This window comes from Ciconia boyciana, chromosome 8, assembly GCF_034638445.1.
Source record: "Ciconia boyciana chromosome 8, ASM3463844v1, whole genome shotgun sequence".
Classification (NCBI taxonomy): Eukaryota; Metazoa; Chordata; class Aves; order Ciconiiformes; family Ciconiidae; genus Ciconia; species Ciconia boyciana.
Window position 1 is genome coordinate 27,760,427 of NC_132941.1, and position 72,089 is coordinate 27,832,515.

Here is a 72,089-nt window from a genome sequence, read left to right on the forward strand (position 1 = left end):
GCTTTTTAAATACTGTCCATCAAATTGTCTTTTTATAAAAGTTCAAGAGAGGTGGATATGTATTACTGTGTGAAATGCAGCCTGACAATGCTCACAGAAGAAAGGATCAGAGGAGTTTGGATGCAGCTGGAGGCAAAAGATGTATTCAAAATACACCAGATATAGAAGAACAAGGAAGACAGCAGGTAATTCAAGAATTAGAAACATCTTTTGACCAAGAAAAAGTGGAGGGCAAATATGATTTAATGGACAGAAAAAGGATTCAGATGATTTTCAGTGAAATTATTTTGGTCCCTAAAGAGGGACAAACTTGGCCTCAAGTTATCATAGGTCAACAGATAGCTCACAGTTGTTTCTGCAAAGAACCTTCCAAGATGTCCAGGCAGGAAAGAGGACTCTGGCTGGCAGACTCTGCACAAAAGCTTGTCTCCCACCCCTCCGAAATCAAAGCTGGCAGATTGGAAAAGAAGAGCGTTAGTCTGTAAATTATGTGGGTGATTTTTTTTATTATTCCTTTAAAAAAGAAGCAGCAGCTCAGGTAATGCAAGAATATACAGAATATGAACACCAAAGGACAAGGGAAAAGAGGGAGAGAGAGAAAAGCATTAATAGAGATAAAAGTAAAAGGGGGATGGACAATGAGATTACTCCAGGGTCTAGACTCAGTTTAATTAATGCATTGGGCAAGGCTGGAGAAAACTATCATTTTTGTAAACCAATGCAGTGTGCTTCAGGAACAGAACAGAGGAACTAGAAATATTGTACAGGATGGGAAAACAGATAACAGAAAGATAATGGCTATCATGACGCCATGATGCAAGAACAGAAAGGAGGAAAGAGTAGAAATAAAGGTGGCGGTGAGCATTTTAAGTATATTACTAGGTAAACTTTGAAGAAATAAATACGGAAACAGATAGAACAATACCAGCTGGTAAAAGACACTTTCCTAGAAGACTGCTATAAATCTCACGGGAGACAGGCAGAGGTCACTAATGTTACTCAGGAGACACATTCCAAAACAGACAGTCTAAAGCAACAAGAGATCAGTGCCCTACTGCTGTGTTGCTCCTAAGTGCCTGTTGTTTTACCAAGTGGATGATACAGCATATTGCAGACATATTGCTCAGGGGAAGGAGCAGCTATTGCTCTCACAAGGTCCTACTGCAAACCAGCAACAGACTCTTGCATTGCTATAGAAGGCAGTAGCTTTCCTGGTTTATGCTTGAGAAACAGGGCCATAATAACAGTAGAGTCTGGTTGTTTCCTGGGTTAGTGGTAGGGCCTCACTATTTCCTTAGGTAATTCACAGGCTTTGACACAACAAAATATATATTACACAATATATACACACAACAAAATACTACACACAATATATACACACAGTGAAATATATATTAAGCCAAAAATAATCAATACTATGTTAGTTAAATTTTTAGTTATTAACATTATTACCCACTATGGAAAACAGCTGATGAGATAATGAGTTGGTTCCATTTATGGCCAGTTAAAGGATAAATAAAAACAGACTGTAAACAAATGTTTTCCATTAAAAAAAAAAAAAAAGACAAAAAAAAATTAAGAGCACTAGTACCTGAAATGACCTGAATAGCCTCAGGACTTAAACTAACTCAGAAATTTAAAATAATCTAAAACTTTTCTCTAAAGAAAAGGAAAGAACTTCTTCAGAAGGCCTCCAGCCCTAACTGGATGATAATCATCCCTGAAGAGATATTAGATACACACTAGAAGGAAAATAAGCAGCACAAGAAAGCTACATCTTAGAGACAAAACTGTAAGAATCATTCGAGAATGGCCCTAAATGAAATGTTTTCTACATAGTAACAAGTGTCTTCAGTCCTATAATAGAGAACATAAAAAAGAAGAAAATACATGAAGATTCTATGAGAATGGATTTAAGATTATTTTTTAGAATTTTTTTTTTAGAATTAATACTTGTCTTTGGCTTTCAATAAGGAAAAAAATGAAGAGTCTAAGGCAAAAACCACACCATCTAATGGGAATAAAGTACTGAAATGGATGTTGCCACTGTGAAAAAAGAAACACAGATCAAAGGATTTAATGTGCTTACACTGCGAGGACCAGATAGTCTCCATTCCAGAATATATGAAAGCATACAGAGATGAAGTGCAAGTGAAATAGGACAGGCCTCTATCAAATGGAGGTGAGGCACTGCCTGACCTAAAAGGAGCTGAAATCATACTTACACTTCAGAGAGAGGTCAAAAGGTGAGCCAAGCAACAGCATATCCATTAATTTTATCTCAATGATACTCAAGGCTCTTGAACACATTCTGTAGAAAAGCATAATCGAAAACATGGAGGTAAACAGAACAGTGAGATTCAGCATGATAGACTGTATCCAACTGAACAGGTAGCTTGCTATGGTATGGCAACTCTGTATTGTTTTGGCTTGCCAGTAAGGCAAAGGAAACATGATAGACCTAATCGATGTGGACTTCTATAAAGCATTCAAAATAATACCATTGTGAAAAAATAGCTAAACCCGATAATATGGACATTAGGTAAATCTGTAAAACAAGTAAGGAACTGGCCAAGAGGAAAGAGGAAGAAGGAGAGAGGATAATATAAAATGCAAAGTCAGGCATTTATTGACTAATTGCAGGAACTCTTCTGAAATGCTGGGAGCTTAGCACCTGGAAATTACAAGAAAACAGAGCACAGTGGTGAGACCTTCTCTAGAACACAGCTGCAAAGCTGCTCCCCAGATCTCAGTCAGGATCAGACCCAGAGCAGGCAAGAGGGTGATTAAAGGCTCTCCCCCAAGAAGAGATGAAAAAAAGACTAAAAGAATTTCTTGTTTAGCCCACCAAAATGCCAGCTGTAAAGAAATACAGCTGTGTTAAATATACACAGTGGGAAGGTGAAAGAAGTTCAAGCATAGTGCTGACAAAGGACAGATGGGTTTAAACTGGCAGGAGACGAGTCTTGTAGGGACAGGTGAACCCCTCCAGCCCTGTGGTTTCTGTTCATAAGCACTTCACAACAATAATTTCATCATAAATGCCTCTTGATGTTGAGTATACTGAAATTCATCTTGCACTGAAGACATTGTGTGTGAATTTGGTAACCAGAGAACATATTACACTGTAATAGTTGGTTTCTATATACTTGGGGGGCGGGTGGTCTTTTATCTCTGTATCATCAGAGGGAGAAAAAAATCCCTCTCAGCTGACAAGCTCAATAAGAGTCACAGGAGCATAGGATATTTCAGCTCAGAAAGGACTTCAGAAGATTTCTAGTCCACCCTCCTGCTCATGGCAGGGTCAGCTGCATGAGGTTAAATGTTGGTACTCACAGCTTTATCCACTCTGGTCTTGGAAAGCTCCAAGGATGGAGGCTGCACCACCTCCCTTAGCAACCTGTTCCACTGATTAAAAGATTTGATTGGGATAAAGTTTTTCCTTATCCAGCTGGAGAAAAAAAAAACAAACCCACCCCCTCCAAACCACAACCAAACTATGAAAGTGAATTTAGCAGAAAAAGATTATATGTAATAACGTAACAATTGTCTTAGCTCAGACTTCTCTCTTTTATGAAGTACTGATTTAAATAAGTAATAGTTCTAAACCCATGGAGTAGAAGAGTTCAGGTAAAACATAATGTTTAACTCTTAATTCTAGTCACCAGGTTCAAATCTAAGTGCAGACCAGGAACTGGATAGTAGCATTAGCAGCCAGTTCTACAGATATGTTTGAGATACACAAGCCAGCAACCAAAGCTAGGTGTATCCTGCCTTCAAAAAAGAGAGAAGACCAGCAATACCAGCCTGCACATACCCCACAACACAGAACAGGCAACGAGAACTGCTCTGATCTCACCCTGGAAGGCGAGTTAGTAGAGACTGCAGGGCAGGACTCCTGTCTTTCTGGAGTGCAGACTTTGCTTCTAACAGGATCACAATTCCCTGCTCTATTCTTATGAACAGCACAGAAGAAACAGTTGTAAACTGCTTTGGATTTAAGGTTGTTATTAGGACATCCTTCTGGTGGTTTGGATAGGTACAGACCAAAACAAACTGATCAAATCTTCTGCTAAACCTCCATTAGATAGACAGACAGAGAGATAGATAGGTTAGATAGCTATCTGCCAGAAAGAGCAGTGGGCTAAATTGTCTCCTCAGGTCCTTTCTAATTCTGTGATTCAACCACTGAGCACACAAAGCACAAAACAAGCAGCTCTGGAATACTTGCCCCAGTTTTCTTTGTTGTTTGTAATAATCCATGCTATGGCAGAAGCAAAGGAACAGACACCACGCACCTCAAGAGACAGCAAGAAAATTGGTTTGTTACACTGAGTAGAGCTACTCACTTTATTAAATCCTTGACACCTGTTTAGGATTTGGTCAAACACAAACTCTTTCATTTAATTCCAGTGCACACACTCTGGCCCACATGCCTTCCAGAAACCTCAAGGACAGTCCTCATTTCAACGTGCTCAAAAATCTGAAAGCGATAGAGAATGAGATATCAGTTAAGGGAAGGAGAACAGAAGCAGGATGTAAGTTAATTCTATTCACTGTAGGCAGCATGACAGAAATGGGTCTTTAAGATGGACATCAGTGTGCACAGTCCTTGGAGAAAAGTGCTTGAGATGCTTGAGAGCCAGCAGAGAGGTTCCACGAATGAAGTGACATTACCTTTCCCTTGTGGGTTTTCTGAAGAACAAATTTCACCTGACCCAGTACAATAATACTTTAAAAAAAATTAGAGATTTAAGCAAAGAGAGGACAGCAGATATTTTTTTTTCTTGGCCTGGAAATGTATACTGAAAAAGAAACCACCTAGTACCTGCTCTGTATAGACTATGAAGCTCAACATAGCAGGCAATTTGTGTGAGTGCATGTGAGTGTTTACAGCTCATTTAATGTTCGTAAGCAAATTAACAGGACTATATCTCCAAGAATATACTATATTAGTATCAACTAAATATTTGTTGACAGTTCAAATAACTTTTTTTATTTTCATGAACTAGTTCTAATCACTGTTAACAAGTTGTACAACATACTTGTAATCTTTACAAATACTAATCTTTTAAAAAATACTAAAGATTTGTTGAATTTCCCAGCTACCTATAGTTTTGGTAGATTGATGTCATGAAGAAAAATAAATTTCACAGAAGATTCTTTTTTCTTTTACAGAAACTAACATCCTAAACTATTTCACAGTGTTTCAAGTGCCTCCTGAAAAACTACAGAATTACTCAATTTCCATTAAAACATTGGATGTAGACCTGACCCCAGTTGATGGTAATAACTTCTGTTTGTGGCATGTATCTTAAGTAAACATACCATTACAGTAAGACATACTTTAAGACAAAGAAATTAAGTTTAACTCATGAGCATTACAAATTAAAATTATTGTTCATTCCTTTTGCATTAGTATAGTAATCCCACAGAAACAGGTCAATATATTTTAGCTTGAATGGAGCCCCCTTAGATATTCTTTGATGCTAAAATGAATCCAACATTTCTCGGATGAGTATTTTAGTTAATTGTTTTCTTTTATTTTCCCGTTCATCCTACTGGTGCTTTAAAGGAGCCACTGCTTTTGTCTATTCTTATTTTAGCTTTTTGTTTGTTTAATTACCTCATCTGAAATTCTGTTTTGTAAATCAATTTCTTCTTTCAAGTGCTGATTAAGAGCAAACACTCAACAAGTATAAACACAAACAACAGAAGTTTCCCATTCTGATGCCCAGAAGCTGCACTTCCTTTTACTATGAGCCATTTTTTAATATTTTCAGGTACTGAACACATGACTTGTTTTAACATATGTGGATTTTGTCTTGGCTTAGCATGTTTTATCAGAGTCTGCTTTACAACGAAGAGCATGTGGAGATGTGGTGATCCTCTGGAGGAACATTATCTCCAAAGACTAGACTATACCTTCCAGGGATGGTGACCAACTAAGGGCCTTGGTGATTTTGACAGGCACAACGAGCCCTTGTGCTGTGCAATGCTGGAACTGCAACTCTGGAAATAGTACTTTTTCTTTCCCAGAATAATTTTTTATGAAAACCGTAATTGCTGGTGACACCAGTAGGGCTGACTGAGAGTGTTCACCATAATCCTAAAATGCATGTCCATTGTTGTGGGGCACTAGCAATTTCTTCCCTTTTTTAATTCAGTAGCAATTTCTTCCATTGCTTTTGACATATTCTCTTACCAAATTACTAATTTATACTAAATGGAGCTAACAGAATTGCACATGTTGGGCAGTATTTGTTTCAAGCCAATAAGGCTTGAAGTTCTTGTTAAAATTCTCCAACTCTCTAACCCTTAAGAATCTCTAATTATTTCCTCTTTCCATCCCATCCCATCCCTCAAGAGGGTTTACATTTTTTGAAACTTACAAATCAAGGTAAACAAAGGTTGAAGAATTGGCTCTTTATGAGCAGAATCACATTTGGGGAGTTTACAACCAACCATTTCTAAATATTAAGAAGGGAGGTTTTTAGATGTGAAAGGCAAAAAGCCAGAATTAGCCTTTAGAATTAGTCTGTACTATTTATGTATCTTACATCTTATTATTTTGGATAGATGATGGTGCATAATAGCAAACACACTTTGGAGTACATATGTGAGACACTTCAAAAAGTAGCTCAGATGTCTGTCTTCTCCAATGATCTTGATCATCTAATACTGAAATTCCATAGTTGCCAGACAGCTCTTCTGCAGCTAACAGATCAGAGTTTTTATCATCTTTTGTGCAACATTAGGCTCACCATGGTGTCTGCTGGGGTGTGTGTAGAAGAAATGGGGTTGTCTGTGTGTTTTACCTTAATGTCTGTATGTAGCTTGGGGTACAGAAACAACTTCAACTTCAAGAGTTATGTGACAATCACACAACTAAACCTAAGTAATTCCCTATTTATAGGCCCAAATATCTCCATTTTAAATAAGCCTTGCCCAGGACAGAATTTGCAGAACAGATTAGGCCTACAGATCTTCTTAAATCAGTGTGGACATTTCTAGGTAGAAGGTCTACAGGGCTACAGAAAAGAAAGACCAACAAAAGAAGCTCTTGAAATAACACTGTGTTAATTTTTTTTTTTTTTTAAATAAATTCTGGCTCAGAGCAAGATCTGTGATTCTTTATGACTGTTATATGCTATTGTGGCACAGGATGATTCATTTTAAACTAGTGTAAAGAAGACAGCAAAAAAGACAAGCCTTAACTGTATTTCCAGTGTAATGAATCCATGGAATAGTCTCTGTAAAGTCCAGACATTACATTAAAAGAAAATGAAGAAGCTGGGCATATTTGATATATGCTTGATATACTGTACAATGATGCATACAATAATATATTAAAAAAGTAATGAGAGCTTAATTCCAAAAGAAACAATGAACAGGACATACAGAAGTCCTATGTGGAATTTCTGGAACTCTACACAGAAGTCCTCCAGGATTAGATAGAGACATATGAAACTGAGTATGAACTCAAACTGTTTCAATACCTGGAAACTGAAAAGATCAAGTTTTGCAATGGCTTCTGTGCAAACAATGACTAATAAATTAGGATTCTTCAGCTTGAGAAAGATGACTGACCAAGAGACAACGAAGTCCTATACATGAATGACGTGGAAAGGAGGAATAGGGTGTTGTTTTCGTTTGCTTCCGTTTTTTTACTGTACCTTCCAGTACTAGAAGCAGGTGGCATCCAGCAAAGCTTCAAGTAACAGATTTAGAAGAATCAAATGGGGTTGGTTCTTCACACAACATGTGGGTGAGCCACAGAACTCTTTGCCACAGGATGCTGTGGACAATAAAAGGGAGACTGGACAAATTAAATGGACAAATGGAAGAAGAATCTCTCAAGAGAAACCCAGAAACTCTCTGAGGCACAAACATTTACAGGGAAGTGTCTCTACATGTTTCCTCTACTGTTACACCCCTTCCTGTTGGACACTGCCAAAGACAGGACACTAAGTTAGATTGGTTCCACACAGATTGCCTGTAATGAATGTTCTTACACTTTAAAAGGCAGTTGACATGCTTGACACATGACAACTAAATATTAGACATAAGACTTTTTAGAATTACATCGCTGGGCTCTGTATGCCCTGTTCCCTGCTCCAGCCTGTTTCATCTGGGCTGGAGGCTTAAAAAGGCTGTTATTAGCGAAAAGATATACCCTTAGCATAAAATCACCTACAGAATCACTGCAAACTGCAGAATTTAAAAGAACTCAGGAAATTTTTCAAACTTTCACCTTCAGGGTAGGCTGTTCCATATATTTTTCTCTGCTATAACATTACTGAAAAATTTGTCTCCAATTGCTAGCTTAATGCTCTTGCACTGACCCAAATCCTTACTTAACTGACATCTTGGAGATTCAGTGGAAGTACCACCATTCACTTTGAAAGGGTAAGATTTGATGCATTTGATGATTTGACATTGCTGTTCTACTGTTCGTTTGATAGTAGCTCTAGCTACAAAGAATCAAAGCATCTCTAATTCCACCATGGACAGCCTTGATATTCTAGCTGCCCAGATCTTCTTTTTTTTGGGGGGGTGGGATCACACAAATCCCCAAACCCAATGGAAAATATTTCCAAAGAGGACATCATAACTTTTTTTTTTTTTTTTTTTTTTTTTTAGATCCTTAATTGGACAAGACTTGCCTTCTCCATTATCATTGTTTAAAGATGCATTTTGACCTGTATTTTGAAGACCCTTTCTCCAGTCAGACCTGCAGCTACCAAGAATAAATAAAAAACCCACTTATATTACCAAGTAAATAAAACACACAGCCTATCTAGGATTGTAGTGTTTCTGCATTTGCTGTATGATTACCAGTTTCTAAAGGGCTTAATTACAAAACGCTCTGTAACAGTATTTAGCACTTGTAGCACTTAATGTTACAACTGTTCCTTAGAGATCAGTCTAGCTCCCAAGTCTCCTTGGTGCTGTGAACCACAACAGCAAAATCCTTGCGTGGCCAAGATACACAAACCAGACACTACTTGCTTTGGGAGTAGTTCATAGGTGAGAGAGGCCAATGGATCCCTCAAGGTCCCGAATAGTATGCACGAGGCTGGGCATCCTGCAGCATTTCCCAGAGACCTGCTGATGGCAGCCCCAGGAGCCCTTCTGGGCTTTCTTCCTCCACATTCAGTACTCTGAACGACATGTTGGGGAGATATTTAGCAGTTTAACAGCATGTATTTCAAGTACTTCCTGCTCATCAGACCTATCTCTCATGTCTTGCTGCTGGAACAGATGTATTTAAATCGTTTTGATTTCCAGTTGTGTATGTGTCTCTGTGTATTAGTACATAAAGAAAAAGATAACGATATGTTTATATACAAACGAAAGTACAGAGTCTGAAACAAAAGGCTTCCTCATAGTAGGGAAATGGTGTATGCTTTCTGAGTAGTGCACTTGGGTTCAGATGTTGCGTTGCTGATGAGGTGCTGAAGCAGAAGGCTGTAGTGATCCTGTGCAGGAGCTCAGTTTTGAAGTTGCTGGCAGTAGTAATAACTTGAAAGAAACACTTGAATATTGAGCTTTTAATTTTTTTGTTTATGCTTTCATAAAATGAAAGCAAAGAACATTTTAAATGAAAAATTAGCTCAAAAGGTATTTCAATTCACAGTATTAAAACGTAGCATCATAGTTTTCAGGCTTTTTCTTCTGATATGAACAATTCAGCAAATATGACAAAATAAAAAAATATTATTAAATGCTGACAAGCCATAACTCTGCATTTTTTTTGCCCTCAAAAACAATTGTTCACTGAAGAATGCCACCCATGTGTATTTTCCAAAGACAAAACATATTGGTAGTCAGCTGGGTATATGTAATCTTCACCTCTCTGGGCCTCCTGCTCCCCATGTCCTCACTGAATTGAATGCTGTACTTCCTTACACATCCATAGTGCCTAGCACTATTCGATTATAATGAAATCTTTTTCCACTATGTCTTGCATCAGTGTTGCTGCCACTGAGCCTGCTTTTTTCCTCCACTTCAATTTTGAACACATTCATGTAACCACTGCATGAGGAACTGTTTGTGACTGAAAGTCTGGTTAGGTACATTACAACCTTGGCTCAGTTCTGCTAAGAAAATCGTTGCTAAGGCATGAGAAAGTATATGAGCTAAAGTAACGTAAGGTAAGAAAGGTAATCATGCTAACAGCAGAGCAATAATTGCAACAGTAATAGCTGGCAGATCAAGAATTCAAGGAGAAAACATACTGACACAAAGTTGTACACAACTCAAAGAAAAGAAAAGAAAAAGGGTAGTAGACAGCATCTCAGCAACATCAAGGATCAGCCCATTCCAAGAAGTGACAGAGACCAACACTTCTCCAGCTGTCTGACAGCTGCCTCGTCAGTGGAAACTCATTAAGTGTTGTGAGCACATTAACACTTAGCACATTAGGTGGTAGCCAATGAAGGACACCTTTCTATTCTTGCCTGTACTCTATTTAGTGAGTCTCTTACTGAGCCATAAAGATGCCTGAAAAAGTGACCCACTGTGCATTCAGAATGCCCTCAGAGCTAAAGGAATCGGGCTTCCTCACTGGCCTCTAAGCATCAAGGAAATCCAAGGATTGATGGATTTTTTAAAATGTACCTACTGCCCACAGGTTTCCTTTGCTGTGCTTGGTTTTCCTTTGCTATGGAGAAATTCAACTTCTGCCCATCAAAAACATAAGGAAAAGCAAAACCAAACAAACAAAATCCTTTGCGGGTTCGTAAGGGTAGGATTTGGCAATTTCAAGGAGCTCCAGAAATTGAGATGGAAAATCTTACCACATAGCAGAATATTTCCTATTTTTCTCTTTGAAACAAACAAGTACTAGTGACATTATGTCAAACAGAAACTTTTCTTCTCCCGTTTGATTAATTTTTTTTCCTTGCTTGTTGAGTGAAAACATGCACAAGTGAAAAGTGAATGCAAAAGAACAAAAAATAGGACAGTCAGGAACATGAGCAGGGAAAATTCCTGAGATAGAGCTGTCTATGAAGTACTTTCACAGAGCATTACTTTTATTCAATACAGAGGAATTTGATTTCACTACATCACAGGCCATCCATTCAATGAAGTCATTCTGATCTGTCTTTATTTTTCCTGGCTGTATTTCTTTTTTCACTGTTGCCTTCTTCCCCTACCAACCAGTCTGGAACAAAGTGCTTACATTAAATGAGAAAAAGAATGGCTAGTGTTACTTCACCCACCAGCTGTAAGATCACTTAAAATGCTTTGAAACCAAGCAAGAACAAATTATAGATTTCTAACATCCTTATTTGAATCCACAATATGCCCAACATTATAGGGGTCTATAGAGAGCCCTCACCCCATTTCTGGCCAAAGAAGGAAAAGAGATTACATGAGATCACAAGGCAGGGCAAAGAAGTCCAGCAGAAGATACTGTCTTGATTTGGATTAATAGATGGGATGGCTCACCTCGTGGAGGTGGCTCACTCTCTCCATTAAGAGTCCAGCGAGAGCTGATGACTAGCTAAGACCAATTTGTAGACAATTGGAAAGGCAGAAGGTGTTGGATTTTGCAAATCTTCTTGACAGTAGGGAACATTTATATTAATAAATTCTGAGCCATTTCAAGTCAACTCTATAACTTGTTTGTATATTATTCAAAAAAACAGTGCATATCAGATAAAAAAAGGCCACAACCAAGATGTTGAGAAGCTGCAAACAAGAATGGATTGCAGTCACGGTATGCATCTTCAGATTCAACAGTTTGTTCTCTTAATATTTTTTATTCAACTGGCAATATCAAGATGAATACCTGTTTTCCCTTAACGCTCTTTTCCTGAGAATACTGGCACTCTGTAGACTGCCAGCCAAAATAATATATTTCTAAGTTGAGAAGACTTAAAGAATCTAGGAAGACAACAGCAACAAATTCTGAGGAACAACACTGCTGGCTGGAAAAAAAGCGAAGCAGACAGCCTCAATGGCAGCCATGAAAAACAAATAAACCTTGATTCACTCAGATATAAATGTCTGAGAAAGGCACATACTAGGCCTGACATTTAGATTTTTGTTCCTTTTGTTATACTTTTCAGAAGAGGTTTTATTTACTCACATTTCCACAGATTTCTTTCTTTAAAACAATATTCTGGAGGGGAGTGGGTGTTGAGATCAGTATGCAAAACCAGTGTATGGCTTAGGAGCACTATATATACACCCTGTATGTACACACAGACCAGTATTACGTTAATCAGTCAGTACAGAATTATGGATATGTATTGAAGAAGATAATGAGTTCTTACCCATCTGCCTACCAATAGAAGACCTCACACTCATGAAATTAAAAGCCTTGCTGATCAGGACCAAAGTAAAATTAGGAAATTCATTCCACTGCCCATCATGTCATTTCTCTGCAGTAAGAACCTTTCAGACCTCCAGCGGGTTCTGTGCTTGACCAACCCTTAAATAGAGCTTAAATGCAGAGCACAGCATAAAACCGCAGTCAATATGCTCAAAAAATCACCTCAGTCGCCCCCCCCCCACCCCCATTTGGAAAAAAGGTGCCCAAAGGTGCCTTGGAGCTGTACAGAAGCTTAGCCCACATGCCAGCACACCACCTCTAGTCTCATTTAAGTTACATGAACCACCCTGATTGTTTATCTGGTGGTCAGCTCCAACCTACTGGCTGTGATCACTTCCTTTAATTTTTCTTCTCTTATTATTTCTTTCTGGCCTGTTTAAGTGAAAAACCTTGCTGACAAAGCAGAATATTTCCAAGGCATCTTAAAGCCTTCCAAAAGATCTATGTAGGTCTATTAACATCATTACATTCCCTCTGGCTTTCTTCATATTCTGGCTTTCTTTATATTTGGTCTCCTCTAGACTTTTTGCTGTTCTGTGTTTGTAGTGCACAGCACAAAGAGCCTGCAGTCTGCGTCTGGGACTCTGAAGACATTTTACCTTCTTTTGGGTAAAGATACACCCTTCCCTGTGCATTCAATGGACTTGTTGCCTAATTCAGCAGCAGAGTCAGACATCACTGACCACTGAAACATGTAATTACCTTTGAGACTCTGGCCCCTGCTTACTGCAGCCTACATGTAAGAGAGTATTGGAAACTATGCAAAAAAGCTCTTCTTAAGAGGCAAATTTTCTTAAGTTGTAAGCTGCCTTCTAAAAGTCTTAAAAAAATAGAAGCACTTAAAGGTAACTTTATTCTTTCTTAACTTCTTCTGATAATATTAGAAATAATACATTCATCAGTCTTTCACAGAAATCTCTGTTACCCTAGGACTATTCTGCAATCCAACATTCTCCTTGATTTAGTCTCAGAACACAGCACCCATCCCTGCAAGGAGCAACACCTGCATATCACAAAGAAGATCACCAAATGTGAAAATCATTCTGGAGCTACCAGAGGAAAAATGGCTGAAGGAAACATCAGAAATTTTAATCAAGAATTTCTCTGATTCCATATTGCTGCTTCTCATGTAAGGATGGGTGGCAACCAGGATGCTTCCAAAATTCCTGACTCCTTTTGGCTATCATAAAGCTAAAGATTGTGCAGACTTTGGGAACCTCCCTTCAGAACTGTTGCAAGGCCCACACCCAGCAGAAAAGAAACCCTACTACAAGCACAAACACTGTATTGGTCTGTCTTCCAAGTTTTGGGATGGAGAGCCTGTCAGGAAAGGTCCACACATGGAGGGGGCAACAGTATACCCAGCTAGAGAGTTACATCTGCTTCCTTGAAAGCCACACTGTAAATGCTAACATTTTAAGTATGGCTACGGTCCAGTATATTATTCCACAGAAACACACTATTATTCCTTTCACAGATGTCTTTCACTGGAAACTTTTGCTTGTTCAGTGAGCAAACCAAAACCAGACTGTTCAACTAAGAACATTGCAAGCTTAACCCTGTCCCTGAAATGCAAGTAAGAATACCATTCACCACCTCATTATCTTACTAAAAATACTGAATTCAAAACTTATCTGTCAATAATTATAATGACGTATGAAGGCGAGTAAAGAGGTTTGTTCTTCATAGCTCTTCATACCCAAACCATAGTCCAGACTTTGGCAAACTTAAACTAGAATGTTATAGAAGTGTACATAAACAGGTGAAGCTACGAAATGATACTTTCCTGACTCGCTCTGTGTTCCTAAACTGGTTGTCATTATTGGCATACAAGAGAAATAGATTTGATTCTTGAACTTAACATCAAAATTCCCTGTGCTTTCCTCCAACTTCATGGGAAAATTCGGGAGCTGTTCATACACTGATTCTTCTTTTCCCCTCAAAAGCCATGAAGATCTGAGAAGTGTTGTATGGTCATTTTAGGAAGGAGGGCACAACTCAGTGATGTGAAGCATTTATGTTAGTCCTCTGGAGCACAACAGGTTAAGAGCTAGATCACAGAATATCAAGTTCATCTTGTTTGAAAAGACTTTTTGTACTACTGTACTGCCTATAACATTATGGGCATAGGACTCTGCACCTAAATGCAATAACTGGTAACTATATACAAGCTTGTTTTGCATGCACAAGTGGGAATTCATGGAGCTGCTTTGTATCCTATGTAAAAACACAGGTCAATAAACTGTTCCTTCAGTTCCTCTAGGACATGTTTAAAACCTAAATTAATAGTAATTTAACAGCAGAGCTAGAATCAAATATTCCAAGTGCTTGCTCTTACCACGTCATCATTAGTAAAATGCTTTTACCCATAATTGTTATCATTAGCAGAGAAAAAAGCAGGAATATAAACAATACTGAGCTTGGTATGCAAGGGATGGCATACCAATGCTGAGATGAGTAAGCATCTGCACACTTCTTAAAATTGGAGTCAACAATTATTCCACACATGGGAAAGAATGAAGTTGAAAATGAATATAAGGATGTGACAATCTGTCAAGTGGTGTGTAAATGTGATGGCAGCCTGAATAGCCTTAATGTAAGTAAAGGGTTCTCAAAGATATTCTTTTACAAACATTATGGCTCAAAGCACATTTTTCTCCTTTAAAAGATGCAGTGTTGTACTTCCTTGATCAAAATGACTCATTAGGAAGAATTTATATTATGCATATTTTTCCCTTCAAATTGTGAAAATATGCCTTTAATTATTAATTATTCTTGCTAAGAAGTAGCTTTCATGACTACATTTGATGTTAGGATTTGTCTCTCCCTGGTTCATTGAAATGACTGTAAAGTCTCTGATAGCTGGAGTTCACTCTTTTCACGAATTGCAATATGTCAACTTAGAAAATCAGCTCCTGTTTCTCACTGAATGACCAACTGTTCTGAACAAGGGGAGTTCCTGGAAAAAATTACCTGCTGCACATTGATAGCATGATTTTAAAAATTACGTTTTTAGTCATCATTTGAATTTTAAAATTGTATTTTAGAAATTGTTTTCCATCTTGTACTTAGTTCCCTCCTTTTGTCCTGAATAAGTGAGAAAGATCAAAGTCAGATTTGCTGGCTCACTAGCACATGTTATGTTCAATTTTCTTCTGTCACATTCACATAAGTAACAGCAGATGTTGCTAGAACATTCATGAGTTTAGTTCTGAAGTGTGCAGCCAGACATTTGTCAGGCTAATTTGATTTCCTGAGGACTGCAAGGAGAGTTCTGCTGGATAGTTCCCCATCTGCGACACTGAGCCATTCTTGCCAAATTCACTTGAAGCCTCCAATGATGATGTTCTCCTTTGGATTTTTGCTTAAGGCTTTTATGAGTTTTCTTCAAGAAGCCTTTCTTTTCTTTTCTTTTTTTTTTTTTCCCCCAGTAACACTGCTATAAAGATGGGGAGGACCAGGTTTAGGAGAATAATGAAAAGATGCATACTCCCACAAGATGATCATAATCTTTGCCATCTTAGCATTTAACAAATGCCTACTAAAGCCAGCAGGAAAGACGCTCATGCTCATAGTGAAATTCAGCGAAAGAATTTTGTATTCTCCCACAGCTGAAGAAACATTAGAATTTAAATAATTACATATGTGTCAGATGCAAACTTTCTTTTAGGACTGCCTGCAAACGATTTTCCAAGAGACTTCTGAAAACAGCAAGTCACTTTCTGTGCATTTGTACATAAAAGATAAGCACACATTTTGCAATGCCTTAGAAAACCTTCAATTTTCAAATGGACTTTATTATGTTTACTCATTCTATATTTGAATTTTTAAGTAAAACAAAATTCAAATAAAGCCTTATTGCTGAATATTACCTTTGAATAAAATATGTTCGAGTTTTGCATAGGATTGGAAATGTTTCCAGATTTAGGCAAATTATTACATTAAATGGGTTAATGCATTATCTCAAAACTAAAGAAAGGTTTCTTAACGCTTTCTACATGACTGAAATGAAATTTGTGCACACAGGAGGAATTAGGAAGTGACTTTCTGTAGCCAAAAAAAAAAGAGAAACATGATAGTAATGTGCAAAAGCCATTTTCCCCACTTCTTTTCTATAGGGATTGTATCTAAATGTTAAGCTTCTGGTAAGTGATGCATTTAGCCTATATCTGTGAATCAGATAGATGCCCAGGCTGTGGAATTATATGAGCAACATGCAGATCAGAACACTGTGGAATAAAGCCCATGTTTTGCGAGCCTTTAAGAATTTCCTTTCATGTACCTAGTTCAGTGTTGTATGTTTGAAGGTGTCTTTAATGTAATCTTCAGAGAGAGATTTTGAAAAGCGAGAGGTAAGATTACACTTTGTTAATGGGCTTGTACAGTGACGAAGAATCCCCGCTTCAGCGAGGGGTATCGACCTGTCATTTACTCGTTTTTGCTCGGTCCCTCTCCTATCACCAGTGAAGGGACACAGGTCCCAGGCCCCGGCGTGGCTGGCGGAGGTGAGAAGGCGGTGTGGGAGCTCCCCCTACTGCTCCTCTGCTGCCGGCGAGGAGCGGCAGCCCCGCTCCCAGCGCCCCCGCGCCGCTGGCTGCCCGCCGGGAGGACGGTGGTTTGCAGGGGGAGAAGCGAACCGAAGGCTGTGTTGGTTTCCTTAGCCCTACGGAATGTCCAACTGCAATACTGAAAAGTAAGAGGAAACCCAGACAAGATTAGTGTTTGTTTCTATTCACTTCCAGCTTCTCTATTCATATAGAATTTTAGAAGGGGGGTGAACTTAATACGTGAATTGATGAGTTTTGCTCTGTGTAGAAGAAAACCATTGTCTCTCCATACAGGGAAGTTTATTTTAACATTACTTTTCGAAGTGTAAAGACTTTGACCATATCACCATCCTCAGCATGGCTCAGCGGGCCCCTAACTTCCCTGTCCTCCAGCGGTAGAAGGCACAGGAAGGAAGAGCTGCTCTTCCCTTTCCTCAGGTACAGAATTAGAGAGGTCACATAAATGTCATACAACTGAATGTTCATGTTTATAGGAATCCAACTTTCTCTGAGTATGTATCTCATTTTTATAGGTCAAATTCTTAGGAAAAATTTGTATCTTCTGATTCATTCTACAATGTGAAACTCGGGTCTCAGATTAAAACTCTAAATTTATTGCAAAAATAGCTAAACCATTTCAGAATGTGAAAATCTTAGGCCTCAGTTTCTCTTGTTTCTATTACACAGATGAGGAAGCATGACTCTTGTATATAAGAGAAAGGTAAGCCATCTTCATAAATATCTCCAAATGCCATTTAGCTAAGTCAGCAAACTAGGGAAACATGCTATTTAGCATAGTTTAGTGACTGAGTTTTCATTTCAAGGTTGAATCATGGCTTAGAAAAGAAAAACAAAAGAGGCTTTGAAATTTTTCCTAACCTTCAGCTCCACTAAACATGAAAACTAACTGCTGAATTCTGGGGAAGTGACCTATTTCTCAATACTTCAGAAAGCTTAAAACTGTGTGCAAATGACATTGACAAAAACATGACCCATGTTTTCTAAGCTTCCTTTACACAATATGGTGAAAACCAAGTAGAATATACATTCTATCACAGGGAAAAGACTTAAAGAATAAAGCCCCTGGATGAAATGTACTTTTCCTAAACTTTTTCTTGATTTTATTTCTTCTTTTATGACATCTCCACAAACTGGATTATGAAGAAAGAACTGATCCCCACTTAGTCAATATATGTCCATTTGATGGAGGGCTCAGTTACAATTACAAAATAAATTAGAAAGTTTTTCTGATCTTCCATTCCATCCAAAATTTTTCACCTGCCACTGCCACCACCAGTAGAAAAAGTATTTCAGCTACAAGTGTAAGGACGACACACTCAATATTTTACAAGATCTTTTGTAAGCACAGCTCACCTGACTTCAGTAAAAAATGTTACACAGTACTCACCGAAGCATTCAGGTTATCTACTGCTTTCCTAAAACACTGTCAAATACTTCAATTTTTAGAAGCTACTAAGAAACAAACCCAAATAATTTTCTAAACTACTCTTTGTCTTGCTAACAATGCTTTGTCAAAATCAACCACGAGAAATTATGGAAATGGATAGAATTAAAGGACTGTCAATTAAAAATTAGCTAATTTTCCTCACAGTAAATAACAAGTCTTTCTCCAATTCAGGCTTAGTACTAGACATGATCTCTAGCAGCTCCAGTTCTCTAAAGACATCCAAATATAATTTTTTAATTTTAAGATAAATAGCAAATACAATCTTCTTGCCCTAATTTCCATTAAATTCTTTGTTCCCATCTACAGTAATGATATTGCCCTTCTCAGGCCTGATTCATACGAAGAGAAATACTGAAGCTGGCATCTTATTCAAAATACAGTTGAAAGTGACTGAAAGTCAGAAGCAACCAATGCAAGCTTGAAGTCATTTCTTAGAGCTGGGTAGGATTTCTACAAATACAACATGTAATGAGCAGAGACAGGCTGACAGTTTTGTGTGGTTCCGCATTTCCTGAAACAGAAAGAAGGTGCCTCTGCAGAGGCTAGGGGAGTTCAAGTTTTACTAACACCAAGCAGGTAAACATAGCAACAGACTTACAGCAAGAGACAAGCCAAACTCCTTTCCAAAGGAGCTTTTTTCCTTTTCCTCCTTTCCAAAACATCCACTTGGTGTTTTGCTCAAGTATAATTTCTCAGGTACCCATAAAGGCTAGTGCAGAAATTGTCAAACTGACCTTCCAAAAGCCATGCCTACACTCCCTTCACAGGAATGGGAGAAAGATTCAGTGTGGAATAGCCGAAAGAATAGTCAATATTAAAACCTGAGAACTATAGATTCTCTCCAAGAAGACTAAACAGGGGGGAAAAAAAAAAAAAAGAATATTTTTTCCTGTTAGAAAAACAACTATATATGCTCAGGACAGGTCATGATCAACATTATATGCTGAGGAGACTTGCTATCAGGCAGACAGAGGCACTCACCTGTAAATGAATGATTGAATTTCACTGAAAACTTTATATTCTACCCTGGAAAGCCAACTTTTGACAAAAACAAAAAACCCAAACCTATATTTTATAGTTTTTATTTTATTACAGTTCTATGTCCTATTAAGATTTTCTCATTTTACTGACAAAGATTTTGTTAAGGTTTCTGTAAATTTCAAAAAGATAATGTGAAACGGACAGTGGGTGCATATCAAAACCTTATGACTTAAAGCCATCTCCTAGGACATACCTCCCTGACAGCCCTAAAAGCTAAGCCACTTCAGCTGGGACTATATTTAGTGGGAATTCTCAGTGCTGCAGGAATGGTACTACTCAGATAATTATCTTTCCCTCACTGTTCAAAGCACAGTCCTGATATAGCACTGTGCATTGCATTTTGTTGACTTCTTCATAAACCTTTAATGACAGCCCAGTCCTTTATAGAAATTAATGATATCTGGGCTTTATTTAACTACAGGCTATTCAACAGTTCTTATGTTCTGCTCAAATGCCAGAGGGAGTTACTGTCTATCCGTTGAAACTTCCCAGCAAATATAGAGGTATTTCTTCTCTTGTATGTCCACGTGAAGCCAGTGTCATCTGGACATCATCACTCTTTCTGGAGCTATCAGAAGAAGAGTTTGCTAAGAAATGAGGCCCTGATTGGAAACAGTGCTCACTGCTCCTCACAGCTATTCCTTGCCTTCCACTGGAAAGATGTCTGGTAACAGAAACCCTTTAGCTCTTCCAAATTTGTTTTGATTTTATCTCACTGCTCATTGCTAACGTGACTTCTTCTACAAGTGCAATCAGACTGCTGTCCATAGCCTCAGGCAGTGTAAGTTTCCCGTAATGATGGTATTACAAGGAGAGAGAGGAAAAAGCCACAAGCTCTTTGTCACCTGCAACTGTAAGAGCAATGCACATTTGTAAAAGGCAGATGTTTCACTTGGAATGGAATGTCAGTCAATAGGAATTGATTAAGTAATGTTGCCATTAAAATGCACATACACCTCAATGGAAAAGCATGTTCCTCTTTCAACTGCACTGATGCACTTCAACTCTAGACTGGCTTCCTATGGAAACAAGGCTTCTGTGACCTGTGTATAAGGGAAGGAAAAAGAGAAGCAAGAAAAAGCCTCTTAGCCTGTTTTTCCCACAGTAATTTCTTAACACACTGATGATTTTCTGACAGATTTGCTAGAGAGACTGACATCTTTAATGCAGTTACATCCCTGCAAGGTTCACGCAAATCATAAGCAGGTAAAAGAGACAGACCCTTAGGCACCCGGACTAAGACTATCTAGCTTCAATAACACTCAGAAAAACACAGAGGTGGTAGAGCTTGTAAAATGACTACAGAAGAGTAAACAAAGTCAATTATGAAAAACAGGAAGAAGTAGGGAAAACATTTAGTTTCTGTGCAGAACTTAATTACTTTCTTTTTCTTATAACTATAAAAATTCAGTGTCTAAACATTTGCAGAAAGCACATCTTAGTTGTACATTCAACATGCTGGTCACCCCAATTAAATTAGGAAGGGTAATGCACACCTGAGAAGCTCAGCAGGCTTTCAGAAAAACTGAGGAGAATAAGAGCTGGCATTACTGATATTTCTAGGATAGGATATAAGGAATAAGTTTAAAGTAACCTTCTTTGAAAACAAACACTTTTATAACCCCCTTTTAAAACACAGAGCATCAAGAAACCAAGTAACTTTTTGTTTCTTTGCTCTGCAAAATTCCTTTCAGGTCACTTTTTGTATATATCACTACAGCCAGTTCTGCTTTTGTTTGTATAAAAACTTGGTTGTAGATTGAAATTATAAAAAGATTAACAATAAGCGTTGGTTACAGATAAGAGTGCAACAATACTTCAGAAGAGATATAAAGTCTTTGGAGTTGCTGAGGAAGTCAAATATATGTAAAACCAAAAGACAGCAACCCCCAGTCCCACCTACCAAGCTTTTTTTTTTTGCTTCTCCCCTGCAGCATACACAGAAAAAGCACAAGAACAAATCAACAGAGTTATCCTTTGAAATAAAGTGAATATGTTAACTCTTTAAAGCCAGACATCGGACCAAAATATTTCTGCAAAAAAAGCTGTGATCTAAGTTACAGAGACCCTTCAAAAGCCATGAGCAGTGTATGAAAATAAGTGAATATTAAGAATTCAAAACCCCTCTTTCTTATGAACATGTGGAGAAAACACATTTAATAAAAGGATTTGGGTTTTTTTTAGGTTGCACCTCACAAACGCTTTCAAGGATTTTTAATTGTTAATCTGTTTAAGAAAGGAATGGTTTTTGACCGTCTTCTTGGAGGATGGACAAAATATGTCTCCATCAAACTGTAAATGAGACCATTCACACATTAAAGATAAAATATGTATGTGATGCTATAAGCTAGGAGTTTGCCATATTCTCATTAACGATAATGAAGATTGCCATAATGATGCTTCTATATCTTTATCTATTTTCAAGCACAATTCAGTTCATCGTTTACTATTTGTTATCAAGAAACGCTGAAATTCACATAAACTGGCCTTTTTTATGTGATTAAAAATTGTCCCAAATGCTGCATTTAAATCTATAACAGTGCAAACAATTTCTCTTCAATAATTTCTTACTTGCAAAATACTGTTCATCCTGTTACCATGTTTACACACCACAAAGCAACTTAGAAATCCTCCCATTCCAGTTTTATCTCAATCCTTTCCTGACTCTGTGAATAACTATGAGAAGTGATAATGACAGCAAGCCTGCAAATTCACTCTCATCTACAGGAACAGAAAACCAGCTACCCCTTGCACACAAAGACTGGTACTGTTTTACCGCCAGGGTTTTCACTTTAATTGTATTTCTAATAATGAAGACCACTGCTTAAAATATGATCGACCAAAGTGTGCCTTAAAGACACTTGCTCTTGCTGTGCTGTGCTTCACTTGGCACTATTTGGGACCATGGGGAGGAATTCCAGATGAATGCCTCTTGCACTGGTTTCTAGAGCACTTCTAACGCAGCAAAAAGCTGTGAAGCTTTGAAGGGGTGTAGTTCTGCCTTCTCCATCTCCAGTGTCTTTCCTATTCCCACTCCCACATGCCTTTCTAGGGAAGAAAACAAATAGGAGCTTTGGCTCTTTTCTTTAAGCATTTTCTCTAACAGAGGAAGGCTGCTTTCTGGATCAGAAAATGTTTAAACTGGTAGAAGCTTGGTAATTAGCTTACAGTCACAGTGGGAAATGGGAGCTTTTCCTTGTTCTGTTATTAATATACTCTCATGGGTTTTATGAAGTTAAATAGGATGGTTTACACTAAACGTGGGTGGAACAGAAATCAGACTGATCTGTTCCATTCTTATTGATTTGTCTTCACAGTCACATCAATCTCTCTGTGCTGTAATGACTTGGACTAGAAAGATGTAGCTGTATTTTTTTTGATTTCTGGGTGTAAATTTCTAAAGGCAGAGCAAGAAGGGGATCTAGCATAGAAAACAGAGCCATTTAGGCAAAGAACATGTTTTAAAAATTGGAATTTTATTCATACTGACATTCTGGATGAGGCAGCCTGCTCTAGTGTATAAATTATATCATTCTCCAGTTTTACCATCAGCACTTACCAGGATCACAAAAGCTTGGAGGACACTGTAGAATCCTGTGTCACAAAACTGCAGGCTTGATAAGCTGCTTTCCAAAATGGACAGATTCCATTAATTTAAAATTTAAGACAGTGAATCACTCATTTTGGCACCTGTTTGGCGTGTGCTAGAAACACTAATTACATTTTTCATTTCTGTCAATGGCTGGCTTTCATAGCCACTTCAAAAGCCTTAATTCCCCAGCTGAGTGTTCACTGGATTATTCTCAACATTCATCACTCTTCATCCTCCATAAGCCTGACTGTGTTTCGAGCAAAATGAGGTCAACCTGACCTAAGCAGGACAACTTAAGTGAAGCCAAATGTTTTGGGAATCTCCTCCAGAGTGCACTGAAGTCAGTAAGCATCCTGCTGTTGACTTGAATGGGCATTTGATCAGGCCTTGAATACCTTAATTCCTGCAGATAAAACTTTAACTATGATACTTTTTCAAACATGTCTCACTCAGAGAAAACTATTTTACAATAGCTTTTTTTTCCCCCTTCTTTTACCTTGATTACAAATGTCATATCATTTTCTGTTCAAGTTCACAAAAACATCATACACATCATGGAAACACCCCCTGCCCCACCCCCAGCAGATCATTTATTACTAGCTTCATAACTTATCAACTTTGGTCAGATAACCATTATCTTATTTTAACTGCCAAGCATTGTTTAGGCCTCTTTAAGAGCGAGCTTTGATTTCTGATATTCCCCGGTCATCTCCAATTATATTTTACACATCACAATCCATCAGTAACATGACAAATTTTCTTCTCTCGCTACTGTAGCTTTTTTGCTGTGATTTCACTATCTTTAAATTGAATTAAAGAAGCAGCACTGAATCTTCCTTTGCATTTGGGTTTTTTTGACATGTATGGAAAATATATATTCCCTCTATTTTTATAGGATATATGAATTTAAAATTTCACCTTTATTTTCTTGCTTAAGCATAGCATTCAGGAAATAAATTCTTTCTCTTATGTATTTTATAAAACCATGGAAAAAGGAAATTCCATTTACTCATGTAAATTATACAGAGAAAATTGCAAGCATTTGGTAAATATTATGAGGTATAGAACCATACTTTTACTTAAATATTTTTAAAATACAAGTGAAAAGAAGTGGTATCTAATTTATGGAAATAGATTCAATAGTAGCTGACTCTGTATGCATCGCCCCTCAAATTTGTAGTTACACATTAGTTACTTCAGCAATTTTGCTCAATAACTTTTTAGGGATTCTGCACACTCTGGTATGATTCCATTATGCCATGACTCACAGTTAATGAATGTTCTTCCAAATCTCACTTTTGTAGAAAGAAAATGCATGAATGAAGTGATTAGTTCCTAAAATAAGGTTTCCTTTCTAGTATTGTAGAATCATTTTGATACTGACCATGATCAAACTGTCGATGAACTAATTACTTTGAATTTATTAACTAGATCTTGCATAAGTTATAGTCATTAGTCACAAAAGTATTATCCAGAAAGGAAGGCTATAGCATTTCTGTATAACAAGAACAATTCTAAATGTGTTCCCAAAGCCTTTACAACAAGAGCTGTTTGCCCTCTAACCAAAGAGGTGACAGGTTCTGGATTAATGCAAATTAGCCAAGGATAGATTTTTTTCTTAGAATCCAGAAACTATAAAATTGTACCTCTTTTCAGGCACATAAGTATCAAACAAAGTACTATTTTAGATACTTGGACTCCTTTCTATAAATTATTATTTCTTTTGGTATTAAAGTATAAATATGTTCTACATAACCTAATATCAATGTTCTACATAACCTATGTTCTACATGTTCTACATAACCTAATGTATGATGTAATTTTACATAACCTAATGTAGAATGTTCTACATAATCTAATATCACTATCATCTCACAATAAATATCAGATGCAGGAAACCTAACTTAGAATTTCCTTAACCTGGCCCATGCAAACAACTTGGCTGTAAGCAACCAAAAGGGATTCTAAGGTGTCTGAAGTCTGCATCCTCAGAGTGTAAGCTGGCTCATAGTGAGCCACACTATGACTTTCATTAATAGATTAGTGAAGAGAAAGGGAAGGGAGAAGATGCCTATATGTATTTTCTCCAGAATTAGTTCATTAATTTATGGGGGGGAGGAGGAGAGGAAGAACCACAGCCACCTATAACTTCTAGCCAACAACAGAGAAAATTCTTCAAATATTCTTTGAAAAGCCATGGAATTCTGTGAAATTACATTCTGAAACCTGGATAGTGCTACTTGTCCAATTTGGGAATACACTATTAAATCAAGACGGACAAGGTTCCTTATGAGTATGTTATGCCAGATTCAACCTCTGTTCAAATGCTCCGTTTTATATGTGATAAATCCACAAGAAATAAGATTTCTGCTGTTTTGATAGAAAATCAAGAAAAAATTAACAGTTTACTATATTTTAATGTTTAGTTTGTGGAAATCTCAGTCAATGCATAAGATTAAATCTAAACTCTATGAATGAGAGGTAAGAACAGGAGCATTGTTTTGCTTTTCAACCCTTCAATTTATTAGTCATTACTAGGAGCTTTGTCAACAAGTGGACCCATCAGAGGATTTTATGCTTCTTCAGACTGTTCCTACACTTTCAAAACATTATTGTAGCTCTTTTCAGTAGTTCTCTGCCAACTACTGAAGATTATTTTCTGTATCACTTCAGTTTCTCAGTCCACCAAACTCTGTTTTTTCACCAGCTCAACGAAATTACTAATGCTTCAGTGAAATCAAAATATGCAAAACCTGTCAGTTAAAAGAAACCAACCAAATATCTCCCTATGCCCAAGACACTTTGCTAATTAGGCACAAAGAGGAAAAAAACCCATCCCAGATCCTATAAGAGCACAGTGAAACCCGTTAGGCACAAGGCTGGAATATCATAATTGCCTCAAGGCAGGTAGGAGTTTCCCAAGGGCCAGAGAAGCAATCCTGGTCTCCCCAAGGCTCCTAAAGGAAGAGCGTTACAATGACAACTTGCATTAACTAAGAAGCTCCAAGCTCAGCAGGGACCACCATGGACACCTGCAAAGTAGGACTGCAGAAAGCCTCTAAAATCTAGGGCACAAGATATATTTCATAATAACTCACCTTGTTTTAAAGGCCCAAATGGTAATAAGATCACCACCTCTGGAAATCCAGTCTTTAATCATCCTCACTGTAGCATATTGCCACCTCCTTCATTATTGAATTCGTCTTTATTTCCAATTTCAGCAACAGAATTTTTCTATATGTTTGTCAGCCATGTGGAAAACCCCAGCACTATTGCTTCTTTTCTGTGCATAATTAGCTGCACAAAAATGTAAAATCACCTCTCAAGTTGCTCTTTGGCAAGCTCTGTTATTATTTTGAATATATTCCTCTAACAAGTAACAACAGTTGTGTAGAATTTCTATTCAGCATACATTTTTCCATTGGTGTACCTGGAAAAACTTTTTTTTAAAAAAGCTAAAAATTACCACTATCTTTCTTTTTTATTACAAGAAGCAGCAAATTCACTATTAACTTTTTATTAAATCTCCCGCAAAATAAATCTATTTTCTTATTGTGACACGACTTAATTCAGCTACGAACACTCCATTTTGACCTACACTGCCCTGAAAAGGTGAATCAATGAATTTTTTAGTAAGCCAGTGAAAGCTTAAATGGACTTAACCTCTTTTACCAATTTGCAATCCAAATGCAAGAATATAATCTCTTCCCTATTACTTCTATATTAGCATTAGATATCCCAAGGATATTGTCTATAGAGCACTTAAGTAGAAGTATTAATAACCTTTAAGCAAAATTCTGTGTTCCCCAAAACACTCTGAAGTAACATTTTACCATCTGCTTTCTTCTACATAAGCAATGGGGATGATTATAATTCAATTATTGATGAAGGTGGGATAGGTGCAATAGACATTTTTCTTGTATTTTCTAGAAGAAATCAGATCTGACTGTCTAGCGCTTGTACAAATGATGAAAAATTGCATCTGCATGTTATTTGCTTTTGCTTTCTTCAACAACAAAAAACTGAGCAGCCTCTGAACTGCATTGTGCACTATGCTATGGCAGTCAGAACTTCTAATCTATTTTCAAGTCTTCAAGTATGTTTCCATTACTAACATTTCCTAATAATTCCCCAAATAATGACAGTCTGATATGATGGCAGACAAGTTCAGGATATTTGTTTTCCAGTATTGTTGTCAACATACCTGGTGGATCTTTAATTTTTTAAAAAAGACTCTACAAACATTTGGTAGGGCATTGAGTATAAAACAAGCACTCTTGAAAGTTCAGTGCCAGCCTGTCCAGACCACAATGTAGTGAACCACCTGTGTAGTGTACTTTGTTCTGAGTGTTCGTACACTTTTCCAACAGCTGTGTATACAGATGTACACGATTTTGTGCTATAATGCTTCCATTACTATTAGCCACTGAGTGCTTTTGGCTTGATTGGTTGTTTTTAAAATTTATGGTCATTTTTCACAAATACCCATAGCCCCAGCTCTCTGTTTGACAGAAGAAATACATTTATTTTAAGTCTTCTCCTTGAAGTTGGAGCAGGAGATAACTGCTTCAGAGGATTTAGCTTCTTCCACCTTTATTCATGCAGTAATCTTATGCTTCTAGATTGTCTGTAATAGCTACTGTTTCTTTATCAAATATTTACCTCTTCAAGCAAAATGATTCTCTCTATAAACTCGTTGGCATCATTAGGCATACAGCAGATGTGTCTGGTCCTTTTTAGGTCACATGGAGCCTAAATGTAGATGACATCCTGGGCTGCAGGATGTATTGCCTGGGCTGGCTGAACCTGGTGCAGAGCACACAAAGGTAACCAACATTCATCTGTCACAAAGGGAAAAGCATTACCCAAAGGTAGCCACAGAATTCTGATACCTGGAAAAACAAACCAGTTACTTGGAAAATGTTGGTTACCTTGAAAATGTTATGTTTGTTGTTCATTGTGGTAATAGCCAGGAAAACCAGAGGGGCCTGAAAATACTTTTTCCAAAGCATCAGCTCCAGCACAGCTAGTTTAACAAATAAGCAGATTTGAGGATGCAACTTCTATTTACTAAGAACAGCAGGGGATTTGAAGCATTTATCTAGTGACCATACCCAAACTAATCTACTGATAGAGAATGCAATGAGAACAAAATAAGGAATCTGTTGCCATAGAAGGATGATAAGGCCGATACAGAAAAAAGCAACAGAAATCTCTCAAATGTAAAAAGGAAAGTTGTTCTCAGCACAGAAGCCCACATCTGTTTTCTGGGGGCAACTCTCACAGGATTGAGACGATTCTTCCTGTATTTTTTGACAGCTATCTCACTGAGAGTTGATTATGTTTAGTAATTGTTTCTCTGGAATTTCTGAAATGTGGAAGACAGTTGAACACCAGGTTCTAGCAGGAGAGAAACTGTCCCAATCTTTCCAGCAGAACTTGAGCTGTATGGCTCCTTTTTCAGCATTTGTAATAAACATGTTAACTTTTCTTTACAAACAATGCTTTTATTTGAATGAAGCCCATGACAATCTCCCACTCCAAAGCAGAAGTGGCAATGCCAGATTCGCACCAGAAAAGCTCCTTATATCAACTCTGCTTATGCAGAGAAAGGAGTTTCACTCTCCAAGGAAAATATGTACAATTTTCAGCCTAGTTTGGATCAGCGTGAGACCTCCGGGGTCTTATCTGCAGCAAAACCTTTTGATAAGTATACACTGCCAGTAAAACAAACATTCATCTAATGCCAGCGTTACCAACAGCACATTTCTGCAAACAGAAATAAGACCAAATAGAGGTGAAGCACTGAAGACTTTCAGTGAGAAAAATGATATGATGTTCTTTACATAACAGAAACAACTTCCTTAGTATCCTTTTCAACTGGCCTAAAAAAAAGGAAGAAACCCCCCCCTGTTTCTAATGACCCTCAAAACTGAAAAACTTGGTTCAACACAGCCATGAGATGCATTCAGTTGGAAGGCAATCTGTATAAGCACATGTATTTTAAAGCATGTAGAATACAGTCAACCTTTAAACAGAAAAGAGTTCACAACCTTAACGTAGCAGAACTAGTGCTCTGGCTATAACAATGATAATCCTTTCTTTGCTAGCTCTTAAACACCAAAGAAGGCAAATTACAAGGATGACTGATTCTTTGGTTTCTATGTTTAAATATCTAACTGAAAAATCAGGCTACTAACCAAGTATGTGAGCATTAGCTTGAGGTCAATATACACACTACTGTATATGGCAGAGTATTATATAAAGCAAGATTCTTATGATCTTGGTTTTATTTCTTGTGAGTTTGTGTCAAGTTCAGCTGTTTATATTTCAACTATACTGGTGGCATTAAGGTGACAAAAAGACCCCGATAAGTTCAAAGACACTCACTAATTATTAGGCATTAAGATAAGATTATAAATTAATAGAAATAATTTTTCCACTAGCTACTTTAAATTTAACTTCAAATGTTATCATCATACATTTTTAAATCAAAGTTATCAGTGGCTTTCTTCATTACCGAAATAGTGTGTCTGTATATACATACGCATATATAGTCAAGTCTCATGTAGCAATTCGAGTTGATCTTGCATACCCTCTAGCTTGAAAAGAACAGGCATGATAAGCTTGTAAAGTCTCTATTGTTTCTTGTTCCATACTTCATTACTCACACAGAGGGAGAGAAAATCTTCAAATTCCTTTTCAAAGCAGGAATGCAGACAGAATAATCTTGGTTTGCAGTTTGATAGGAGCTAACAGTAGAAAAGCCCAGGTCCACCTCAGCTTCCTCTAGGTGCTTAGGCTGAGCCTGGTCACCTCCCCTCCTACTGTCAAGGGCAAGATAAGCACATTAAGACAGGAATCAAGCCCACTTCATATCAAACTTGCCATTTGGTGCTACCTGACCTGCTACAGGCCAAAACATAGTCCTTAATTACATGCCTCTCATACCTAATGTAAAGTAGGATAAATACTGGACAAGGAGAGATACATATATCATACATAACTACAAAGCTTCTCTTCCTTAATACCAGGAAGGAGTAGAGGCAAGCCGCAATATCTACTCTTACTTGTCAGCCAAGTGTAAATAGTATATGAATATCTGCAAAATAGAAAGAGTAAGTACCTGGCAACAATACTTGAACACCTCTGATTTTAATAAAGTCTTTCTCTTTATTGGCTTTAACAGCATCATTATTGCACTTTTACAGAAGGAGGTGAGCCTAATTCAAACTCAGGCTTTTTGCTTTTTTAATGAGAAGTGAAAAGATTATTTATTCCAAACCAAAAAATAAAGGAGGAAAAAAAAAAGAAATGCAAAATCAGTAGCATAAGTATTGGAAGTCCTGAATTAGCAGTTTTCTCCAGAAAACTCTTCAAGAGCTGCTGTGATTTGCCCGCTCCTGCCTGCCCTTCTCTCCACTTGGGCTACATGCAATCATGAAGCTATCATTCTCTGTCTTTCTCGTCTAATTGCCAGTAGAGCTGTGCTGACTTCCTTATGAGAAAGAAAAGAAACTGGACAACTTAAGGCTCCTAACACAAACAACCAGAAGAAAGGCAGAAAGAAATAAATACAAGAAAGCAAGTTTCCCAGTTTCCATTCGTATCTCATTCTCTCACTTGAACTATTTTTTTTACCACATCTAGCCCTGTGACTTCACCTTATAACGTGTCAATGAGCCTCACCCATCCAATCATGCTTTCCTCCCTTGTGGCTAAACACAGCCTGGGATAAGGCAGCCCTTTTTCTTCCTCTTGATGAAGTCTGCAAGTACAACTATATACAGAACAATTTATTAATTTTAATCAAAAATAGAGTGGATGGCCTTTAGAATAGACTTATCTTGCCATACCACTAACTCCATGGGTGTCATCAGAAACACACGGCTGTCTCCACTAAAACTGGAACGAGCAGATTGCATACTACACTGGTAAGTTAGTTAATCTGATGCAGAAATGGTTTCTGATTATGGAGAGGATGTATTCGGTGATGAAGACTGTGATTATTCAAAGGCCTTCCTGAACTGGTATCAAGTACAACCGCAAGTCTCCACCGAATTTACAGCAATGACAACCAAGGCAAAGGCTTTTTTATTCTACAGGGGATGGCCCTGTCACGTCTGGAAGTTTCAGGGAGTGTTTTAGACCTTGTTCTCTAATACTTGCTCCTGTACTGTATGAAGCTTTGCACAGAGGAAGCTACTGCTGGCATAGAAAAGCACAGCAATCTGTCTTTTGAGAATGGACATGGGAAAACTTTTGTCTTATCTCATATCTGTTGAAACAGTGCATTTGAGAACAACAGAGTTATTTTGTGCATTGTACATACAAAAAACCATGAAAAATTGTTTCATTTAATTATCACACTACCACAGGGAAAAAAACCCCTTATGACTAAATTACAGTGAAAGTATTGCAAACTAATTTAAAAGTATGAATGCATAAATTATATTTTGCTAGATCTATAGAGCCTAGCAGTCCATGAAAATTAGCGATCCCAAGCTGAAACTAGAAAGTATGTACTAAAACTACTCCCTAAACTAATGATGTGCAAATTACATGACACTACAAATTACTTTCCACTGTTGAAACAAGATACCCAAGTTTCTCAATTAGTAGAAAAATCATGTACAAAAATTAGTACAAAAATCAAGTACAAAATCATGAAAGAAGGGTAGGCTTTCAGTTTGGCACCTTGAAAGTAATTGAAGAGTGTTCTAAAATACAGTATGACAAAATAGAGACCAATGATAATTAAAAAAAAAAGACTACTAATGTTCTTCTGCAGTAAATTCCTATTTTTAATGATCGTGAAGTTATAAAATACACAGTGTTCTGCTTCTTATACTGCAGCATCAAATCTTTACTTGGGCTCCAGGTCATGTTAACGAGGAGAATGTATTCTCTCACTATGAAGCTCAATTTGAAAGAAATCCCAGCCTTACTTTAAGCCAAATCAACTTCTAGTTCTTTCACTGCTTCTTCCTTCTATCAAAATCAAGAAAAAAAAATACCCCACTTTTAATAGTACAGTCAAAGAGAAAACAAAATTACATTGATTCTTCCCAGCTTTGTATCCCAGCAGACTGATTAAAAGAAAAAAATAAATAAAAATCTATGTTCTTAAACATATCCACAAAACTCAGGTTACAGTTTAAAAGTACTTCCTCTTCATGAGACCCCAGCCAAAGCAATTTCTAAGCCATTAGGTTTTATTTCACAGCTCCAGGCAACAGGAGCTTAAGCGCCCAGAGCTTCTGTTTGTTCTTCCCCAGACTTCTTCAGAGCAGAAAAAAAAGCACAGACCAGTCAGCCTCACCTGGATGGAAATAAGTGAAAATTAATTGGTGAACACCTACCAAATAGTAGGCCGTTAAAAAAAAACCAACAGGGTCTATTGAAAACAAATCATGCCAGAAAGGTCGAATCCCTTGATGGGATAACCATCCAAAAGAATGACACCAACTGGAATCTGTGAAATGGCTGACCGCAGCCAGCAACAGGCTGGACAGCAAAGTGCCTTTACTGCACCGACTGTTCTTTTGCGGAATGTATTGCTGGCCTACAGCAGTCCTAAGGACCTTTGAAAATTCTTATAATTGATGTGTAACAGGGTAGACAAAGAAAAAATTGTTCTAGTGACCCTGTTCATTTCTTGTACAAAAGTTCAGGCTTCCTTAGAGATTAATAATGGATGTGATATTATAGATGTGACATTTTATATAGAAATATTTTTAGCTAAAAGAAAAACAGTATTGCTTGAAGCACAGTGTTAAAACCAAAAGGAAGTCCATCCACATTTTTGTAAGCTAAACCAGCAACAATAAAATTAAACAAACTAATGACCCCAATCAATTATTTCAGAACATGGTACCTAGGGAAAGAATTGTCCATTTCAACGCTAATGTACTGACAGCACAGGCACATTTACATTTTTGGCAGGTGGCAAATAAAAAGACTGTATATATTATATATTACATTTGTGTATATTTCATACATACATGTATAACCTCAGGTGGTAATAAAGCTGACTCACACTTCCTGCTAGTAATGTAAGAGTTTTTCCTGTGACTGGATTTAGACAAACTATACTGTGCAGAAATTAATGTTTCAAAAAGAAGATAGCTGCAGTGTGACACCAGCGCTCTTCCTCAAGGACAGAACAATCAGTTAAAGTCAGGTCACCTAAAGATATATACATTTCATCTAGTGGAATGACAAACTACCTGCGTAAGAAGTGACTTTATTTTGGATAACAGAATTACTTTCACCAAAAACAAGGTAATGCTAGCGTTGCAGTCATTTGTATACATCTGCATGGCTGTAAGACACACATGCACAAACACACGTATAGAATCTCAAGTGAACTGAATTAACCAAAACAGAATGTGGAGAAGTAACCAGTTTTGGATTACATCTTTAAGAATAAAGTGGATAAATCAGGGATTTTCACCAAAAGTAGTCAAGTCTACAGGACCCTAAAGAACTAGTGTATCACCAATATAATGTAATATGCACTTAGTCCCTCAACAAGATTAGGTTTACATGCTGTTTACTGCTCAGTGCAACATTTAAAGGCTATGGTTTAAAAACTCAAAATACCAAAGCCCCGATGTGGGCACAAAGAGCACAGTCCACAATGAAACTGCCAACAGTTACCCAAGAGACTACCTGCCTCCTGATGATGAGGATCTGGACAGGTACATCCCTCAGGCAATATGAAACTGTCATCTTGGAAGGTGAAACTCATGTGAGAAAGACACAGAGCTTTCTCATATGTTGGCCTAAGACTGTGAAATGCTGCTGCAGAGTATTTTGTAAGTGCAAATTTCCCTGCTAAATGTGAATAGATTTCTGCTATCTACACGAGTTAGAGACAGGAATGGAAAAGAGATTTACTTTTGAACAACAAGAGTTTCACTGAGCCACCTTTCAGTCTGTCTAATTGAGCCACCCACCCATCAGTCAGCCAGGAATATCTCAGGATGAAAGCAAAAACATTTATTTCCCCCCAGTTCCCAGGCAATGTTAATACAGTATACACTAACACAGGGGAAGGAAGCTACAGCTTCTCTACACATCTCACATACATGATTGTAAAGCCCTGGAAGACTATTAAGCACCATGAGAAGAACACCACAGACATACCAAAGCAGGGGCAGATGGCAACGCTGTGACTGACATAACTGAAATGTCGTCTTTTTTTTTTTTTTTTTTTTTTAAAGTTGACAACCATCTCCCCCACTGGACAAGTAACGCTCCTTCAACACCTCATCTGAACTGTTAGTATTCAGCTTGGCTTGTGTGTAGTCCATCCTGCCTAAAATCCTCTTGGCTTGTGGAGTGTATTATTTCCAGAGCAAATAAGCATTTTCTCCTCAGAAGCTGATTTCATTTCTGAAATACAGCACCTCAGTCTGCTCTTTCCAGAGCTTCACAGACTGATTAAGGGGCCAACCTTAACATTTCAAGACAGTTAGTGCAAACTTGGGTATTTAGGTGTTTGCTATTTAGACAATTTCATATGTTCCTCAAAGGGGCAGGGGGTAGGTACCATGGGTAGACTACTGCATTCAAGAAGAATCTCTGCTCCCAATTCAAAATCTTTCAGGGCAACGTTTTCCCAGGAGTAGACACAGTTCCTTGGGAGCCACAGGAGAGAAAAGGTCCTGTGGGATTTCCAAGGGTTCAGCAGCCCTTTTTCAGCCATAGAGCAGCTTGTTTATCTGGCAGCAGCAGGGGGAACAGCTCTGTTGTGCTCCACTTCTCCAGTTGCCCTTCACTAGCTGTTGTAGGTACCCCATTATGATAATACAGACAATTATGGGTCGGTTTTGTTGTTGCTTTTCTAACCTGGAGAAAAAGGGAGGGCTCTACTGAGGACACCTGACATGCAGAAAATTTTCTTTTCAATACTTAGATTATAATATATTTTAAAATTCATAACACATGAGACTGTCTGTTACAGAAAAGAAAGCCACTTCTATTTTAATATATTCTCCAAAGACAAGAAGGAGAGTTAAATTCAAGGGATAAATAACAAGAGAGAAATTAAAAAGTAATTAGGGAGGCAAAAAATGGTGCTACCTTTGAGACATCTGGAGGCTAAGAACCACCTCCTTGGGTGTTTTACCATGGGTGGAATAGCCTTAGGCAAATGCTTTGATTACTCCCAGAGAGAAGAACAGATTCATCTCTCTGATGAGACTAAGTGGACATACATCTTGCCTGGAAAGCTGGGAAAGTGTGTGCAGCTTTATTTATTCCCTCCTGATTTTATAACCTGGCGCAATGAAGAATCTTCCGCAACTTTGTTAAAACTTTTACCTCCCACAAAATGCAGATCAAGGAACGTCTTATGCTTAGCCATAGGGACAATTCTAATAACATAAAAACAATGTGAAATGTTTAAAACATTATTAATAGATAGTCTTTATTGCAAAACTCATGAAAATACATGAAGCTGGCAGTTCTTGGAGCTGAATTACTATAGACAAAACCTCTGCCTGTTTTGCAAAGGTATTCAGAGAAAGCTAATAAAATAGTAAAGTCTCCAATTCTTTTCTTATCTTTACTCTGTGGCTGGAAGAAAAAGGAAAATAAATCTGAATAATACCAAGTTAAAAATGAGGATTAAAGAAAGAGCAGCACTGCCATGCAGTTGTTAGAAAAAGAAAAGGATTTTGGTGAAGCATATTTCATGCACTGAGTTCTTTTGTGAAATATATTCTTCTATATACCAGTAAAACAGCACACTTGACTTGATAGTACTTGATCCCACTTGTCCCAAGTATCATGAAGTGGTGCCCAATACTAGAATTTTGAATAGTAACTAACGGACTTTTCTCTCATTCACATTCAGACTTTGATAGTAATTGAAATTCTATTTCATTGCCGAAATATCAAAAAAAAAAGATACGAAATGCAGTGCAGAGATTTTTTTTGTGCCTAATTAGGAACACCTGCTTCTTTTGGTGAGTTCTCTGAAGTGGCTGTAGAATCATGCATATGATAAATGCAAGCATGAGGCAATGTAATAATAAACAAGAAAACAAACAAAAGAAAATAGTACATCAGAAGACTCAAAAATCTTTACATTAGTGACTACGGTACTGCTGTAATCAAAATTTGGTGGAGGTGATCTTAAAACCGGAATGCTGAAATCAGTGGCTAATTCAGAACTACCACCAAAGAAACAGTGACTTAAAGTAGAATTAATATTAGTCTCACTGAGAGGGTCGTGGGTAATAACACTTGCTGAAAAAGCAATGTAAAAAACACATGCAGATAGAAGTCAGCAGGCCAGATCATCGGTACAGTGAAGCAGCTGGTTCAAAGTGATGTTTAGTTTGAGACACTGAGAGGAGAAGTGATGGCAAACAAAATCTTTGGAATAAAAATGTATTTCAAGGCAGCCTCCTGGCCATGTACCAGTGACATCAATCTGTCGGGGCTGGACGGTAAGGGCTTGCAAAGCCCTCTTCAAGGTCAGGGAACGGCTGGAGCTGTGTATTAATGGGGATCAGTGAAAGCTTGGGATTTTTGCCAGGAAACAGAAAAAGTGAAACATGCAGATGCTGAAGGAAGGTGGACAACACAAGAATGTCTGCCTGGAAAGCCTCCTCTTGCAGGGCAGCAACTGCTGTAAGGATATTACATAGGAATACAGCAGGTACAGGAAGCCTTACATAAACTGAAGTGCTCTCTAGAAGCAAAATACCTGCATATCTGACATACAAGCTGTAAGAGACATCTGCTCTAGATCTTGATCACTTTAAAGCAGAGATCTAGAGTTTCAAAGGGACCAAACCATCCCCCAAATCTGCTGATCAGTGAAATGAAATGTTACCAACTGTTTCTTGTGATTTGCAAAGACATTTCAAAAACAGGATCCTGACAACAAGACTGGTGCTACAAAAGTAACAGTGACCTGACAGACAACGGAAGAACAAGAATCAGGTTTTGCTGAAAGCAAAGAGACAGCAGAACAGACCCATGGGGCAGCTGGAATAAAGCAAGCCCAAAGCCATGGGTATCACATGACTGGCCCTACTGCTCAAATCAAAGATGAGGCCGAGCACCAAGCCAAAACATACACCATAGTAGAAGTATTTCAACTGGTTGATAAAAAAAGCTGGAAGTCAAACAGCTGGAAGTCAAAATTTGGCAAGCTGAACCATGAATTAATATGCAATTAGGCAGCAAAGAGAATAAGGCATCACTGGAACAGTTTGCTAAGAAAAATGTCAGATTTAGCACTGTTTGGAGCCTGTTAAAAAAAAAAAAAAAAGAGTGAGATGGGATCTGGCTGCCTAAATACAGGCATCAAGCACCATTTTTGATGCCCTGGAGTATTCCTCACCTGACATCCATCTGCCACTTAAGAAGAAATCAGTTTCCCATAGGTCCTGACTCATACCTGCAAGTTGCATGCTGATGTCTCATACCCTAGGGCATCTCATGCCCTGGAAGTCTGCCTAAAAGAAAGTTTAACTTCTGGGAGAAAATGTCTGTCTATGGTTCATGATGATTGATCTTTCAAATTGACAACCTATAAAGCTATAAACCCTTTTAGCTTCTCCTTTCACAGGCCTTGGAGAAGACAGAAATTTCTCTGTTATTCTCAACACATTCTGACACTTTAGGGACTGAGAATATCACTTAAGTGAGCCAGAAGCCTCTTCTCTTCTACACTATGTAAAATCTATTTTTCCTGCCCTTCTCTGTAGCATTTAAGTTCAGCAGTGGAAGAACTGCATGATATGGATCACAGCCCTGTGACATTACAAAAATTCTCACTCATAGCTGCAAGACCAGCTCAGTTGACTCATGCTCAGAGTACCGCTGATCAGTAGATCTGGGGGTAAGAAGGAATTCTACACTTGGTGAAAAACACACTGAGGTTTTTGGTTTCTCTTTGTACAACGGAAGTAATTTACCTGCTGAAAGGATGTGGTATATCAAATCCTTGCCAACGTAAGGACCCTCAGGCACTGGTAGCACTCCTGTGCTTTGCTCATGACAGTTTCTAACGTGAGGAATGAATTTTACTTTTTTCTTCCCTTTAAAAAAAAAAAAAGTTAAAGGAAGTCTTTGTGCCTGTTATAAAGCACACAAGCATAACATATGACCTGTGATATTCAAGAAGTCAGACTACATGCCCCAGCTACAGTTCTGTGAAGCATCAAGCAGTTTAAAACTTCTATTACCAAGCCATTGTGGGTGCAGATCCATAGCATTCATTTTCTTATTTGGAGAACAGTAATATTTTAAAGAGGGTGGGGGGGATATTGAAAATTTAGATTCTAGAACACAATTTTTCAGGATGCCAAAAGTTCCCACCCTTTATCTCTTCTGTAAATTAATGCTCATCTTCATAGAGAGAGGAAAAAGAAAATCTGGGCCATAATTTTGCTATTATGCTAATACAATGTTCACTTATCCAATAATTAAATTACACACAGACCTCACCATTAACAGAAGCTTGCCATAACAGTCAGAAATTACCTGGGAGAAGTGAATCTGAAATATTTCAAAACATCTAAAGAAATGAACAGACATTAGAAGCTGCTCCATATGATGCACCAAATCTACTTGAAAAAGACAAAATGCCCCATACCAGAAAGCGCACTTTCTCTGTGATAGGCTCATCACAGATCAAACACAACTCTCAGAAGCCCGTATCCATGCTTAACTTCTTAAACTTTGATTTCTTCAATACCTTTCAGAGTTTTTACTTTGATAAATTTTACCATGCTCTGCATTTATGGTAGATGAGAGTAGATTTTTATAGACTTTCATTAGTAGTTATATTTTAGAGAAGTGAATTAATAGGAATTAACACTGAGCATGGAAAAGAATGGCCAATAACTATCCCAACTTCTCTTATATATCTTCAGCTGAAAGCTCTCTGGCATGTGTTGGTATGATCTGATCCCAACCCAACTACTTAATCTGTGAATTTTTCTGAAGAAAAAAATATAAATTAAGTGTGCATATTTACTTAGGAATCAGGATTAATATACATTATTGATTCACTGCACTTTGCAGCTTAAGGTATTTTTAATGTCTTTAAAAGTTTAAAACAAAATTCTGTGTACTGAATGACTTATGCAAATATTGCATTAGAATTTAGTTTCTAAGCTACTCAAACATAAAAGACTAAAATATTATTATGCTATTCTTCAAAAGAAGTAATACAAAAGCATTTCCAGTCAATCAACCTGGTATCCCAGGATCACCATCCCTCACAGAAGATAAGGAGCTCAACATATTGATAGAAAATATGCTTTCACTAACCACAGTCACAGAATTATGGACATTTTCCACTACCCCAGCAACACAAGAATCACAGGTTCCAGCCCTAAATTTCTTGGCAGTCTACAGGATGAAAGACAAACACAGTTAATGCTGTTAGCCATATTGTGGGCTTAGTTACCTATGTGACTTTCCATCAGAAATGGTGGAAATGGGGAAAGGTAAGAGGAAAGGGATAGTTGGAGAAGCAAAGCAAGGAAAGTCAATGCATCTCATTTCCACGCTCAGACATAACAGTGACTCACAGGTAGTGAGAAGTCATACAGGACAATTTGAGGAAGGACACAGAAATGGGTGGACAGCTCTATTAGAATGATTTTTCCCTTATACACAAGCATTGACATGGAAAAAAGTAAAAAGATATTTATGGGTGAGGTGGCTGAGGAACAGTAAATCTTGTGAACAAAGGGGAACCTCCAGTGAAAAGTGGGCTTTACAAAGAGAGCACTTGAGTAAAGGGAAATTGCTCTTAGAGCTTCAAGTATATGTCTAGGGAATGAGAGAAGACAAAAGCTAATGTAGGGGTTAGTGTCAAGAAGATATTCATATGATACGAAGTAGAATGTATTAAAGAGTCCTACAGAAGTTGAAGCACGAAAAGTTGAGAACCTGGTTGAGTTTTGATGAAAGAAGAAAGTTCAATTCCAGCACAATAGTACTACCACATTCTCCTATGTACATTACTAAGAGAGAAGAAAGGTTAAAAATAACAACCACACTAGAGGCAAGAGTGACTGGAAGGGTAGGCGAGTGTCATCTACAGCAATGGGTAGTCAGAGATCAAAGCATCAGCATCTCCAGGAAGATTTTGCCTGGGTTAATGACATTTTTTTAGCTACTGATGATTATATAGATTAGGATCATTTTCCTAGCTCCAGGGGGGTTAATCCCAGAGCAACTGAGATTTCCCCTCCTCAGTTTTTTTGCCTCTAATTTACCGTCCTCTCTCAAGCAATTATGTTGCCCTTTACTTGACCACTTGTGCTTCACTTCCCTTCATTGACTTACACACAATCCAATCAGAATGCCACCATCACAGTCTCCTGGCAGGAAGAAGGCACATCAGCTTCCAAAGCCATTAAAATTATATGAATTCTCATAAACTGCAAGTTGTCAGGTTTGCCTTCATTTCAGGTTCCCCAGCATCCTCCTGAGTACTGCAAAAGTCCTGCAAAGAGTGCCCCCAACAAGCCACATTCTGAAACACTCTGTTCTGCAGTATGAGCAGGAATGAAGAGATTTACAACAGTTATAGACAACCTTAAAAGGCCATTTTACATGTGAACTGTGACAGTTCAGAGAGACTTGTTATGCCTACGGTGTCGCTTCCAGGAAAAAAAAAAAATCTAGTTTGTGGATGAAACAGGAGGTGGCAAGTACAAAAGCGTAAAGAATCACAAAAGGAAGTGTGTCTACTGAATTGGGTAAATGCAGGGTTCATGGCCTAAATAAATGCTGAGGCATCGTGGACAAACTGAACAATCTAAATTTTGAACCAGATGTGTTTGATTAAAAAAAAATCAATGCTGTAAAATGCCTTGAAAATCTGTTGTTTGCAGAAAACATCAAGCAATATTACCAAAAACCTCTGTTCTCCTTAAGATTTCATAGTGACATATAAACTTTCTGTGTTTATGACATACAAACTTTATGTGTGCTTTAGCAAGCAAAAATAGATAAAACACTTTCTTTTGCAAACCACATGAATTTACCTCTGCACTCACACTTAGTCCAAAGGAATGCCAACATTGTAAAAATAGAGCAAAATATCAAGAGACTTAAATTTTTTAAAGAGTATATTTATTCTGTGGACAATAAATATTGAGACTGAACAGGATATGAAGTTTCTATCATAGACTTAGAAAATTGTCTTATGGAGCTTTACAGCTGCCAGGTCTGCAGGCACGTTGTACCATAAGACAGATGAAAAAAACCACAATGCTCACTCATTGGTCTACCCATCATTTTAGCAGGCTAAAGGACAATTGAAAGTCTAGGAAACCCAACGCTAAGTTAAATTAAGTGCGGCTTCAAAATGCAATTGTGATAAATGATGCAGACATGTGACACACACTACATAATTATATTTATTCCTTTTGAAAGCAAAGGTGGACTAATATTTATTTCTTTTTATATGTTTAGTTATGAAGCAAAGGAAAAGGATGGGAAAAATGGTTGCTCTTTGACTTGAGCTAGTTAGCTGCAAAACAATGAATTTGTTCTGGATTTGCTCTCCCTTCCATGTGAACACCAAATGTAACATATGATTGCCTTTAGCATTGCCTTTAGCAATGAGATACACCTTTACCTCCTGCAAACCACGTAATATCTGATGATCAACATTCTTCCTCATCTTTCAATCTGATCCTACTTCTATGATCACAGAAATGAGTTGCAAAGTTTACAGAAATACAAGCCATTAATTTCCAATGCCTGTAGGAGAAAAGCTCTTTGAGTCTTTGGATATCTAAGGTGTAGTAGCATCATTTTCCCATTCTGGCCAGTACTGCTAATGAAAAATAACCTTTCAAAGGCACATAAGGATTACCACAGGACTCCTACATATCAGCTCTGTGGCTAGTGGCCAGAGGAGTCTCTGCTGCCCAGTAAAGTTCAAAACTAGCTAACATGTTTTTTTTTTGGTTGTTATATAGCAAGGAGTGAGACTGTCATACAATATGTGCAAAATGATTTTATGGCACAAGCTTATTTAAACACATCAAGTATTACAATATGATAAGAATGAATTAGAAATTGGTGGAATTCCCAAGGCTCACCTCAATAGCAGGGGCCACTCCACAAGGGCTATCTACTAGGAGATGGCAATCCATGCAGTTGGGACACCTTCATGATGTTAGGTATCAGGCAGTGAAACTCTGAATAAAGCAACAATTACTATCATTGAATAATATTATTTTGCATATTAGCCAACTACATAAATACTTAAATCTCATCACCATCCGGAAACTCTTATAAACCTAGTTAATATTTATCTTTAGAATATTTAGGGGAATATTTCAGATTACAATGGATGTTAGGAGAGCACAAACAAATCCAGTGGGATCTCTGAACACAGCAATTAGAAGCTGTCAGGTTGATTAGGGAAAGATCAGGGAGGGATTTGATTTCATAAATGTAAATTCTTTTCTTCTTTGTTCTCTGTAACCAAGCTATGGGGAGCAGAGCTCATGGGACTCTACAGAAGACTTTAACTGGGATGTGTTACACACTTTAAACTCATCCTTGCACAGAAGGCACAACCAGTTCCCTCTTGTTCACACGTCTTCTGCTGTCCCTTACCAATATGCTACTAAGCAGCCCCAACTCTTTAGCAGTAGATGTGGCAGCAGCAGTCCCAATAGGTCTTTGGTTAAGGCACTTACCCATATAGCTGAAAAAATGCCCTCCTGTGCTCCTTCACCTAAAATAATTTGAACCTATGTCTTCTACTTTCCTGGAGAGTTGTGGACTACCAGGCTAGAGTGAATTCCTGGGGCAGAGGATGTTTATCTCACTGTCGTCCTGTTAAACTAATCCTTTAAGTATTTTATAAATATTAAAAAAATTAAAGCAATCAGTTGGCATTGTTTTAGAAATCAATCAGAAAAGGCATGAAGTTCTTAATTTTTTCCTTGTGGTTTTGCTAAACAAAGCTGGGAAGACAATAATTACTAATAAAGCTCCAAAGCTAATCTCTTGTGGTCACAGTCCATTTCAGTAAACACATGTTTTTCTTACATCATCCATCTTACATCATCCTATTTCAGAGACAACTACAGTTCTTTCTGTACACTCCCCAGCACCAAACCTTTAGATTTTATAGTTTATGTAGCCATTACTTTTTAAAAAATATTTACTCTTAAAAGAGCATAACAAACTGTGGGAACTGTTTGTTATTGTCTGTAAAAAGAAATTCAAGTTAGTTATTATTTTCTCTTCTTCTTTTAATCAATTAATTAAAAGGTTAATGTTCTTAATAGCACTCTATCGCTGAATCTCTACACGAGAAAAAAAATTCTGTAAACTATTTTTTGTATTTTCTTATCAAGACCATTGGTTGCCAAGTCTTTGCACTTCCAATAGTTTCCAAATTCAGTTTCCTACCAACCCCCCCCCCCCCAAGTGCAAGAGAGAAAGTGAGAGAGCAGGTAAAGACTTTAGAGCCCAACTGTGCTGCAAAATTGAGGAGTTCTCCATATTCTCTGAAGTGGAACTGAAATTTGTGTTTGTCAGTTGCTGAAATCCATAGCTGTCAAAGAAAGCAGAGGAAATTCACTTATTCTGATAGTGGAAGAGCCAGTTTGTACAGACAAAGCTGGGAGATGCTTTTTATAGTTAGGTTCCCTATAGATCTATTAATACATCAGGTTTCAATTCAACAAAGCAGTTATGCTCAGGCTTCATTTCAAAATGACAGCTAGACTAATTTCAATCAGTAAGATACAAGCCAGTCCAAAAGTTTTTAGGCACATAAGTTGCTGTTACTTATGTGCACACTTAGAGGTACAAAAACTATTGTGTACTGACAGACATAATGGTGGCAGTGAATTACAGCACGGGCTTACCTCCTGGGGAAGCTGGGATTCAAATAGCAGTAGCAGTCACTTGTGTGACTCTTTAGGCTGTATTTTGCAAGTCACAAAGATGCCTCAAATTAAGTATAACAGAGATTCAAGACCTGGACTTGCTTAGTGCATCAAGAAAAAATGCATGGGCAGAGTATCTCTGGGACAAACCACTAATGGCTGTGTCTGACAGACCAAGGTTATTAGTCATTCCACTTTATTCCATCAAGTTTATTCACATACTAAAAATAAATCCCATAGGTGTCTTTTACTGGTTGAAACATAAAAACATAAGAGTTAAAGAGTTTCTCTTTCAAGTGGCTGTTCAGGTAATTATTCTTTTCAAAATCTGAAATGTCATTTACATCCTGGTTTGAAATAACTTTTAATGTATTGCATTTAGAACAATCCCTTCACTATAGTATCTTGCAGCCCACAATATGTCGTGGTTTAACCCCAGCCGGCAACTAGGCACCACGCAGCCACTCGCTCACTCCTCCCCAGTGGGATGGGGGAGAGAATCAGAAGAGTAAAAGTGAGAAAACTTGTAGGTTGACATAAAGACAGTTTAATAGGTAAAGCAAAAGCCATGCACACAAGCAAAGCAAAGCAAGGAATTCGTTCACTGCTTCCCATGGGCAGGCAGGTGTTCAGCCATCTCCAGGAAAGCAGGGCTGCATCATGCACAATAGTTACTTGGGAAGACAAATGCCGTAATTCCGAACGCCCCCCCCTTCCTCCTTCTTCTCCCAGCTCTATATGCTGAGCATGATGTCACCTGGTATGGAATAGCCCTTTGGTCAGTTGGGGTCAGCTGTTCCAGCTGTGTCCCTTCCCAGCTTCTTGTGCACCCCCAGCCTACTCGCTGGTGGGGTGGTGTGGTGTGAGGAGCAGACTCTGTGTAAGCACTGCTCAGCATCAACAAAATGGTCCCTGTGTTATCAACAGTTTTCAGCACAAATCCAAAACATAGTCCCATATTAGCTACTGTGAAGAAAATTAACTCTATCCCAGCCAAAATCAGCACAACTATAATCAGCATTTTCTTTATTCAATACACAGGCCGACTTTGATGGGTTTTCCACATGCCTCTTTCTCACGCACAAATAACCATGAGATACAGAGCCAATGTGTAAAAATCTCGTAAGTCTGCATAGAAAAAAAATTAGCAATAAATATATACACTTATGCTGTGGTTTCAATACACATCGTATTAAATATCAATAGGTTCCACATTTGTAAATGTAACAGGAAAGCTACATTAAACCTGCAAACTGGAAACACAGTCCGTCAGCTGCAGCAAACCTTTCAGAAAATGGAAAGGACTTTTAGGAGATGGGATGTAGCAGAGATTTAGATCTCTCTCTATGAGTCTCTCTGCTGGAAAGAAGGGATGCAATATCTAAAAAAAATTGAAACATTGGAAATATTTGAAAAAAAAAATCCTTCATGGAGAAATTGTTTTTCTCTCAGTGAAAAACACAAACTGTTCAGAGTACCAGTGATCATATAAGCCTGTCACTGGATAAATTCTCATCTCAGTCAGGATGATGAATTCCTGTTTGTCTCATCTTTCAGCTGCTTCTTGGTAAACAATCTGAAATTCCAACCACTGAAGGCCCAGGCAGGAGGAACCAGGGGTGGCTCTTCAGATCCCTGCTGAGTCCTCGCCCCTGGGGATGGTGCCCACTGGCATGTCTCCTCCAAAGATGAGGCACTGTCTGCTGCTGCTTTGTTACAGCCTTGACTATCAATGGTCTCTCAGTCATCATCTTGTCACCAATCTTACTGTGTTTCTTGAGAAAATGAATTTGCAGTGGCAGTGAAAAAAACCTTTCACACAAGATTCCTTCCTTTTTTAGTAATATAAGCTGAGCCATTGCTACCATTATACTTAATTAAAACAATTCTTTGCAAGAGCCTACTTTGTTGAAAGTTTAAGACAGAACGATACCACCATTATTTAATAAAGCTAGAAGAATGACAGTGCAGAGCAGTGCCTGGGAAAAGAGAGTCTGTTGACAAAGCAGTGAGAAGTAAGAACAAAAGGGGCATAAAACACATTGAGGTTATAAGAAATGAAAAGGGAATTTAATATTACTGTATGACAGAGTCTACGTTTATTCAAGTATTATTTAAGTCTGTCACTCTCATGATGAGGAAAAGCCTATATAGAGATATCTTTCAAAAAGTTCTCATGGCAGGAAACAAAGACAATATACAACTAAACCCCCTGCCTCACTCCCCATCCCATCAGCAATATGGCAGTCAATTCATATAGCCTACTTGAGCACCTGCCAAGCAACAAAAGTAATTTTAGTTTAACAAAAGGTACCCTGCAATAAGACAACATCTGCAGGGAATACAAAGCAGGCATAACTCTAATAGCCTAAAATACAGCATCACTACATTGAGAATTAATATTCTGGAGAAAATACTGTAAAACACCCTGCAGAGGAGGTGTTCTGTCACTGACTGTACGTCCCCCGTCTACGCCTTGGCTAGGAAAGCAGTAATCGACTGCAGAGCCATAACTTCAGTCAAAGATCTCGTATGCTGGAATCCAGCTGCCAGCATGATTAGCTTCCTCCAGCCCTAGAGACAGAGCAAGTGAAACTAGCTGGAGTGATTCGCTGAGGAGCCAAGAAAATCAAGTACTTTGAATATTTTGCTTCATCAAATCAAATCCCACTTGAAAAAGTAACCAATCACTCTGGGAGAAGACTTGGTTGAGGTTCAGCACACACTGTGGGCGAAACGAAAAGCTTGAGGAGAGGTTGTCTTGGCAACGTTGTCTGATTCATACTTAAAGATAAAACCACTCTCCAAAGCTAACTTAAAGTGGATGACAGAGATAGGAAAAAAAATGTAGGCATCCATAACATCTTCATAGCAGAAACCACTGCCTTCTGTCAGTTGCCTGAATTATTTTGGGACTGTTTGGTAAGATTTTCTCTGTTCATTGTAAAACATTCTTTTTATAGCAACTATTAAGACAAACAAATAAGTCGTCAGTCTAGAAAAACACAGCATAAAATCCTCCAGGTTACTCATCATGTGAAATGGCATGATACCTCAATATCTAAAGTACTACCTTTTTTTTTTTATTAATACATGAGCAGACAATCATAACATTGCAGTATAGCCATGTTCTTGTTACCAATTTGTGCATGTACTCACTTTATAAAACGTAGAGACTAGTGAAGATTTTTAACTTTTTTTTTTTTTTTAAACTGCTCTTTGTATCGTCAGTGATTTTAAGTGCTTTAAGTGACATGTGATTTCCTCTGCAAGAATCTCATTAGACCTGGGTCTGATCAGATGGGCAGGAAAACCCATGAAATCCCAACAGGTATTTGTTGGGATATGAGCATGCACAGTATAGGACAGATTGGCAATGCCAGAGTGCTACATGCTAGATCCCACCAGGTACCTGGTCAATCTGTCCAGGTACTTCCTTCCAGCAGTAATCTCTTACATCAGAAATTCCAGTTATTAATAATGTTTAGTAAATTGCTTTGTTGCTGAAATGCTCTGCCTCTTATTTCATCAGGATTCTCCTTGTTCTGCCTTAGAGGAATATAGACAATGCCTGATTTTGCATATTGTTACTTTGTATACTTCTATCAAGATAATGAGAATGTACCTAAGCTGGAATGTTGCAGGTTATTTGTCTCTTTTCCAAGTTGTTTAATACCTAAAGGGAAGAGAGGAAAAATAAAGGGGGGGGGGGGAGGGGGGGGATAAAACCTACATTTCTGTGCATTTCTTTTCCCTCTAAAATTTATTTTTTTTAATGTATGACTTGCACTCAGCCTAAAATTCCACATGAAATCAATTCCAGAAGAAAATATAAATGGTTGACAAAGTTTTGCCATGCCATTTCAATCTCCCTTATCACATACTTCAGGACTTTTTTTTTCTTCCTTTTTTAAACATCTGAGATTCCATAGTCACACAGGCAGTTACAGGGGTGGCTTGAACAACACCCAAATATTTTTCCCAATCAGACACACTTCTCTGTGACCTCAGTAAATGTAGGGTTTTTATGTCTTCTGGTACTCATTAGCTGCCACCCACCTGCAATACTGTTCTCTAGCCAACAGGTTGCTCATTCGCCTCACACTGTAAGGTCACTGCACAGTGCCTCCCTGTCATCTCTGATCTCGACTGACCTACACCATTTTGTCATGAGCTAATAACAATTTACTGATTATCACTTTTCTCTAGATCATTAGCTCTAAGCCAACTACCTTAAGACACTCCCAACTTTTTGTAACTTGACAGCTTCTACTATTTCTATCTCATTGGCACTTTTTATATCCACACAGTGCTTAATCTCTCTTCTCTAACTATTAGTCTCCTGACTAGCCTCTTGAGGCAACTACTGCTGAAATTTGAAGAATTGTAGTAAATTGGTGGAGAAGATTGAAACACAGGCAATGTCTTCATCAGATCTTTCAGTCTGTGAATAATAGACGTTCTTTAATTCCCCTCCTAGTAATCATTTTTTCATGCCACTATAGAGAGGTTCACTGCTCCCTCATTCCCAAGCTCATCTGAGCACTAAAGACATGCAGCTTTTCCATCAGTCAGTCAGCCCACTTTCAAAAGCAACCTTTACACTAATTTCACCATTTTGACTTGAATTTCTTTCTTATTAGTTACCTTACTTTTTTCAGTCCTGTCTTTTAGCAGTACTATGCTAACAGATGGCAAAATCCTTCCCTCAACAACGAGAAGTCTAACACTTTTATAAAGGTAGTATTTTCTTAACAGGAACGAACAGGTGGGCAGACCAGAAGGATGCAACAATTACATTTAACTGATTGGCAACAAAGGATGATCCCAAATACCTGCTGCTAATGCAGTATAAGTCTCACCTACAGCAAGCATGAAAAGAAGTGGGGAGAAAAACAAAAGATACAAAAAAAAGGGGGTGGGGGGCAAACCCAACACCCCGACATGCTTGAAAACCTGGAGAGCAAGAGCCACTGCTGCTGCAGCCACCTCTGTGATTCTGCAGGCACAGGCAATGTTCCGCACTCACATACTATCAGATTGCTGAAGAGCTGCAAGGTAATTGCTTCTGACTGACTGCCACTGAGGTGGCTCAAAGACCCTCTGGAGAGCACACTTTTCTTGCAGGATCCTACCTTGCCCCCATTCAACCCCTCAAAGAAAACTCTGCCTATGTTCTCCAGGACTGCGTTCCTAGACGGGAGTCTGGATTAGCAGCTTATTTTATAAAGACATTTTTCCACTACTTCTGGCTAAAATTGCTTGCCATGAGCTCTGCTGAGTTCTATGATGCAGGCCTTCCATGGCAAATTAATATAGGACTGTGTATGATCTATTCCCTGCAAGCTTTATCTGTGCTCGAGGTAAGTGATAAAGTGCAACAGATAATTACCTATCTTAACACCAGCAGCAATTAGGGGATTTGGGGCCAAAGCAGCTCCTACTCGAAGATGTGAAAAGCCTGGGGAAAAAAAAATTATTGGGAATGTTGCAAAGAAAGAATCATTCCCAAAGAAAAGTTCTTTGTGAATAAGAAAAGTTCTTCGTGAATATATTAGAGAGTCAACAGTACTATTTCTAGGTGTAGGAACATGAAGCATACCTAGGTAGGTAGGAAAAAAAATTAAGTGGTTTTTTTTTGTCTTGCCTCATAAATGTAAATAATACATAAAAATCACTTATTACATATTTATTATGTCCTTTACAGAAGATACTATATCTACTGGTAATTTTTCTCGATAATTTAGCCAGTAGTATGCTCCCAGCATTGAGGCTGGTCACTAGGCAATCCTCACAAACTCCTAGTCATCCCTGCAGGCACTGTCCCAGCCAAGGCCCTTGCTTCTCCTTTGCAGTGAACCAAAAGATAAAATAGTTATGTGAAAGGAAGGATTTGGGACTGGGCTTTCTCAGGCGTTCAGCTGTTTAATATTACAGACATGTGCCTCATGGGACTCTCCAAAGACTCTAACCAAGCTACAAAGTAATGGGACTTCAGCATCTCGCCCACAAAACTGTGTCAGGCATGCAGCTTTGTAGTTCAATGCCTTCATAGTAGAGCTTAGTAAAATATGGAACTTACATCCCATTTAATTTTTTTTAATTTACCGCACTGAACAGCTAATTGTTTGGACCTCAGTATGAAAAATACTCTGTTCTGACATTTTCCATCCAAAGAATGGCTGCCATTTCTCCGTCACCCTTCCTTCCAGGTTCACTGAAGTGGATCAGAAGAGCATGCGTTAGCCCCGTGCTGCATTGCACTGCCCTGGGCCAGTGCTGCCCCCTGGGAGTGGACCCTCACGAACGGACACCTCAGTTTTCCCCTCTGGACTAGGCATCACTTTCCAGGATGCACTGTGAAGTTCAGCTCGAGGGAATAATCACACTGCATTAGGAGAGAGGGATTTTGCAGAGAGCTTGGCTTAGGGGAATGAACAGGGGCATGAACTGAAACATTAGTAACAGCATACTAATAGAGAAATGCTGCTAAACTGATATGAAAGGAAATGTTTGCAGTTTTTGCGGACTCAGAAGTGAAATATTGGAATAGTGTTTTGAAAGACCATGCCAAAATACTCTTACATTTATCTGATAAAAGCGACCATCATGGAAAAATCTATTTTCCTGACAGAAACTGCAGTTTTGTAGGGAGTTCCTCTTCCATGAGAAAAGTATTCAACCAAAAATTCCCAGCCAGCCTCAGATCTTTGAAAACTGGTCCCTGTTATTCAAGGGTACATTACTTTGCCATCAGAGCCTTCCAAGCCCTTCAAGGGCAAAAGAAACCCAAATATACCCCTGTAATCAACGGTGTAAAACTCAATCCAGTGGACAAGGACCAATGTACTTTATCCAAAGCACAAGTGTAGAAAAGCTTAGGTTTTCCTCTCCCCAGTTTCCCTTCTTTAAACAGAATAAAACTGTGATTAAGACCAAATAGGTTAAGTGGAATCCACTCCAAATCCTTCTTTTGAAGCCTACATTAATCAAGCTTTCTCATTGATTTTGGTAGAATGATAAGATTATACAGTTACAAAACAACAACTAATCATGCTGGACTCTCTGCTTGGGCTCTCTGATACTCTGCTAACATCAGAAAAGTCATTCAGAGGCAGCTCTCAAGTCACCTTGTCACTCTCAATCGTATAAGCATTACTGCACATACTGCTTATCTGAAATACTACAGCAATGGTGCATTACAAGAATTAGGAAAAACTTCTGGACTGCATTTACAGCATTTAAGAGAACTGCCAATTTTCTTTCCTGAAATAAAAATATTTAGCTTGTTCAAAACACAAGCCTTTAAATAAATAAGCAGCCAAATGATTTACCAAATTACAAACTTTGATGACCAAATTTTTGTTATAGTACCTGTTAAATTTTCTAATAATGCCCACGTTCTGTATATACGTACAAGTTTGAATTATACAGAGCATAAAACTTTCTAAGCACATAAAAGGAGAAGTGTAAACCAAACAGTATGTCACCACCTAAGATACGTAGTCAGCATTTTTCTATGAATATCTGAATGGGTTTTATAAATTGTTTTTTAGGCAGTCGGACTAGATGATCATTGTAGGTCCCTTCCAACTGAACTATTCTATTCTATTCTGACTTCTCTCTCATTCATGTTCACTCCTTTCTTCTCCTGAATGGCCAAAATGTATGAAAATAAACTGATCCCTAAAATTCTAGTAAAATTTTGCCTAATAAATATTATTTGTGAAAGATATTTGTCCAAATATTTTTTATTTTGTACACATTTTTATACAACCTATTAAGCTAAAATATATTATGGATTGCTTAGAATCAATTTAACAATTATATCCTGTATATTATTAAAACATCAAACATTCTTTTTAAGGTATATGGTGTTAATGTTACCTGTTGAGTATATGACAGCAAAGGAAACACAGACTCCACATAAATCAGAGCAAATGCTGGACAAATCAGGAAACCTGGATCCAGTCCACAGATATTCTTTGCTATCTTGGCCAAGTCACTGAATCAACCCTCTGCTGCAGTCCCTTTCTTTGGATATCAGCAGTTGCTTATGCACTCAGGTAAGGCAGTGAGAAAGCCATAAATACATCAGGCCTTATGTAGGCAGATAGAGAGCTTGTGAATTGCCAGCATTAATGGCAGCAATTTTAAGTTTTTCAACATACACTATTTATATTACTTTAAGCAGCTTAAGCTTCAGGTTCAAATGCTCAGTGAAAAACCAACAACAACATACAGAGTTGCCAAGATTAAGGTTAATTAAGTCTCTGGTAAGATAAAAACCAGTACTGCAAACTACACAAACAACACAAAAGGCTTCCATGAGCATTCATTTGGATTTCTATGTAAGCTCCCTTTGACAAAGGAAGCATACGTTTAGCGGCCATTCAGTCAACAAGGTCTCTTACATCCTTGTTGAAAGCATGTTCCAGTTATACACACCCAAGCATCTTTACCAAAACTGGCATCTCTTCATATACAAAATCTCCATTGTAAGAGGTTGGGTTGGTAGATTTCTCATTAGGGAAGCAAAAAAGTGCCTGGGTCTTCACAAATTCAAAAGAATGAAACAATAGGTCTGTTTTTACCATATTGGAGGACTGACATGAGAGATTACAAACACTTTTAGTTTTAATCTTCTGCCATTACTTCCACAAACTCTCCATTGAAGGTCTTTCCTGTAGCAATTTATGTTTGCATCATTTGCATAGGAATGTTCATCTGAAAAGCCCTCCTACACAATTAAGAATCACAGGGAGAGAACCAAGGAACAAAACAACACTGTACAGCTCTGTCCACAGACCACATGTTTTCCTAATTTGTTAGTCAGGTCAGGCCTAGGTGTGGAACAGACCACTTAGATTTTCTTGGTTGGCAATGTTTTCTTAAAAATGGAAAGCAAAACAGCTGGCTCAGTTCTTGATGCAAGCTAACTTTTCAGGCTGTGCGAATGTCAGCAGCTTTCAGTGCTGGGACGACCCCACCCCTCTCCCAGACAGGTTGTTGGGCACAGCCCTGGCAACTGCCCCCGCTGTGCCTGTTCTACTGCTGAATATCTCATCCTTTTCAGCAGAAAATTCAGAGTAAAATTGGTTTTTTTCCAGACTAGTGGATGACTTTTTAAAATTACTGTTACCGACCTTCTCTGTTGAAATACATTTTTAAATGCAATGTACCTAAACGTTAGGGTAGGTATTAAAATGAATCAAGTAACTAAATAATGGTAGTATATACCACACTTAAAGTAACCATAAGACAGTAAACAAATTACAAATTTCTAAGACTCACCGCTGTTATCCTGGATTTCATTCCAGCCTCCCTGTTATGAATTTTGCATTTTATAGCGTGCAAAATTATAGAGTGATTCAGTTATCTGAGTACATAATCTGAATGGCCTTTCCAACCTGACAAAGGCATGAAACCCTCAAAAAAATCAGTATACATACTTACCCATGCTGCTGCTGTCATTCTTCCAATTTGCCAGTTGAATGACTGTGTGAAGACTTCAGAGCAGACAGAGGATTAACTGAAAGAGAACACAAATATATTCAGTTTACTCATAAAAAAGCAAACAGGTGCAAGAAGACAAATGAAAATAACACTAATTCCATGAATTCAGGCATACTTGCTAGAAAAGTCTAAGATAGTAAGGATTTCAGGATTAATATTCCCCTCTTCTCATTCATTACACTGAAGGCTCTCTGGTATCAGTTTCCTGTTCACAGTGGTCAATAGCATTTCCTAGGAGATACCATTCAAACCTTTCCTTTTCTGCTTAGGCCTTCATTCACCATGCCAGCTGAGAATCTGGACCAAAACATCCATTTGCTGGAAATGTATCTATCTAAACCATTTTATGAACAGGTTCAAATACACTCACTACTCAAAACACAGAAAATTCTGTTACCTCTTTCTAATTTTCTCTTCCTTCATCATTCTCTCCAAATGAAATTTTGCCATTCAAGTATGGAGGTCTAATGTTCACGCTTATTTTAATTTCTCAAACACTACCACTGGGAGAAAGAAGAAAACCGAAACAAAACCAAAAACACTTGCAAAAAGACTCCAGACATGCATAATGCAGAAAGTGGGGAAGCTTTGCTCTCATTTCTGTGTGAGGAAAGGATTGGAATGACAAGTCTTTTTTGTATTGCTGGAGTTTAGTGGGTAGGCTGCTGCTGGTTATAGCTAAAATATTTGGCAACATTAGCACTAAGGTCAGCAATTAGACTGCTAAGGGAATTGGCATGCATAATCTAGCTACATGTTAAGAGCTATTAGCCAAATAATTTAAGAGACAAACTATGGAATCACCCAAAATCCAGCAAAAAGGAATGTGAAAGACTGGAACCCTGACATTAGCCATCACCCAGTGCAGAGAGGACACGAAAGCAACGTAACTGCCTTTGAAGAGCCATTGTTTGGGTAATTATGTATTAGCTGCAGAAATGTCATGCACATTCTGTTAAATAAGCCCCCGCTTTCAAAGATGAGCCATAGCCTGGTCTCCCACGAAGCTGAGTGAGTCACAGCCAAGTTCCTAATTGGGGGTAACAAGACAGCAAATTTGCCTTTCTTTTCTCGCAGATCCCCAGGCTCATTCATTGTAATGCAGTTCTCTCCCTGAGGAGCTTCACACTTCGCTATGATTCAGTGTGCAAAATTCACAGGCAAATGATTCACAATTGTGCTGTCTAAAGTCTGGAGAGTAAGAATAAAGGGGCTAGTAGGGATGGGACGAGCATGAGCAAGGCTCTATGTCTATGTGAGCATTCCTCCTCCAAAGAGACTAACGTGAATGCAAAAAGCAATTATTTTTCTCCTCTCTCCATTCCTCTTTCTACCCCTGCAATAACCATGCTGCTCTAGTGCTCTCCCCTATGATACATGTATGCCACCTTTTGAGAAAAAACCTCTCGTGAGATTCACATCACGTGTGATTGTTTTTAATGCTGCTGAAAACTCTTGGTAACAATTTGGTATGTCTCTTATGTCTTCCTTAACCAAAGGGTTATAGTCTTACTACAACCAGAAACTGAGTTAAGACTCTTGGTTTACCTGCTTCCTACCTAAACAAAGTCTAAGTGAAGATACTAATTGTATTAAAGCACTCAGTACAGCAGGCTGTAGAGAAAAACCCTCACCCCTGAGGCGAAAGTAATTATTAGTAAATTATGACTTTATTCTATTGCAATCTTCCTATTTCTTGCTCAAGTTTCATCATATGCATGATGATTAGAACATACCTGCTGAAGTTTTAAGTTGCTTATTTTAATAATTGAAATGTTTAGGGTCTTTTAAAGAAAATTTATTTTCTGTCACCCAAGGAGAAGCCATAACATTAATGGATTGGCTTACACTTATTTGTACAAGATAATGCAGCTTTTGCAACTTTCATTTTGATTCAACTTTTACGGTTTATTTTATCAGAAGTTTCAAAAGATACATATGTTAGTTACAGAGATGTGTTCTGTGTTTGAAAACTCCAGTTACACTTTCTAATTAAAAGCCTTCAGTGACAAATCTATACATATAAAAAGGAACCCACTAAATGTAACAACATCATTTTATAGAACCACTAGAACTCAGTTACCTGATTCAACTTTTGGTACAGACTGAATTTCAGCTCAGAGAATGCAAAATATGTTAAGTTTTAAAGAACATGACAGTAACAAAACAAAAAAAAATCAATTTCCCATTTCAAACAGAAAAAATAATGTAGGGTCAGACATTCATAAAATTCTACTCTTTGGCTCTTTCAGTTGCCTTTCAGAAAAAAAAGAAAGCCTACTCAAAACATTCAAATTTTTTCAATTATATCTTCTATGTTGCCACTGAAGCCTACAATCTGAAAATTTTATGAAGTTCACCAATGGGTAGAAAATGTTTTCTAGAAATACCCCTCTTATACTTTCAACAAAACCAATAAGGGACAGACTCTGAGAAATGTTCCTGAAGCTGTAGGCCAGGGCCAGCACCACAGCCAATGCCTGTGAACATGGGTACTGCTGCCTGTTGAAACAAGTTAGTTGCTCACGATCCTGCGTGGTTTCTCCTCCTAATTCCCCTTATTGAAATAAATTACCTGCTTATGGGCACACTGCCTCACAGGGAACAGCCCCGGGATCATGTGGCAGGGCCGGCTGCTGCATCACTGCAAAGGGTTCACTTGAAAACCTTATTAAATTGGGAGGAGGGTTTTGGGGAGGGTGAAGGGCAATGCATAACTTCCTGTGCTTCCCTTCTTTTCAGGCTTCTCCATCAGTCTCCCCAGCTCCTATTCCCTCTACCATCTCACCTCCTGATACTTTTAGGAATGCAGCACAATATGAGATGGGAAAACCAAACAAACTGCAAAGCTGAAGCACATAGAGGCAGTGGATTAAATTACTGCATACTAAGCCCTCTGTGTTACATGGTTGTAGTCAGGAAGATGACTGCTAAATTAACTAACACCAAATGAGTGCAGCTATCCTCTTGGAACAAGTATCTTAACAGTATAACCAAAATACCAGAGCCCAGCTGGACAATTAAGTAATCAGAAAGTACTTGTAGTCCTCCTTGCAAAACACAATGTAGGATAAAACACCTGCTGACACGTCTGCTGCAAGTCTTTTCAGACCTGTCAAGCTTTTTCTACAAGTAGTTTCTAGTGAGCTCTTTTTTTTGGTGGTTGGGTTTTTTTAAGTGGATTGTCATTTTTTGGAGCCACCTTCCTAAGCATACCAGATACACTTCTCATTTACAGTCCACTTAGATGCTTGGTTGTTTTGGTTTGGTTTTTTGGACAAGTTTCTGGATTACCTGTGTTATCTGTAAATAACCAAAGCATGCTAAGAACTTCAGTTCTATTCTGCTGCTAAGAATAGAACATCATCTCTACTGCTAAGATAGAAAGACAGCAGAAAATGAAAACATCAGACTCGTTCTCTGGGAGAAATATGCTAAACCTCAAGCACTGTGTAAATTAAACATTAAAACTATTGGCATCTCAACTAAATACCTACTTATATGCATGCCAGGAGACACAATTTATCCCTAGTTTAAAGTAACTTTCATTTTTCAGCTCACAAAGAAAAAAGCCTTTCACATTCATAATACAACACAAAGAGATAAATTATTCAACCTAAAAAATATGACATTTAAGAAAGACAGGCCAAAGGATGTCAGAACATGTTAGTTGCTTTACCAAAGTTCATCAGCCCATCTGAAACAGGATGCCGTGACTGAAGGGCCAGCACCAGGAGCTTCAGAGGAACCTCAAAGGGTTTCCTCACGGCAGCCAAACAATAAACCACACAATAAAATCTCCCTTCTTAAACTCTTCTATTAAAAAGTTTTCAGGCATGCAGTCCAAAGATTATATGAAACTTTCTTTATTGTTTTATATATTATACGCAGTATAATATATTATATACAGTTGATGCTCACGTAAACTACTTAAATATTTATGAAGGTAATACAAGCAGAACATTATCCAGACATGATATTTTCATAAAGTCTTCTATGTTTCGATCCCTCTGACTCCTCTCAACATTTTATATGATGTGGAGCAAATGTCTGACAATGCAAGAGTTTTGCTTACGAACCAAGGCACTGAAACACTAAGATTCTTCCAATATTTTGAGCTTTTTAGGCTTCGCTTTTTATTTGTAGTGTTGTCACACTGGATATATAATGGGATATTCTGTCTCTGTTTATGAATAAGCAAACTTTAAAAAAAAGTCTCACTAATCTCTTAGTTTCAGTGAAATCTTGAAACAGCTAAAAGTATGTGCTGGGGAAAAATAAGTAATTTCCTTTCAAATAGGCAGTAGAACTCTCATTCAAATGAATATCTCTGCCTCCTGTTGTCATGGGAGAAGGAGCAAATGCAAGGGCCCCCTCTTGGCTTCACAATAACAAATGATAGAGACCTTTCCATATCTGTTCTTATTTACTGCTTCTCCATAGTGAACAGTATCAATCTTTTCACTCTTTCATAAAAAAAATTTTCTACATCCTTAATTTTGCTTGTTATCCCTCCCTGGTCATTATGCTTTAATCCAGCAGAAAAATTCATTATGAGATCCAAAACTAGATGAAATGACTTGGGATCACACATTTTTATGCTATGAGAGCAGACACTTGCACAGCTTACAGAGGGATGTATTATGCTTTCTAGTTTCTACATCACGAATGGGTATTTTTAGAGATAATTTAGTTCAGCATTACCAAGTGAGGCACTTTAGCCAGGGCTATAAAGGACATCAGAAAAGATGACTCTAATGATGCCTGAATGTCAAAAATGTGTAGCATCATCCTCAATCTAAAGCAGTCAGCAGGGAAACCTGGATATGGCATACTTCATCTTTACCCCCAAGAGTTGCCTAGCTATTCAGGGCAAAAAGGGGATAAAAGTAAAAAAGTTTCTGCCTAAATACAAGAATTTGCAATCTCACTCAATGAGGTGTCTTTCTGGACAAAATCTTAGGAAGCAATATGAGGCACTTCTTTGTGCTTTAAAAACTGTTTGATCTTCCTTGCTTTGTTTGTGCACATCCAGAAGAACTGTCCTAACCAAGCTGATGTAGAAATGTGAAAATTTACAGAGGTAATGACTGGCACGGATGCATCAACCTGCAAATGCCTCCATCTGGGGAAAATACAGAGGATTTTCAGTGCTAGTTCGAGGGAATAAACAGCAGAAGCAAAATAAATTTCTAATGATTTCTAATTCTTCAGGGCAGTATTTCCCAAATGCACAGGTAAGAAAGGAATGGTTCTAAGGTCATCGACTATTGCAGCAGAGGAGGAAGAAGAAAATTAACATTTTGTATTACAAAGAGGTTTTGAGGACTATTTTGCCATAAGGCAGCTTAGCCCATTTGTGAGATAAGGACAGCCTCTTGCCTTTGAAAAACCTCCTGCTGATAAAACCAACAGCTGAAATCAAGTGGCTTAAGAGCACACTGAAGTGCTTTACTGAGTAGGGACAGACTTGTGCATGTGCCTAAATGCTTCACAAAACATTTGTGACCATTGACAGGGACTGAAGATTGCATAAGTAATAAATAAAGTCCTTTAAGTATCCACTTAGAAACATCCAAGTAGTACACTGTGTTTATCAGTGAACGTATTCCAGATTGGCTCTACAGTTCTCATGTTTCAAGAACCAAACCCAATTCACAGAACTGGAAGAAGGTACAGTCATCCCTTAGGTCATATCCTGCACTTTTCAAGATACCTGTTTGGTGTTTTCCCCCACCCCTCTGCTACCATTGAATAGAACCGATGGGTGAAAGGAGGCAGATGTTAGGTCATTTGAGACCTTGGCAGGAAATTGAATATCACCCAAGTGCATTACTTCTTAACCATCTTAACAAGATGGTTTCTATAGCTAAACATAACTGCAGGGGCCGAGACCCAACATCGTAAGGTGTTTCTGAACCTCAAGGCTTAACCTTCAGTATGCTATCATCCCTCCTGCCAGTTGTTTTGACAACACAAACATTTTGGACACTGGCATCCTTAATGATACTTCACACTTAATTAAATTTTTTCTGCTTTAAGCTTTTTGTGATGTTAAGTGCTACTACATTTTCTTTGTTTTCTTTAGAGAAAACAGAGAGAGCTCTGTATGAACAGTAGCTTCATTTAGACAGAGATTACCCACTCTGAATTTGTAAGAAGATTAGAAGATAAATATTACTAAGATTAGTCTATATGGGGAAATTAAAAGGACCTATGAATAACGTTGCTTTGTATAATTTAACACACAGATCTATCATCCTATTAAGTGAATCTGATTACGTCTAATATGCAAAACTGGAGAAAGTTAAATAATCAAACTGATTAATAAATGAAGTTGGGCAAAATTATCTGTTCCCAGCTACTTGTTCTGTTATACCAAAGTCTGGCATCTCCAGTACTGAAGTGCACAGCTGCCTCCTCCTCCTCCTGCTACAAACATTTCAACTATGTTTACCAATGTTAAATAAAGATGAACATAATGTAAATACTACCAAAAAAAGTAAACTATGTAATGGTCCAGGCTGAAATACAGCTAGAATTCTCCATTCAATTCAGTGGAGTTAAGTCACAGGATTTTTTTGATGTAACCCAAGGTGCTTGAGAAGGGTTATGTATGACCCTTCAGCATACAGGACAGGTCAATGGTAATGGTACCTGTAAGTGATCTCTTCAGAGCAGACACTCTCTGAATCACACAAGCTCAGGTATTAACTCACTAAATCCAGGCTAGTAGTAAAACAGACCGCCACGTATCCCTAGAAAACTGAGGAGTGTCTTTTCAATAACTTGAAAAAGTTATTGACTGTTCTTTACAAGTTATTGACTACTATGAGTTATTGACTGTTCCAGGCAACAATTAAAGTGTGCATGACTACAGCAGCAAGGAAAATGAGAATTTTCCATTATCTTTATAATGAATTTAATTTCCTGAACTTGGTTTGTATTTTATTTATCCAGCAGCATCTCCAGTGATGCAATCTTCATGCTTCTAAAACTGAAGGAGTTATGCCAGTTACACCATACTCTTTACTACAGGCTATTTATTAAGAGTTTCCCTTTCATGGAATTTATCTTCTGCATGAAAGCAAATTTAAACGTAAATCTTGAGGGAAGGAAACAAAATAGGTGAGAAAAATATTACAGTTTCAGCTGCCATCAGTAATATCCTGGAATCATAGCACTGACATGATCCCTCAAACACTCTAAGTAGGTCCATTTACTAAGACCCATAGCAATGGGAGGGTCTTTAAGTTAGGGCAGAGCATTCATACCACAATCTTCTCTCTAAAAGGCCAGATTCACCTTCGCGCACTTTTGGCATTTCTTCTGATTGGGAACTCCTGTAAACAGGTCATCCCTTCAGCATGTTCACAAACCAAAGAATTGGAGACTATACAAAAAGGCAAACATCTACCCACAATTGTCATTGTTATTAGTAGGGACTCCTGCTCTTCTAAGTGATAGGTACTCTTTACTCAGTACACGTTGCAGGCCTTGACATACCAGTATCTGGTAAGTACATACATTTTATCTCATTCTTTGATGTAACGTGTATGGACACTGGCCTCTATACTTTTTCTATTAACTGTATAAAGTCCAATTAAGAAGGTAGTATAGGTGCTCATTTTTATGTAAGATTTAATGGCACAATCTGAAAAAGATAGCTACATGTATATATATATATACACACACACATATACACACACACTTTTTTTTCCCAAATCAGATCTTTGGCTTTCTAAGACCCTGTCTACAAAGGCACAGAAGAGATCCTGCTTTGAGAGAAGTCTACTTCAAATGACACTGTTGTCTGTCTGTAGAAAACCTGCCTGGCTTGTTACAGGTGGGTATTGAATGAGTGAGATGAGGCCAAGAAGGAAAATGGTGTCTTGCTGAGAAGGCAGTTGTTGAATGATGAAAACGGTGGTGGTGGAGAGGATTCAAAGATCCTTGTACAAATGAAACTTTTCACTTTCCACAGAGTTCTTAGTGATATGGGTGCTGAAATTGCAAGTGGGCTGCTGCACAAGTGAGTTTTTGCTCCTGTAGAGCTTACTTAAAATATTTAGCAGTAAATTTATCTTGTTAAATTATCCTGGAGACGCTACTGTATTAATACTAGTATTTTTCCCTTGTGCTTTGCATATCAGAAAATTAAATTCATGAAGCACTTCCATTTCATAATTGCTTAGTATCCTAGTAATTTCGTAATTGCTTAGTATCCTAATAATTTAGCAATCTGCAAACATCTATGAGGAGTACTATAATCTCAGAATATAGCAAATAGTGTTTGAATATTTTAGTAAGAGCCCACTTTCACCTATTAACAGCCAGTTTACAGTAATGCTCATCACTTTTCCTGTGCTATGCACTCAACAAGATGCTAGAGCTATTACAGAAAGAAAAGAAATTGCAGTGAAAAACATCTGTGGCATGTATAACTGAGGAGTTCTGCAGTGTACTGATCGTCTAAATTATATGCAGGAGTTGTCCATTTTATTAGTTAACAGTATCTGGGTTTATAGGTGTTGCTCTGGGGTTGCAGGAAACTTTCCCATTATTTGCTCAAAAAATGCTGAAGCTGAATGGGAGAGGAGGAGCGAGGCAGGACGCCGGTCACACTAGTCGTGACCTAAACCATAGCCAGGTAGATTGTCTTTTTTTCTTCTTTTCAGTCAAACTAGACAACTTCTTTCTTACATTCTGATAGCATGTCTTATATAAAGTCCTTAAAAAAGTCTAATCATCCCATAAGAATTAAAGCTCTTTGGGATACACACCACGTTTTCTCATTTACTTGGGCTTTGTAGAGTGCTGGCTCAATGAGGCTAGATCTTTACCAGCATCTTTGAATGTCACAGCAGTACAAACAGAAAATGCAAACATAGTCACTGCTTAAACATTAAACATGCAAGTAGGAGAATCACCCTGGCAAAATGAAGCCCTGTTATAGCTGTCGGCAGAGATGGGGAAAACCTACTACTTGAATTGAAAGGGTTTAACACTTCTGAGTATCCCAACAGTTGCTGGATCCACATAACAAGATGAAAAAATCTCTAAGCAGAATGGAGCAGGAAACAGATTCAGCAAGACTTCAAAATAGATTCTCCAGAAATAGTAACAGGAGAGAAAGAATTACACCACTAATTTTGAAGTAACACCAGCAGTGAAACTGAAGGAAGGTGAATCTCCCTCATTGAAAGTATTGTTTACAAGCTCTATCATTTTGCCAACTTTGCTTCTGAGGAAAGATGCTCTTTTGTTCTTCATGTTCCTGGGAGAAGGTAAAACACAGGTTTCTGGGGATATGACTGTAAAGACCGAGGAAACTCAAAAGATTTTTTAAAACTTACATGTGTAATCATGGCCTTGCTGCAGTTTGCAGTAGCAGTTTCACTGGTTTCTGAAGTGTTAAGATTTCTTTCAGCGACATGAGAATCCTCACTGATGCCTGAACAGGAATGCTCTAAACCTGGCAGAAATCCCCATACCCCTTCTGGAAGCAGGAGATTGATCTAGCCATAGATTGGACTACTCTGAGCCTGATCGCCATGCTGTGAAGAACATACAATCAAGGACAAAGAAAGCGTGCAGGAGCTGGCTGCTGCTGCAGTCATACCCAGCTTACAGAAAGAAGATATGGCCAAGGGTGTTTGCCAGTCTGCCCAGGGTCTTAAAAGGATCTCCTGATATGGGCTGCTCAGGTTTCCACATCTGACATAATCTGTACTTCTCTCTCTCTCCCCCCATTCTGGTACAGTTTTGCTTATTTACATACATTTATATGTTGTGTGCATAAGCCTAGTGTATAAAGCAAAATATGTTCAGCACCTTTCAACCCAAAGGGTTTCAGAGGACAGGGGAGCCAAGAAATAGAGGAGCATTCTGCAAGCATCTACTGAAAAGGAGGAATGATAAATATAAAGGACAAACTGGCAGGCATTAACATGTTTGTTTTCATGAGTTATTTTTCTACACTAGAGATATTTCTTATAGACAGTGATACAGTTGTCATAGACCAGAAAAGAGCTTGCCATTTATGATAATGTATGAAATTATCACAAATCACCCACATATGCCTGGGTGAAGGCTCACTCTAATCAAAGCCAATAGCTTCCAGCATCAGGATACAAACGCAAAGAACCTAGAAGCTGAGGAGGGAGCTTTACGTAAGTGCCTGCTCCAAGGTATGAGCTGTGAGAAGCTGTTACAGGGTCACTGATATGCTAGGAGACTGTGTTAGCTCTCAGTGCTACATGCCCTCTTGCTAAGAGCTGAAATAAGAAAAGCTGTTAGCAAGGCTGGTATAGTTAGCTAGAGCAGTGGGTGGCAGGGAGCAACAAGGTATCACTAAAAAAAAGCAGGTCACCACACAAAAACCGACAGCTTAAATCAGGCCGTGCTACCCAGCAAAGTTGAACAATCCCAAGCTGGAGTCAAGCATTAGCGCAGAGGGGGAAGAAACCAGCTGGTCTAACACTCGTTTCAGCAGATGAAAGAACACTGAAAGCTTTATACCCAAGGAATGCAGCAGCGCGTGCTACTCTGTCTACCATGTTACAATCGTACTGTTAACCTTCAGTATAAATCTTGTTTGCCAAGCTAATTTAATCATGCAAGCATGGAAGATTAACTTATTGCCATCAGAACGTGTGGTTAATTTTCCTCAAGTTTCTAGACAGGAGCTCAGCTAATGTGGTCACAATGGTGATCCTCGATCTGAAACAGGCTTTGGTTGCTGCACACCAAGCACTAACAGAAAGACCACCCTTGTGAGTACTTTCAGAGCACCCAACCAGCATTGTTATTTTGCTGGTTTCCAGCTGGAGAGCTGAACTCAGTGATTTTAATAGGGATCCCCAGACACCAAACTTCATTCTGCTGCTGACAGTCAATGCCGAGCAGCAGAATGTAAGACAAGACTGAGGGAGAGGGCAGAAGATACATACTTTTTTTTTTTTTTTCCTTGAGTCTTAAGCCTAGCTTTAGAAATCCAGACATTTCTCAGAAGATGGTGACTTGGTGTCACAAACCTCACTGCACATTTTTAAAAGAAGCCCTAGTGCCTACCTACAGAAGGATGCCACAGCTTTCATCACTGTTATCACTTCTATCCTTTCCACTCATTTCTGCTTCACTGCTGAGGGAGCTGGTGAATAAATTAGTTCCATTTTCAAAATCAGGCTGTGTCATTTTTCTTGAGTGTTAGTTCCTAACAGTATTTTCCTTTTTGTGATACCACTATCAATTTCAGACGCAATTCTGAAATCAGAGAAATACAGAGAAGCTCTCTCTACTGAAGTCAGTGAAGCAACAGAGATGTGTAATTAGAATCAAGCCCGCTAAATATAGAAGATCAAACTTTGCCTTTCCTCCGTGTCTCCTGAATACAAGGTACCAGATGGAGGATTTGGAGTGTCTAAAGAAATGCTCTGGTTCAAATGCAGCCCTGACAGAAGCAAAAATCCACCGAGTTTATGGAGTACAAGAAGTCTGTTTTTCTACTGAGACCCACAGATGTGGTTTCCAACATTCTGTTTGCAAATCCCCGGGGTTCACCTGACTGTTTTCAAGGGCTTCATAAAACTTGCAAAAGATAGCTGAGAAATGCAAGCAATGTTTGGGGAGAAGGTGTGAAAGGGTATGTGCAAATCAAAACAGGTCAACAATTTCTGATTGATTCCATTTCCTCATTTTTTCACAATTTATGTAAAGGTAGCAGCTATAACCAACAACAATTTATATATATTTTTTTATATATATAATATTTATATGTTCTTGCAATTATTTTTATATATTATATATATTTTATACTTTTAGAGTCATATATATTTATTCTGCTATTGTTTTTTCCTTTGAGAGGGAGGCATATCCCTAACCCATTGGAAAGCAGCGTGGCAGTCATTCAGAGCGAGATCAATTCAGGATTATTACAGTACATAGCTACAAGCAATTCAGCAGTTTGATATTATAAAGCCATGCAGAGTTAAATTAATCCCTAGCCTGGAAAAAATGTTCAGTGCAATCAGGAGCTATAGTTTGGAGTCACTGCCAAATCCTATTCCCCAAAATGCTATTCCCTCCAACTTCAGTGATTCCACGTGACTTTCCTCCGGATTCACTCTGTCATACCAAGGATCAACAGTGAGTTTTCTGATCTGATCCAGTTTATAGTTCAGGCATAACATGGTCAACAACTTAACTGCCAGAGGCCATACAGAAGCAGAGATCTCCTTCCTCACTTTGGTTTCTGTCAAAGAAATATAGCATGAGGATATTTCCTACTGCAATGTTGTCAGATTGGAGGTCATCAGTCGCAGCTTTTGTATGACTGTGGCATACGCTGGAAGCTGCATGTAGAGAAATAGCTGTAAAATACAACATAATTTCAAAAATTAACATAGGGCATAAAAGCAGTTCACCAAAACAACGTTGCTGCGGTTTAGTTCTGTGTGTGGTGTTGGTTTTTTTTTTTTAATAAATATTTCTGAAGAGATACATGTAAACTTTCCATCACACTTGAAATTAGCTTTTTGGAAACTAAATCCATTCTTTTACTCTCCATAAGGAAGCTGATACCAAATAGGTCTGACTGGACTAAAGCCTGTCATTTGAAGAAAAGTTGCAATATAACAACATCTACCAACAGCATTAGTTTTCCCTCGGAAACTACATGGGCCACAAAACTAAAGTAGTTTTAGTTCAAACCTCCATCACACTGTTTTTCACAATTTCACTTGTATTTCTTTGCAGACATGCAAGTCCCCTGAAAAGTAAATGGAGTGAGGAGTCCAACCCTGCTTTCCTGAATGAGGACTTTATGCCAATGTTAGTCTAGACTAAAACGTAAAAAGAATCTCCAATCCTCTTCAAATACTGATCATGCCTCCTCTGTCATTGACCTTGAGGATGACTCAAATAATTTGTGATGCAATCAATACTTTTTATGCTGTCAAATGTAATGACAGCATAGCTACAGTGATGGTACTTGCTGATGGGTGATACAGGATTTGATTTGCCGAGACAGACACATTCCTACCGCACACCAGCCTGCAATTGGAGTAGGTAATATGAGCAAAGTAGGCTTTCCAAATCACACATGCAGCAAGCAATAGCAGACAGAGGACAAACTCTTAGTAAAACTTTGTTCACAAAACCAATATAAGCCGACAGTCAAAGCTGCGTTACATACTGCAGCTGAAGGCTACAAGAGCAGTTTGTCATCCAATCCTGAAACAGACCTAAAAGGCAAAAACCTTCTACACTGATAATATCAACTGAGGCAGTAGACAGATGAATCCCCGGTTCAGTCATTTCTTATGCTCACTGGGTCTTCTGTAGGGGAGCCAAGGTTCACCTCTGTGCACTTCACATACTCATTTCCAAAAGGCAATGTTGAAACCTGACAAGTTCAAAAGTGAAAACAATCTGAAATGCACATTTTCCTCAGGCTTGATTGTGACTGTCATTACATTCCCAAGAAACTTCAGTTTTAAAGCAGGATAAGCAATGCCAGTTAGAATAATTGCAAAGGTATTAGCAAGGCCACAGACAACTTCTGATGAGTAAAAAGATACTGACAAAATGGTTATGTTTGTCAGTCAAAAGTAGACTTTGCATCTTTTATAATCCAGCACATATTTAGCCAATCAGCAGGTAAAATGGCATGTGACAACCTGTAAGGGAGCATGTGATTGATTACTGTGACATGCCAGGGCAAAGGCTGGGAAAATATAGGATTTTTGGAAGCGTTACGTATGCCTTAAGTCTGAACTGCCAAAATTCTTAGTCCTTGGCAACTTTATTTTCTTTTGAACCTCAAAGTTGGGTGTTCTGTTATGTACATCATTTGTTAATTATAATACTTTCATACAGTTCCCCTTCTCAAATGTATTATGCAAAAATCTGCATAGCTACTCATGCTGTAGTGCACCTGAAAATGTAACTGGTTATCATTCAACAGCATCTTTTTCAGGTAACACTGTGTGGTTGTGGTCATTGACTTCTACAGTCAATACTAAGGAGAAAGGCTTTCCTTGAACTATTACTATATACTTGTCTAAGTGTCAGTACAATATTAAATGTGTGCCTCGAGAGAAATCCCATTTAATGGTTTGTCTGTAGGTACACTGTTTAAATAGTGGTTTATATGTATTTCCATTCCTTCTATAAGACACTGACCTTTAATTATCAAGCAAACATTTGCTGCTTATAACAGTATTAGAAACAAACATAAAGAATAAACTGTTGCAGAATTTCAGCAAAACAGCACCAAGTTCTAATTAAGGCAAACTAATCAAAACGACTGTGTTTGCCTTCTTACAAGTTGTGTCTTCCCATTTAAAAAAGCTGCCTCACAGGAGATTGTAGAGAAGACAGAGTCAGAGTCATCTCATAGGCATGCAGCTAAAGGACAGAGATCAACAGGCACAAGGTATAACAAGGGAATTATCTTTTTTCACCAGAGAGTGATCAAGCACTGGAACAGGGATCCAGAGCAGCTAAGGAATCTCCATCCTTGCAGATATTCAAAGCTCATCTGGACAAGGTCCCAAGCAACCTGATCTACTTGGACAGCTCTGAGCAAGGGGTTGGACTAGGGGGCCCCAGAAGTCTCCCTCAATCTCAATTGTTCTTCAATTCTGTGATTCCAAATGGACTTGGGAGTACGAATACAGAGAAAGTATATATTGATTCCTTTATTCCCTCTTTCCAGTAAGCACCTGAAACTAGTCCATAGAAATGGACTGCTTCCTTCCAGAGCAGGTTTGAGTCAATTTGCAAAACTATTTTCCACCCCAAATACTTTTATAAAACATACATATGTGAGGATGGGCAGAAAAAAAGGGACAGGACAAAGTCTGTATATTGTTAGCATTGAAGTAAGACTGCTTACACAGACTGCAGCTCCCACTGAAGTGAAATCAGAGGACAGAAATAGAAAGAAAATGTCTTGGGGAAAAAAATCTGGTGGAAATCTGATGACAGTAGATTGGCAGTATAAAGAAAACAGTTACGTGATAGCTGTTAATAAAAGAGGAAGCCTTTCTGCACTAGTTTTCATACATGAAAAAAATTATTCCACCTCTTATTTGACTATAGACAGCTATGAGAGATGGACAGAAGTGTCTGGGAAGCTCCAACATTTTAAACTGGATTCTCGGTGCAAATTGGAACATCAGGCCCTGCATATGTTGTATATGTTGTCCTAATCAAGCCTGCCTAAGGACCAGCCTTAAAATATCATCAATTGCCTATGAATAGAGAGAAGTGCTTCTCAAGACTTTAAAAGCCCCTTCTGTGAAATATGACTCCTCAAACACTTTCAAAATAGGCTCCAAAATCATGTAGATCTTTTAGAAGTATTTTAGGTGCTCTTGAAATACAGGCAGAATTAATACTTCTAGCAATACCATTCAATACTTACTTGGACAATTTTTTAAAAAGGTAAGTGATTTGTAGAAAGAGCTAGAACTTCTCAAATAACAACAATAACAACAACAACAAAAAATATATCTCCACATCTAATATTGAAAGCCAATAGACTTTGTTAGTCCAAAAGCCACCACCCAGAGATAGGTCTAGACGTCTCTGCAGAGCCTTGTTTTTCTTAGTCTTTGTGTTTCAACTGATTAAACATTTCTGTAGTTGCTGCTAAAATAATTACATTTTGTAATACATTGTCAGCTGGGAGGAATGCCTTATTTAAGGGGATGTGAATCTAAGGATTCTTGTGGTTCATGAACCTTAGCATAAATTACAAGTCAAAGCTAACATTTTTATTCTGCCATCTAATATTTTCTTGCTAGTCCCAAACAACACAAATTAAAATACATTCAAAAATATGCTGCTATAGGCACAAAAACAGACTGTAAAGAACACACTACGAAGGAAAAAGGCTAAAGCCCATCTCTTTGATAAAACATATTCCTTGAGGATAACACCGTCTTTCCAGCTATGAAGGAGTAAGTACAGTACATACTGACCTGGGGAATGCCTGGGAAAAAGTAAATGAAAAGAGAAGGTAGCTTCAGCTTCATTTAAAAATCAGTGCTCTACCTTTGCTGTTTCTGGCATGGAGGAATAAGGACTTCTAATTATAGCTTCTCAAAACAACAGAATGGAGTCACACTCAAGTCAACAGCACATCAGAGATCTTTCTAAAATAAAGACTAAAATAAAGTATGGGGGATTTTTAGCTTAGTTTTCCTGGGACCTTCCTCCATTTTCTCTTTCAGCAAATTCTTCTTTTTCCTCTCCTCCTCTCATTTTTCAGCATACTAGAATCAATATAAGCATTAAATATTACTTGGAGGTACCATGAAAGTATAACTTTAAATAATACAGTTACTTCCTACAAACATGATGCCTTTCCTATGCCTTCATTTAAAAAAAAAATAATAGTTTCTGACAGCAAATGAATGAGCTAACAGAACATACGGTCCTGGTCTTAAACAAGAGATGGTATCAGAATAAGACAAACGCCTTCCTCATTAAAGTAACTCTGGCACCATGACTGGATTACTCTTTTTGTAAAGACAATGTTTACTTGCTGTGTAAGGAAACACTGTTCACACACTCTTAGTAAAGATCCTGACAAGCCACAGTCTGTATGCCACATCTAGCCAGCAATAGACCTCAGCTCACCTGTATTACAGGCACATCAAATAACTCTCATTATAAAAAGAAAGCAACTTTCAGCCCCAGTTGAAATAATATAGCTTAATCCATGTACTCTCCCCTGTATAATCTAGCTGAGAACAAACAAACAAGAAATAGCCACGGAATTGATTTTCTCCTGCTGTTGCTTTTTCAGTGCTATTGTCCTTTTAGTGAGTTTTGAGGCCTCTGGAGGCCTGAGCAGCATGTTCCTTTTCCAGCAAGACCTCTTCAGAAATCAATAGCACCTATTCAAGGGATTTATAGTGTGATTCTGCAAAATCCTTTCACAGTGGCTTGCATAACTTGTTAGGGAAACTGTGTGCAGCATTATCTTTACAAGTGCTCTTCTAAGATTTAACAAAAAAAAAAAAAAGTCAGTGAAGGGATAGTAGGACAAGTAGCACAGAAATATCTAATGAAGCAATGTAAGATTTTAAGATAATTTTAAGAATGACATGCTGGGGGGAAAATTCTTGTCTCTCTGGTTTTGGGAAAGGTATTGCCACGTAAAGGCAGAATACCACTTTATGTGATTGGGAGTACTGGATTCTTTATTAAGTTCAGTGCCGCTGTATCAGAGGAAGGATGAGAGAACACCAAGATTTCTGATCAATAGCTGTAATCAGCAAATTCTCAATGTGATGCAACTGGAAGTGATGAATCTGGTAATAAAACGTTTAATAATTTGCTCTACTGAAGAATGAAACATGACCCAGCACAGCAAAGTCACAGTTAAGCCCCAGTTAGAGCAAGTACGTAAATCATCTTTAGTTTGTAGGTCCATCTGCAGCACTTGGAAATTTCTTCCTCAGCCCAGAGTTGCTACTTCTCTGCCTCCCTCTGATTGCTGATAGTACACACAGTAACTGTTATTTAATGTTTACTATGCAATTGAATGATTCCAATACTTTGAGCAGAGGAGTTGTGCTTTTAGGTTATTTTTCAGATATATCCAAGTGACACTGCAAAATGCATGCACAGAGGTGGGTGTAATTTCCTCGTTGCTGTGAAGACAAGTGATCAAGTGCTGATTTGGGGCACACAAACCACAGGGTAGCCAGTATGAACTGTATCAGAGAGTACTGGACAGGCTCTGAACAAAATTCTTCCCTTTTTCCTCAAAACTCTTTCCCTCAGTAATCGAACACAACCAGACAGTTCACAGAGATTCGTTTGTGAACGTAAGGTACTAAATAACCTCACAGCAAAACCTTTGATAAAACCAAATTTAGGATTACCTTGCACTGATAGCATTGTGTTCTCTGCTAGTAAGATTCAGAGGGAAGAAATTCTGTTTCCCCAAAGGCAAGGAGTTTGCTTGCAAACAAGACAATGCAGCTGGGCGTGAGAGCATCCCAAGTTTGCCATAGCTTTGAGATGGAGCTGCCCAAATACTTCCATATAAGAGCTTCTGAAAGAGGACTGGAAGATCATTAAACACAGGAAAAGCCGAACTTCACTATAACAGTTCTGGTATTTCATTTTTAAACAGAGAAACTCAAAGTGACCATGAAAGACAGAAAAGTAAAACAAAAGATCTGTACACAACTCTCTATCTGCTTATTGTGTCCTCAAGACAGGTCCCTGTTTGAAGCCAAATGAGTGATAGGGCAAGATCTGCCCAGTCCCCTTCAGTGCCCAGGAATTTCTTCCTCCTACTGATGAGGCCAAACTCTGTTGCTCCCACCTGAGCTGCAGGCTCCCAGCATGGTGCTTGCCTGCCACCTCTTCCCTTTGAGCAGAATCAGCAGTTCACTGACGAAAGCTAAGACCTTGCTCTCTCCCTTGAAGAATTTGCATGTAATTGGGAACCAAGCGGGGGTGGGGGGTGGAGGGGGGTGGGAAACAACCCCACTGCTCCACTAAAAAACCCCAACTGCAATCGTTGCCCATCATCTCAAGTATATTTAGCAAGCATTTGGTTTAGAAAACCAAACTACCATTACGAAGTATTAATGGAAAGAAAAAAACCCTTTATTTGGAGAAAGAATATTTTAAGGGATAGTCA

The 72,089-nt window shown here is 38.2% G+C and overlaps 1 long non-coding RNA gene across 1 annotated transcript; it reads right to left on the reverse strand.

Annotated features, from left to right (window-relative positions):
• Positions 1–4,427: 4,427 nt before the first annotated feature.
• Positions 4,428–43,934, reverse strand: LOC140655302 (uncharacterized). The gene is made up of 3 exons (XR_012043748.1): positions 43,880–43,934; positions 42,092–42,190; positions 4,428–4,483 (listed from the first exon to the last, which is right to left on the reverse strand). It is a non-coding gene; the product is annotated as an uncharacterized lncRNA (long non-coding RNA).
• Between the last annotated feature and the right edge of the window lie 28,155 nt (positions 43,935–72,089).